Below are 72,089 nucleotides of genomic sequence, written 5' to 3'. Positions count from 1 at the left end.
TTTGACTTTGTTGTCTTCTTCTGGTTGTATGTTTTGATCTTCTTTGTTACCAAAAAAAGATTCTATGGTCTGGCACTTCTTACAAGGTTTGCCCATGATCCCAGCCAATTACTTGAGTTACAAACTCTTTATTAAGATAGAGGTCTGTTTCCAGTGTGGAGAATGTACTGTTCCAAGCTTCAGGGGTTTGCACAGCTGTTTTCAGAGATATTTCTAGGGCCCTGTAAATTTTCAGTTCTTCCAAGGTGGTATGATAAGGGGCGAGGTGTTTACTCCTTTCCTGATCTGTGCTCTGGTCTATGGGAGACCACAAGCACTCATTTCTGTCTTGGAACTGTGAGGAGGATTTTCCTGTACCGCCCCTCAGAACTGTGACCCAGGTCAGCACAGGCAAAGCAAGAGATTCCTGCCTCAGCACTGGCAAAGAGATCCCTGCAATCCCCCTCTGATCAGCCACCCAATTCCCCCTCAGTCTGTGGGCTGGAAGCTCAGGAGGCAGCCACTGCCCTGGGGCTGCACTTGGGAAATGGGGCTGAGTATTCTTGGGTTAAGAGGTCTGGAAACCGCCACAGCTCCAAGTGATTCAGTCCTCTGAGTCCTGCTCCAGGTTTGCTGTGGCCTGCACACCCATGCTGAACTGTGTTCCTCTTCCAGCCCCGCACAATATACCTTTCTGATCAACCTTCCAGGTTATCTTGGGCTGGAAATTTGTTTCACTCTGTCTTTTTGTGGGCTCTGCTGCTTTAGAATTTGTTTAGAGCCATTTTTTATAGGTATTTGGAGGGGTTTGGAGGAGAACTCAAGCAAGTCACTGCTTTCACTCCACCATCTTGGCTCCACCCTCCCAACAGTTGGCTCTTGTGAGCAGATTTGAGCTCTTTCCTAACTTCTTTTAATGAATTAAAATGATCAGGCCTAGACAAAAAGACTGAAGTAAATGGATTCTCAGACATTGTCAATGGTCTTTGAAAGATGGTAGAAAGATGGAGAGATATTGTAGGACCAGAGAAGGACGAATGTTATACTGATTTTCAAAAAAGGGACCTTTGTATCAGCAAACTTTATGCCTATGAGTTCAATTTCTATTGCTGATAAAATCCTAGAGTGTATTGCTAAAGGGATAGTTAATGAACATGTATAAAGAAAACAGGAATTACAAAGAGCCAGCATGGCTTCCTCAGGAAGAAGTCATGTCAGAATAACTATATTCCCTTCATTTGGTTACTACACTAGTAGGTTAGAGGAATATGGAAGATATAGTTCATCTAGATTTTAGCAAACATTTAGAAAAGTTTCTCATGCTCTTCTTGTGGAAAAGATAGAGAGATGTTGGCTAGATGATAGTATAGTTAAGTTCAATATTAATTTAGAAGTCTCTAGAGGAGTACTCCAGGGATTTATGTTTGGTATAGTGCTGTTTAGTATTTTTATTAATAGCTTAGATAAATGCATAGATGATGTGCTTATCAGATTTTGAGATGACAAAAGGTGGGAAGGATGGCTAACGTATTGGATGATGAAATCAGGACCTAAAATGATCTTGATGTGCTTTGCATGATAAAAAATTGGACTGAATATAATCAGAAGATACTTAGTAAGAATAAATGTAAAGTCTTACACTTGTGCTCAAAAAAATCAGCTTTTTAAGGACAAGATAAACAAGGATTGTCCAGACAACAGTTTGTTTGAAAGAGATCTGGGGTTTTAGTGGATTGCAAGCTCAACATATTTAAACAATGTGATGTGACAGTCAAAGAGTTTATGTTCCATGTTGGAAAAAAGCCACCTAGTAAAAAGAGCTATCTTAAAGGAGACTAGGCTTCCTCAGGAGGTAGTGGCTTGCAGGTTTTCCCTGGAGAATTATGGGCAAAAGCTGGATAATCGCTGGTCAGTTGTGTGTTTGAGGGATTCTTATTCAGGTATAGATGGTACTACAGGACTGCTGCAGTGCCTTCCAAACCTGAGAATGTGATGTTAGGCTTCGTTAAAAAAGTAGAATACTCAGAACATAGTAAGAACATTGGTAATGTGAAGGGAGTCCAGAGGAACTGAACAGAGTGGCTGAAGAGCCGCCCTGTAGGTCATATCCTATGTAGATTGATGGGAAGAACTAATACTGTTTAACAGACAGAAGATTGAAGAAGGAAAGGGAATAAGCATTTATATAGCACCTAATATGTGCCAGCCATTGTGTTAAGTGTTTTCCAAATATCTCATTTGATCCTCATAACAACCCTGTGAGATAGATGGTGTGATTATCCCCATTTTACAGCTGAGGAAACTGAGGCAGATGAGATTTAAGTGACTTGCTCAGAATCACACAGCTATGGGAAGGGATGATGGCTATTAAGTATCTAAAGCTAGATTTAAACTCATGTGTTTCTGACTCCAGGCCCAGCACTCTATCCACTGAGCCACCTAATTGCCGATAGCTGTCTTCAAGCATGTGAATACTATGAGGCAGTAGATCTTTTTTTTTTTTTAGCATTAAAGGAATTAGACTTGTTTTCTTTGTTCCTAGAGCCCAGAACTAGGAGTGATAGGTAGAAGTTGTGAAATAGCTTTGGGTTCCATGTCGGTAAAAAGCCTCATAGTAAATAGAACCATCTTAAAAGAGAATGAACTTCCTCAGGAGGTAGTGGCTTGGAGCCTGGAGATATTTTGGCAGAAGTTGTGTAATCACTGGTCAGGTGTGTGAGGGATTCTTGTTCAGATACGGATGGCACTATATGACAGCTGTGGGGCCTTCCAACCCTGAGAATGTGATTCTGTGTTTTTAATATCAGTCATGTCCTCTGTGTTTGGACAGTCTGGTTGGATGGGATGATGGCCAAGATTAAAAATGAGCTGAAGCATTATGTGAGTCAAGCCCTGGCACTGGTACTTCAATAAAGATTCACTAGCTGCTCAGGGATGATTGGAGAATTTCTTCTTTCTTTTCAATGGTAGACATACATTTTCCTCCCTTTTTCTTCAAAGAATTAGGGAAACCCAGGAGGGGAAACAGCAAGAGCTATGACCTCTCTCATGGTGGCCAAAGGACCACTATTTATTCCAGTTAACTGTGTTTGTCCCTATGTTTAGAGCTGCTACTCTGCTCTTTTTCATCCTGGCTCCTAAAAGACAAGTTGGTGAGAAAATTGCCCAATTTGTATTTTTTCTTGAGTGCATGTACACACGTGCATGCGTGCACACACACACACACGCGCGCTCACACACACACACACACACATATGATTTTATTTGGGAGGCAAGGACTTCAGACATGATTTTGTTACCATGGAAGGCAATATATGCCTGTACTAAAAGAAACATAAGCTGAGGTACAAGGAGGCCTGAGGCCACATGATATGTATTAAAATCCAGCAGCTTACCAAGGCTTTCATCGATTTGAAAATTCTCTTCTCTGACTCAGCTTCTAAAACCACAGTAAAGAGCCTCAGTGAACCAGGGAAATGCAAAGCACCAACCATGCTGACTGGTGATCCCATTCAACAGAGAGCAGTCTAAAAGGAGAAAAATCCTCAGGACTCCATGTAGTACCCTTTAAGTACTGAACTATTTAAAATGTCATTCCCTTTATTGTAATTTGATGTGTGAAATTCAGCTTTGCATTTACAATTCAGATTCCATTCCTAGGGGATTCCCATTTAGGGCCTGCTCCTGTGATTTATTCAGTGCTTTTCTTCACTTACTCATGCTTGAGATCGTTAGGTATAATGCACATATATGCACAGAGATAAAATGTTTATCATTATTACTTCGATAAAGCCATTTGCCATTTCTGATGTCCTTTAATTCTCCTAGTGCTTCAGTTTCCTCATATCCACCCTCCCTACCTCTTTGGCCTGGTCTGTTTCCTTATCCATTCCTTTCTCCATCCCTCACCTTTTAAAACAACAATAATAACCCTGATCTTAAGTTTTCTATATGTCTCTTTCCTTTCATTAATCACAGGAATTTAGCTGGTAGCAAGGTGGAAAGCATGTGGTTTGGTAAGGAGTAGAATCATTTTTCAAATAAATCATAAATGAAAGATAACCACTTTGTGCTGGAGGAAGTGGCTGGAGAAAAGGTAGGAGAAGAACCATGAGACATCAGGTTTGTGTTGCTTTAAAGACATCAATGGTGCCTACTGGAGCCATCCTCCTGGCAGTTTTCCGAGGATGAGTATCATTGCTTTTGCTTTGAGAGCAAAGGCAGTCTTTTCTCCTTTAATGTTTGCTGAGACTCCGGATTTATCCTCAGATAGGAATATCTGAAAACTGCTAAACAACTACCTCATTCTCTTTTTCCAGACTAGTCTCCCTCTATTGATTTTTATCTGATTTGGGTGAAATGGGATCCTTCTCTTTGCCACTTTTCCTGTTACTGAACTGCTGAGATGAGGCTTACAATGTTTACTTATTACCACTATTCTCAGTTTCTCTACTGATTTGCTGTGTGACCTGGAGCATGAGCTTTCTGTGACTTAGTTTTCCTTTCCTCCAAAAGATCCTACTTCTCCTCAATCAATAAATAAACATTTATTAAGCACCTTCTATGCATCAGGCACTGTACTATACAAAAAGATACAAAAAGAGGCAAAAGACAGTCTCTGCCCCCAAGAAGCTTATAAATAATCTATTCATCAAGCCAAGGCACATTACTTAGCTTGTTCCTCTCTTTTCATCTAGAAAAAGGACTGGTGCTGACATTCATGGCACAGTAAATGGAAGGGGTATTTGGAATCAGGAAGATTTAAATTTAAATCGTCCTTCAAATACTTACCAGCTAAATGATCCTGAGCAAGTCACTTAACCTCTCTTAGCTTGTTTCCTCATCTGTAAAATGGGGATAATAACATCTACTTCACAAGATTATTGTGAGAATTAAATGAGATACCATATAAACAGCTTAGTAAAACTTAAAAAGCTATATAAATACCAATTATTATTATTATTAGCTTTTATTGTAATTAGCCAACAATATCTCCCACCTTATTTTCCATATGAAGAGGTTAAAGAGGTGAAATTTCACTAGAGGTGGCATGGCAGAGTAGAAGGAGCTTGGGGCAACTTAAGCCAAAATTTTATTTTTTGCCAATTTGGATTTTATTATACAAGGTTTCTTGGAAATGAGACCCATATATTAAATTTGACAAAGAAAAGATCATCTATCTAGAGTTGGAAGGACATCTAGTCCAGCTCCATCATTTTACGGTTGAGAAAAATAAAACCCAAGTAAGTTAAGTCACTTGCCCATAGTCAATGAGTGACAGAACGGGGGTTTGAATCCAGATTCTCTGACTCCAAATCCAATACTCATTTCAATGTTCTATATTACCTTTCCATTCAGATGAAGAGATTGCTTAAGACTTTCAAAGCATCAAATAAAAGATCCTCAGAGTCAACATAGTAGTATTTAACTTGGTTCCTTCTCACACAGACACATTTCTTTGTTGCAGAATTTGTGTCTGCAGTATCGCTGTATCAGCACCATGGATAGGGGAAGCAGCAGCGGTGCTAAAAGCAAGAGACATGAATTGTGCAGCTATTATGGATTAGCATGGGGCTGTTGGGTCTCTGGCATTTAAAAAACATGAAGAGTAATGGCTGCTGTCATTGGATAATGAATCTGTCCTCAGCTGTGACTCTTGGATGACTCAGTTATTATTTTTTTTGACTCAGTTATTTTTAAAGAGTTAGACTCAGATGAAGGTTGTTGTTTGTCCTTCATTCTCTCTCTCTCTCTCTCTCTCTCTCTCTCTCTCTCTCTCTCTCTCTCTCGGCAATTGGGGTTAAGTGACTTGCCTAGGGTCATACAGCTAGTAAATGTCAAGTGTTTGGTCTGAGGCTGGATTTGAATTCAGGTCCTCCTGACTTCAGGGCCAGTGCTCTATCCACTGTCCCACCTAGCTGCCTCATCAGTTCTTTCTCTGGATGCAAATAGCATCTTTCTTCATATGTCCTTTATAGTTAATTTGGTATTTATAATACACAAAATAACATATTCACTGAAAGTCATTCTTAAAACAATATTGCTGTTACTGTATACAATGTTATCTTGTTTCTTCTCATTTTGTTCTTTATTATTTCATGCACATAGTGTTCTGCATTTTGTTTGCTTCTCTGTGTCATGTATGCTAAGACTACATTTGGTACTTTCCCCAGTGATTGGGGTTATTTTTTTGGAACAGGTCAGTCTTCAAAGATATGACCCTTCAGAAACAAAACTAGTTTTAATTTAATTAAAAATACAAACATCAGACATTTATCATGTGATGTTGGGCTAGTCATTTAATATTTTGGAATTATAATTTCCTGAGCTGTAAAATAAAAGGTTTAGATTAAAATCTATGATCTCTTGATCTCTATGAAGTATTTTATTAAGTGTCAGAAGAGGAACCTCCCAAATTACCAATTCTTTTTTTTCATATGTTTTATATGTTTTCATATGTTTTATATAATCTTTTCTTTCGATAGAATGTAGGCTCCTTGAGGACAGGAATGACTTCATTTTTTTTCTTTGTCTTCCTAGCATCTGGCATATAGCAAAACTTCAATAAATAAAGAATTCATAATATCTTATCACAACTATAAAATAAAATTGGAAATCACTGGTCTAGATACAACCCAAAAGATATCTGTGATTTTAGGTAAATCACTTAACATACCTATTGTTCAGTTTCCCTGGTTCCAAAACAGAGAAAATACTCACCTATTTCCCGTTGTTGCTAGATATTCTTTTTTTTTTTTTTAGTTAGGCAAATGGGGTTAAGTGACTTGCCCAGGGTCACACAGCTAGTAAGTGTTATGTGTCTGAGGCCAGATTTGAACTCAGGTCCTTCTGAATCCAGGACTGGTGCTCTATTCACTGTGCCACCTAGCTGTGCCTGTATCTGGATATTCTAAGAACTGAGAAACATAGGTGTAAAACTCTTTATCTTGTGATATCAACTTAAAGTGTTACAGAGGTCTGCTATTCAAATGAAATACTAAAGTGCTTAGCATAGTGCCTGGCACATAGTAGGTAATCTATCTATCTATCTAGATCAGGTACTGTGTGTATATATATATATATATATATATATATATATATATATATATATATATATGTATGTATATGTATATGTATATGTATATGTATATGTATATGTATATGTATATGTATATGTATATGTATATGTATATGTATATGTATATGTATATGTATATGTATATGTATATGTATATGTATATGTATATGTATATGTATATGTATATGTATATGTATATGTATATGTATATGTATATGTATATGTATACACACACATATATAAACATATAGCACCTACTATATATACATATGTATATATATTTTATATAGCATCTATATATGTAGCACCTAACATATATGTATATATGTGTATATACACATACATATACATATACATACATTACACACACATCCATATCCATATGCATATACACACGTATATGTATATATGTTCTTATTCCCTTCCCTTCCCCCTTATTCCACAGGGAGCATGCATTCTGTCCTTTTTTTTCCCCCTAGGCTTGTATGTGAACAAAAGAAAAGATAAGTGAGCCTCCACAAAAGGAAAACCTCTTTCTTCATTTGGCAGCCTGGAGGCATGGGAAGACTCAGGTGATCTTGGTTTAGGCCCAACACTTGCACTAACTAGCTGTGTGACTTTCAATAAATAAGACACTTAACCTTTCTGGTTAAATGGCTTCCTCATTTCCCTGATGAGAGAAACGGATCATATAAGATCATAGGACTACATATTTAGATCTGGAAAAGAATCTCAGAGGACATTTAGTCCAACCCCTTCTTTTTTATAAATGAAGAAACTGAAACCTAGAGAGTTTGCTTGGCTTAAGTTCACAGAGGTAGTTACTGTAAGTTCCCTTATTATATTCATATGCTGTGATTCTGTAAATTCAATTTAATACTATAAACATTTATTATGTGCTTACTATTTTCAAGATACATAGTCATAGGGGCAGCTAGGTGACACACAGGATAGAACACTGGCCCTGAAGTCAGGAGTACCTGAGTTCAAATCCAGCCTCAGACCAAACACTTGACACTTACTAGCTGTGTGACCCTGGGCAAGTCACTTAACCCCAATTACCTAAAAAGAAAAAAAAAGATATAGTCATAAAAGTAATCTAGTACATATGTACAGGTTGCTGTTGCTGTCCTTTGTTTTTGAAGAGGACCAAAATGACATCACTATGCTAGAGTCAAGTTTTAGTGTGTTGACTGTGACTAATCAGACCAATGTGAGCTCAGAATGTTCTACTACAGGTTGGGTGCAAATAGTTCACGTGAACCTTTGGGGTGGATTCTCTAAGTTTGTATATCTTGCACTTCTCTTGAAGTTTTGCTCTGCTTTGCTCATACAGCACAGCCTCTTTTCTGATGTGGGCACGCCATGCTGAGCGGTCCTGTGCCAATGTCTCCCATGTCACACAATCAGTTCCAAAGTTCTTAGGGGAGGCCTTGAGAGGGTCTTTGTATCCCTTCTTCTGACCACCATGTGAATGCTAGCCCTGTGTGAGTTCTCCATAAAATAGTCTTTTTGGCAAGTGAAATTTTGCATTCTAACAATGTGGCCAGCCTATCAGAGTTGCACTCTCTCGGTTCAGTTCAAGAAAAGACCTCAGTGTATGGTATCTTATCTTGCCAGGTGATCTTCAGAATCTTCCTAAGACAATTCAGATGGAAGCAATTCAGTTTCCTGGCATGGCCCTGATATACCGTCCAGGTTTCACAGGCATACAACAATGAGGTCAGCATAATGGCTCTGTAGACCTTCAATTTGGTACAGATTAAGTACAAGGAAGGTGACATGCATACAAGAGAAGATCAGAGGAATATGGTCTACTGATTCTCCTTTAGTGCCCTCTTTAGCCTTATTCCCTGCTGTAAATGGAAATTGGTCATGAGTGTATATTTTTATGTGAACTCCCTTCTTGCCTCTGAAGAGGGTACAATCAGGTGCCCCCTTTACTAGAGACTTAATATAATGCCGTTCCTGAGGAGTTCTTGCACTGGGATTGTATGCTTCAGGTAAGATTGAACTGTAATGAATAAAAATGGTGAGGGCAGGGACAATGTCCTATGTAAACTGTGCACCTGTCTCAGTACTTAGAAAAATGCTTTTCATACAGTGGGCATTTAATAAATGTAGGTTAAATGAATAGAAATGTTCTGGTATTTCTGGTACTCTTCAATCCAAAACCACTGGCTTCCTGGCTGTTCCATGAATAAGACCCTTCATCTCTTAGTACTGGGCATTCTCTCTAACTGCTCCCAGGCCTGGGATGTTCCCCCTCCTCCCATCTGCTCTACTGACCATATTGGTTTCCTTTAAGTCCCAACTAAAATCCATCCTTCTACAGGAAGCCTTCCCCAACCCTTCTTAATTCCAGTACCTTCCTCCTATTAATTATTTCCTCTTTATCCTGTATATAGTTTGCTTTGTATATATTTATTTGCGTGTTGTCTCCCCTGGTAGAGTGTAAGTCCCTTGAAGGCAGGGACTGTCTTTTAACTCTTAATGTGTTTCTAGGATTTAGCACAGTGCGTAGAACATGTAGTTGCTTAATAAATATTTATTGATTGATTAATTACTTCCAGTGATCAAGCCCTTTGAATGGAGTCCTTAAAGGAGCTTGTGTCTAAAGGGAAGCTCCAATGTGTTACTCTTTTTTAAAATAATTCTTAAAAATTCTTAATGTTGTCTACATGCCTATACATAGAGTCAACTATATTCTTTCCCCATCCTGGACCTGACCTGACTTCTCCCACTGTCAGGAAGGACACTATTGGAACTGGTGCCCTCTGCTAAAGTCAAGCAATATTACAGTTGCAGAAATGGGTGAATGAATGGATACAATGAATGAAATAGCATTTTAAAGTGCTTACTATGTTTCAAGCACTGTACTAAACAATAGAGATATAAAAATAAAAGTATAATAGTTGCTGCTTTCAAGGAGTTTGCACTCTAATGAGAGCTGCAACACATAAGCAATGGCAACCAGAAATGAGTATTTTTGGTTGGGGGTGCTGGTGAGAAGATTACAAGGGAATAAAATGAAACATGATGGTAGCACCTAGGGGTAGTTTAGTGGGTCACATGCAGCGCTCACCTATCAGTGGGGGTCAAAGCCCAGAGTGAGGGGATTCCAGAATTCAGAAAGTTAGCTCCTCCAAAGTGTGGTCTGTGGTCGTGAATGAGCTGCCTGGGTGTGAGTGGGGAAGAAATAGGGGTCATGATTAACGACTGAAAGTTAGAAAGAAATCTTAGAAGTTGTACAGTCCAACTTCCTCATTTTTCAAGTAAGGAACCTCAGGCTCAGGTAACTTAAATGCCCATCTCCTGGTCAAACAAATAGTGAGTAGCATATTTGAACACTGGTATGATGACTCTAAAATCAGAACTCTTTCTGTTACACTTCATAGCTAGGGATATGGGAGTAGTAGTTGAATGAATAAGAAAAAAAGACTGTGAAGTAGTGATAGCTGGGACTGAGTGGGATAGGAGGAAATGTGGAGATGGAAGAGGAGGTATAGCCTATAAAAGGAACAAGAGAGCCATGGGAGAAATAAAAACCAATGGGAAAAAAGAGAAAAGGTAGAAAGGGTGCTAGAGAGAAAAGAAGGTAGCAAAAGAAAAAAAAAGAGCACATTTTAGCCCTAAGACTGAGGATAATTTAATTATTTAAAATTTTAAAGTGAGACTCTTGATTTGCTCACAAAATGTTATTTTAGCTTTGTATTCCTGCTTTCAAAAGAGTTATTAAAAACAAAATCACCGTGCAAGATACTTGCCAGTTCTTATTGCTCATAAGACTTGTTCTTTTCAATGACCAGTGGAGGAATAGAAATGATTTCTCTGGGCAGGTCTGGCTTAAGACTATTGAATCATTTGCATACTGGTAAATGAGACACACAATGACATACCCAAGAGAATCTAGAGCTGCATTCCCCTATGTCCTCCTCTCCACCATGGTCCATGATTCCCTCCAATCAAAGACTCGATGAAGCCTTTACCCTCAGGATCAGGAGATTCCTTTGTTCCCCAGTTTCCAGAATCGAGACGTTGGAGTAACTTTGCCTGATCTGTATGGGGACCCAGGCCACTGAAAGATTGGCAGGTGTATTAAGCTATGAATATGTAGAGAGAAGGGATGAGGGGGATGACTACCCAATCCATAATGACTGAATTACAATTTAAAACAGGAATGAGTTAGATAGTTATTATCAGTGTAATTATTCATAAATGTGCCTAATTATTCATAATTATTCAGAAGCATATTACTTCCCTGATTGCCATAAGTGATCTCTGAGGCCAATTACTATTTGATTACGACCACAGGACTTAGTGAGTGTTAGTTCCTTTGTCCTAGCTCCGGAAGAACCCATGTCTTGGCTTGATTGTATAGAGAGCCCTTGATGTCTCCCGTACCTTTAAATATACACAACAAAACTGTCTCTTTAAACCCAACTGATTTCAGAGCCTCTGTTGTTTTCCTTCCCCTCCCCTCCCAACCCCAGGCTCCTTTTATTTGGGTTCATACTGTTCCTTTGAGGGCACAAGCTGTGGCTGTTTAATTAGGGGTTTCTTGTTGTCAGACCTGGATTTGATATCTTAATAGCATCAGGGAGCACATGGAGGGAAATGATAGGAATGGAAGGATTTGTCCGGAGAAGGGTTCTGCGGTAAAACTGAAAACTTCCAAAAAGCTCTGGTCACCCTGGAGAGGACAAGGAGCTGAAAGCTGAAGCTGCTTGAAATTCCCTTAATGCTGTGGGGCTGTTCAAGTTGCTGACATGTGTCATTTCCAACTCTCCATCCATCATAAGTGACACACCTACTTCCCTCCCAAGGACAATTTTGAAAGAGTGCCCCCAATAGAGAATTTCCAAGGTTCCCCAGAACAGACTTACCCTGACCCAAGCTGAAGCAAATTTGCTTTTTTAGGATGGTGAGGGTACTCTCAGAATTGGTTCTTCCCCTTTCCAACTGGCCCTTTGTGGAGATGTTTGTCATGAATGCACAGACTTTGGAGATGGAGCCTCAGCTCCATTTAGACTTCTTTCTCTCCCTGGAAAACATTACCGCAATTACCATATTGTGGGGCAACATTATCAAGTGCAAATTAGCATATAGATTAGTTCTGGGTGGCAGGGAGGAGAGGTAGGTTAAGAGCTTTGAAATCATGTATGGTTTTGCTGCATACAGAAATCTTTCTGGCCTTAGTTGACACAATCCTGCATAGCTCTGAACTGATCTGATGGAGGTCAACATTACAATTTCTGGGAAACAAAGACAATTTGATTTTGATTATAACTGGAGTTTGCTGAAGAATCTGTGTGTGTCCTTTTGAAGCTATAAATTGGACTTTCCACATCTGTCCATTGGTTTTAAGATTTCACTCTTTTTTTTTTTTTGTTGTTGTTGCCAGGCAATGAATTCTTATTTGCTCTAGTTAAGTCTTTAAATGGTTAATGGGAAATAACCATTTTTGTGTATGGCTCAAGAAATAAAAGTTACTAGGCTTTACTGGGGTGGGGCAGGGGGAGGAGAGGAAGAGGAGAAAGAGGAGGAAATAGCATATTGGAACTTGGAATTTCAAATTAATTAAAAAGTGCTTTGAAAGAAAAAAAATGACAAGGAAGGAAAAACAGATCAGCTTACTGTTAGAGTAGAAGTAGCATTTGCCTTGCAGCCAGAAGGTCTGGATTCAAGTTCCTGATTCAACATTAACTATTTCTATGACACTGGAGTTGAAGGAATGCTGGATTTAGGGTTATAGAATCAGGTTCAAATCAGTTCTTGGCTTTGCTACTTTGGGCAAGTCACCCTATCTAGCTGGGTCTCAGTTTCTTCAACTGTAAAATAAGGGGTTTGGACTAAATTATCTTGAATGTATCTTCAGCTCTCAGGCTAGAATCCTATGATTCTATATAACTTCTTTGAGCCTCAGTTTCCTCATTTGTAAAATGAGGATAGTAATTCTTGCATACCTAATTCAAAGGGTTGTTGTGAGGAAAGTGTTTTGTAAACCTTAAAGTGCCAAATAAATTGGAATGATTATTATTGTTTCTAAAAGAGAAAAGAATAAGTTAATATTTCTAGTAGGCTCTGTTTTCATTGAAAAATCTCTAAGAACACTCAGATTTACTCTGGACTCACTATCAATCATTTACTCAATGAGGTATTTATTGAATATTTTCTAGTCATTAACACTGGGCTAATAGTTGACATCCTTGTCCTAAGAGTTAGAAATCTGTTTGAGGAGACAAAACTAATAACTTCTGTTAAGGGTGGTCTTGATTCAGTATGGTAACCTGTTAGAGTTCAATTTTGGAATGAAATGAGGCATAGGTAACAAAAGCAAAAGAAGGTTTACTTAGACATAACATAGAAAGAATTTTCATTAAGGATACTTCATCACTTAGCTTGGGTAGAGATGGCCCCCTTAGCTTCCTATGGAAGCATGTCTGGTCAGCAGGACAGGGTGTGGTGACTGTTAAGGTCTTGGGAGATCTGACAAGTTTGAAGGGTTCTGATTTCCATGTGGGTGGAACTTTTTATGCCCTTAAATGACCAGGAAACCATGTCATTATAGCCAAAGGCTGCCAGGATGCTGATGTCAAGGGAGGGATAGCTTGAGATTTATCTCTCTGGGCCTAGGGACAGCTTTGTCATATTTCATAGGAAAAACTAACCTAACTAATGCTGTGGGAGAAAGCAGATGACCCTGGTAGATAGCAGTCCCGTCGAACCATGAAGCAACAACAAATGATACAAGACATAATTAAGTACTAATTAATAATATCATGGTAAAATAGAAAAAGCGATAGGGTTGCATCCTGATTTTATGCCTTACTACCTGACTTACGATGGGCAAGTCACTTGAATTCTCTGGGTTTCAGTTTCTTCATCTGGAAAAAATAAAGAGATTAGACTAAATGATCTTTTCATCCTATCATACAAAGTAGTTCACACTAAAAGTGCTCTGGGCATTTGGAGGAGAAGATCATGAAGGGCTAGAGTGGCCAGGGAAGTCTTTATGAAGGAAATTGGACTTAGCCTGAGACTGTACCTGGAAGGAGGGGGTCTAATTTGAAGAGGAAAAAACATTTCAGGCAGGGGTTACATCATGAAAGAAGGAGGGCCCAGAGGTGGCAACATGAGTGTAACATGTTTGTGAGACAGTCAGAGCATATGCCTTATGACATATGCCTCATGGAGTAATGACTCTGTTTCATCTATATGTGTTATAGCAGAACTGGCCCTATTAATGCTTCCTTCCACGTGATACTCTGAGATCTTTTGTCTCTGTACCTGTGCGTTTTATCTTCTGTCCCCTAGAATGCATTCCTTGCTCATGTCTGCCTCTTACTGTTCTTAGCTACTTTCAAATCTTAGTGCAAATGCCACTTCTACCTGAATACTGTTGCCTCCAGCTGCTAGTGCCTCCTTTCCAAAATTAGATTGTATTAATTTTGTATCTATTTAGCATAGACATAAATATGTATATGTGTGTGTATGCACACATATACACACATATTCTCCTCCCCCCTCCCCCAAGTCTATATTGCTTTTGTCTTTGTAACTCCATGACTCGTACAGCGCATAGTAGGTCCTTGGTAAATGCTTGTTCATTGATTGTGTGGCCAAGTTAGAGCAGAGGGTATGTTTTGGAGACTTGTGGAAAATAGGGTTTCATGGCTGGGCTAAAATTCTGTAGGAAGAGCCCATGGGTGTGTTTTCATGCATTGACCTTTCCAGAGTATAGTTGCTTCTATACTCAGCAGTGATGAAAAAAAGCAAATTTGTAAAGAATGGAAACAACCTCCTCCCACGCAAAATCCTTTTCTGTGGTGAACCCTAAGTCAGTTCAACAAAGATACAGGTGAGTCTCGAGTCCAGGTCTGGGTGTGTGATTTAGAAATTAGAATATTGGAAAAGGAAAAGAAAACAAAAAGAGTATTGAAAAGGGTGGGAAGGAAAAGAAGAAAAGGTTGAAATAAGAGGATTTCTTTTCCCCCCAGTGGTTTGGAAGGGTAAAAACTAGAAGAATGTGGTGATGGAGCATAATGGGTCAATTTCATGGCTCTGCTCGCTGAAGCGGACACTACAAATTTCATGGTACATTAGGTAGATTTTAAAAGCTAATCTGCCCCTATGAATGTTTTATCAGTAATTTTATAAAGGTACAGCTTGCTTGACAAGAAAGGGTGGGGGGCGGGCTGACATGAGAGAACCATCTGGTCATCATTCACTTAGTATGACAACCCATTCTCCACTAGCAGTGGAGAGATGGTTCCCACATCATTCCTTGTGCTTGTGATGGTGTATAGTGATGATGATTTTTGTTTTTTCTTCGGTGTCTTCCTCATCCTGCTTTCCCATGTTTGCCTCAAATAGCTATCCTGGTACAAATCAGCAAAACAGGTATCGGCAAGAAATAGTAACCAGAATTGTCCCAGATTTCACAGTTCTACAGAATCCCTGAATTTAAACAGTGTGAACTCAGAACCATCAATCCCACCTGAAAGAAATCTCCACTATAATATACCCTGGCAAGTGGTTATTCAAGTACCTTTGACAGCCTCTAAGGAGGGAGAAGTTGCCATTCTTGAGGCAGCCAATTCCACTCTCGAATAGCCCTAATTGGTCCTAAATTTACCTTTTTGCAATTTCAACATTGCTCCTGGTTCTGCCAGATGGGGCTGAATGGAGCATGTGTAATCCTTCTTCCATAACATAGTCCTCCAAATATTTGGAGAAAGCTGCTATGACCCCCTCTGAGTCTTCTCTTCTCCGGACTGAACATCTTCAGTGCTTTGAATTGATCCTTGCATGATATGAACTAAAAGCCCTTTACCACCCTGGTTGCTTTTCTCTGGATCTACTTTAGTTTATCAATACCCTTTCTAAATTGTGGCATTCAGAACTGGTCATGGCACTTCAGATGTAGTCTACCTAGACAAGATGTGGGCTAAAGAAAGCTCAGAGCTTTGAGATTTCTTTTCTAGTATGTCTCTTTCAAATATATAAATCATATTAGGTAGCATAGTGTAATGGACACTGGACCTATAGTCAAAGGACCTGGGTTCAAATTTCATTTACTGGTGTGACCTTTGGCTGGCCACTTAACTTCCATGAGCTTTCTAGGTAGGGGGACAGCCAAAAAAATGCCTGGAGTCAAGAAATGGAGTGTCTTGTCTGTGGAACAGCCAGGAGGCCAGTGTCACTGGATTGAAGAGTATGTGTTGGGGTGTATAGTGTACCCACAGGGATAAAAATGATTTTGTTTTGCTTGTTTGTCAGATGTGAATCTAACTCTCTCCTGACTCCAGGACCAGGATTGTTTCTACCACATCAAGCTTCTGGTCCTTCCCATTTCCTTATTAACTGACTTAGAAATTGTTTTGGCAAATTTCAGAATGACTGAGCCATCTTCCTTCCAGCTAGAAACATCATTTGATCCTAGATGGAATCCATAAGAGGAAAAAACAAGCATTCTATTTTAGGTTCACTTCTGTGAATGTATCCAGTTGTTTCCTTCTTATTTCCATTATAGCTAATGCCTACTATCTTCTCAACTTCTCCTTTATTTAGAGGATAGGTTCAGGAAGTCTTGGTAGAAATAAGTAAAATTGGGAATCTTAATAAATGACACAGAGGTTGTGCTCAGGACTAATGGTCTAGCCCAAAGGTCAGACAATGACTCAGGCTTTCAGCACTGGTATTCAACATTGAAATGCAGAGCTCATTATGAGAGAAAATAATTTAAAAGTCAAGGCAGAAAACTATCATAAAAGTCCAATGCAAAAGGGCAAATGGTTGAAGAGATATTAGAAGTCAGGGTTTGTAAGGAGCAGGAGGGATTCTTGTTATTTGTCTGGAATTCTTGGGGCTTTTTGGACTCTGATAGAATGTGCTGTCTGCACCCAATACATAATTAACAATGATGATCTTCAATAAAGATTTATACTCTGACTTCAACTGGCACCCAAATTATATAGGGCTAGTTTTTATAAATGGAGCATGAGTAATGAGGTAAACATTGGTCCTCCTGGGCACTTTCTGAACTCAGCCCTGAGCTCAAGTGCCTTGTTGGATTAAACTGCATATTCCACAACTAATTTCTGTTCTAAGAGATGTATTTATTGAACTTCCTTGCTCAAAAAGTTTGTTCTCCATTGCCTACTGAAAAAATACAAATTCTTTCACTTGATGTTCATGGCCCTCTCCAATCCGGTTCCAACCTACCATTCCAGCTTTACTTTATAATACTTTATTTCACTCACTCTGTGCAGCCATATAGATTGGATGACTTGTTCCTTCATCTTGTTCTGCTTCTTGATGCATACATATGCCATTCCCCTTTGCCTTGAACACTTCCCAACAGTAATGCTAAACCTAACACACACACACACACACACCCCATCTGCCTATTGAAATCTTCCCCCATGTTCAGCTCAAGTGCTGTGTGTTTTCTGAAGCCTTACCTGATCCCCATAGCTAGAAGAGATTTCTCCTCAAATCTCTCAGGCCACCCTATCTAAAACCTCTTGTGCACATAATCATTTTCTAACTCCATCATAGTTATTTCTCCTTTACTAGAAAGCAGTGTCTATTTATGTTGAAAATGGTATTTGTATGTCTTAGGTGCTTAATGCTTGTTAAGTTGAATTCAATTGCAAAGGCTTTGCATAGGATTTAGAGCTGGAAAAGACCTTAGACATCATATAGTCTAATCCTCTCATTTTACATATAAGGAAATTAAGGCCAGAGGTGAAGTGAGTTGGCCAAGATTATATTGGCAATAAATTGCAGAATTAGAATTTGAACTTAGGTCTTCTGACTCCAAACCTAAATCTCTTTCGTCTGCTTCGCTCATGAAGGTAGAGTTCCCTTTACAATGCAGAATATTATTATTGCAGTTTATTTTTGTAAACAAAGCACAAGGGGGCTCTTTGTGGATTTTTAGTTTTAAATGTAGACTATCAAGTCATGTTTTCTGAAACACTTACTCTAAGGAAGTTTTGTTAAAGGCCTTGAATGGGGAAGAAAGCAAACTGGGTTTTCCCCAGTTCCACTGATGATATATTCATGTAACCTTGGGCAAGGCACTAGCTTCTTCCGAATTCAGTTTCCCCATTTAAAAAAACAAACCTTCATATATACAATGTATGCTTAGAAACTAATAAAATAATAGTTTCTTGCTCTGAGGTTATTAGGATAAAAATATAATGATTCAAATATAGACATGGAACTATAGATCTGGAGCTGGAAGGAACCCCAGATTTCATTTAGTCCAACCACCTCATTTCACAGGTGGAGAAACTAAGGCCCAGGAGGTTATGTGATTTGCCCAAGGACACCCAAGTAAAAAGTAGTGGAGGAAGGATTTGAACAAAGGTCCTCTGACTCCAGATCCAGCATGCTTCTCTCTACACTGTGCCAATCTTCCTACTGTAGGGAGGTTGGATTGGCTTGGAGGAGCTATACCATGCTCAGACTTGCCCTTCTGGGTTCCAATCAACCATATGAGATCTTTAAAACTTGCTTTTGGCCATGTGTGATGCAGGGCTAAAGGACTTGCATTATGAGATGATGAAGAATTCCCTTACTGGCTTCTGAGTCAGAAGAAATGATGACTCAGTGTATGTACAAAGGGAAACAACTAGTCCGTCTGGCTCTCTTTTCTTTTCCAGGTAGTACTTAAATCAAGACTCTTCTGTGATGCTTACTGAGAGGGAATGGGGGGAAGGGCATTTTGCCTCCTAACATGGCCACTAGTTGGCAGTGAGAACACATCAGCATCATATAGCCTGCCTGGGCCAGCCTGAATCTGGGTTTGATTGACTCTTTTTTGTTTGTCCGTTTCTGATCTTAGGTGAATAAATATTCCAGGATGGATGTGTACAGGTTTGCAGGTGACTTTTGGAGTGTGAGAAATCTGGAGGCCATGAGTTCCACTAGGTTGCAATTGGCTAATGGTAAGGTAAGTTTCTGTATCAGAAAAGATGGCCACCAATGATGATTTGCCCCAAGTCCAACTGTTTTACCAATCAATATGAACTGGGAGTGATTTGGACACTGCAGTGCTGAGGTGAAATACAAACTGTCTGCTTAGTAGTCCTGCAGACAACTTTTTTTTTTTTTAATTTCTGATGGGGTTTAAGTAGATTCTCGACAGACTTTAAGTTAAATTTAAGTTAAATTACTGAATTGTGTTTAATTAATTTTGTTATTGGATGCTGTGTGGATTTTATGTGAGAATAAATTATTTGTCCCTTACTTCATTCATTTTGTACATGGAGTGCCTTTTTTGCCCTTCTCTTTTTTGGGATCCCTTAGACATGTGCCTTAAGTAAAATCATATCTGGGGTGCTCAGGTGGCAATTTTCACAAGTGAAGAGTGTGACTACAGGGAGCCCGCCTTTTTTCTCAATGAGGCCAGACTCACTAGGCCTTAACCTGATCCAAACTGCATGGCTGGGTACAGAACGGGGAGTGGCTTAGCCCCCCAGCCTCTGTGGGCCAAGAAGCAGTTCTGCAATGTTACACAATGATTTCTGTAAAGATGTTCCTAATTTAACACCAGAAATGTATCCCTGAAACATTATGGGTAAATCAAGTTTTTATAAATCAAATTATTGAAATGTACTAGGGGAGATTACTCTTTAAAAGATGCTTGTAGCAAATCCTTTTGTAATACAAATAATCATGGTCCTCTCCCCCAGTTGACCAATTTTATGTCTAGATTTTTGTATATATGTTTTATTTAAAGTAGGGTACAACTATCTAGGTTCCATTAAATAGATAGCTCCCACAGTGCATTTAAAATATGATTCAATTTACCTAAATTTAATTTTCACACAGCTTTTCAAAAACACAAGAATTTCAAAAGGGGAGGCTCATCTGTAAACTGGGTGTGTGCCCAAGGTTTGTCTTTCTCAACCCCACGCTCTTTGCATTTTGTACATTGCAGTGTCCAATTTTGGACATGGATAAATTGAAATTTATAGCTCTTTCCTTTCCTTTTTTTCAAGTTTGAATAATTATTTTACAACACATTTCCAACAACCCCTGTATACAGCCTCAGATTCAAGAGTTAGGCTGTAATTCAGTCTCTGGGTTGAGAGGTTTTCTGCTAAACCTAAAACCCTTAAGCTATATTCTTGCAGCCTGGGACATTAGCAGGATCTCTCAATTGAATTACCAAATAGCATTTCATCTAGGATTCAGGATTGTGGTGTACTTAACATGGTACCACATAAGCAGGCACAGGAGTAATTGGTCTTTTCAGTAATATCGTCTTTTTTTCTCCCCCTAAATCAAAGAAAGGAATATAAGACTCTTAGTTATATGGCATGAATGGAGTTAAGAATATACAGGTCTGGAAATAGCGGCCCCCAAATTAAAGTATTTCTGTCATATCCTGAAGGTTTTTTATTTTACATACTGTTGTTAATATGAATTATTTAAAAATCTTAAATCCTTTCCTTAATTTGAAAACTTTTTCTTATCTTTGCACAGACTTAACAGACTGAGCTTTGGCTTCCCTACTAATTGAGATGGGCTAGATTACTGAGCTGGTGTCTAGTCTCCAAAGAAATCCAATCTGTTTTGTGGTCATCTGCTGTAGTCCCCCAGCATCACAATTCTCTGGACTCCTGGTGTTTGAGCCCACAAGGCTGGATGCTTTCTGAAGAGGCTTTGAAGAAATGGTCGTTTGTAGTCCCTGTTGGCTAGCAGAAAGGTAGGACTCCATTCTGTATTTTGTTGTGATACATTACTATAAAAGTTTCAGAGAATTCTCTTGTGCAGGTGGGGTATCACAAAGAGATCATCTTCTAGAAAGGGAAAAGGTATAAACTGCATGTCTATCTCTGTCTCTCTGTCTAGGGAGTGCCTTTTGATCCGAAACCTGAATCACTAATTCTTTTTACAGAAGTGAGTCTCACTCTGAGGGTTGTGATATTTTGAAGTGAAATTCTTGAAAAAGTCTCAAAACAAAAAGCATTTCAAATGACTTTAATTAAAAAAAAAGTAACAAATAAACACAATGTGGGCCTTAACCTGATGTGAATACATGCTATTAGGAAAAAATGGCATTGATAGATTTGTTTAGTGCAGGGTTGACACAAACCTTCAATTTGTAAAAAAAATGTAATATTTGCAAAGTTCAATAAAGCAAAGCACAATAACACAAGGCATGCCTGTACATGTCTAAGGGAGGGGTGGAGTTGGTGGGAGAGGATGAGAGGAGAGCTTCTTCCTTCCTGCACTGAGGCAAGATATATGTGGTTCTATACCCTCTTCAGGGAGAAAACTGGAGAGGAAAAAGGACTGACTTTGAAAAGCAGACATGTAGGGAAAAGCCAATGTCCAAGTCTGGCTTTCCAGAGACTTTGGAGAATTTCCCTTTGGGTGATGTTGGGATCTCTCTCTCTCTCTCTTTCTTTCTCTCTCTCTCTCTCTCTCTCTCTCTCTCTCTCTCTCTCTCTCTCTCTCTCTCTCTCCCCTCTTTCCCTCCCTCCCCTCTCCTCTTTTCTCTCTTCTTCTTCTTCTTCTTCTTCTTCTTCTTCTTCTTCTTCTTCTTCTTCTTCTTCTTCTTCTTCTTCTTCTTCTTCTTCTTCTTCCTCTTTCTCTCCCCCCCATTTTCTTCTCACTCTCTACCTCCCTCCTTCCCACTCTCTCTCCCCTTCACTCCCCCTGCTTCTTGGTTGAGCTAAACTAACTTGTTCCTAGTGGGAGAACTCATTCACTTTGTGCATTGTCTGGTATGTTCTATCTTATTTGCTACATACTTGAGTAATTGCATTTATTCACCTTTCATTATTTGTGATGGTCTTTTGTGTAACTAGCATTATTGGGAAAGAACCAAGCTTTCAAATGCAAGTGGTACCCCTTCCTCTTGAAGAGACAGAGATGCAGAAAAGCAGTTTGAACCTAAAAATCATTTCTCCTATTCTAACAATATTTTGAGGGTGTCAGAGAGAAAATAATTCTAGTCCAATACTTTCTTCTGAGGAGAGCAGAGTGGCCAGTCTAGTAGCTCCTATCTCCTATTCGCCTGCAGTCACAATCAGAGACTCCCTTATGGAGGCATGGCAAGATTCCTGAAATACGCATTCACATTAGCCACATTCAAACAACTCATGTCTATGCACATGGCCTACGTAATAGGCAAGGTACTCACACTCTACCTAAGTAAATATATAATTGAAAGAGAAAGGGAACACTGACAGCTAGGGGATCAGCAAAAACTTCTTTTAGGAAATTGTGCCTGAGCTGAGCCTTATAGGAATAAAAGGATTCTAGGAAACAGTAGTAAGGAAGTCTATTCCTGGCATGGAAGATAACCTAAGTAAAGGCCAAGAGGTGGTAATGAAATACCAAGTTTGAGAATTAGCAAATAGACCAATTAGGTGAGAAAGGTTCTTACTTAATCTATAGTCCCTCCTCCCCCCACCTCCCCTGCCCAGTTTCCACCATCTATTAAGCCTACTGCACTCCAAAACCTGGGTTGCCAGGATTGCTCTATCTTTGGGCCATGGTCTTAATGTTTCTAGAAAGATAAAGCCCACAAAAATAATAATTTTTCCTGAGAGAAACATTTAAAAAGAAGTTAAAACTCAAAATCCAGGCCTCTACTGTTGATTTGCTTTCAGATCAGAGCAGATTCAAGACAGCAAACAAGGCTCTGGTAGGCTTCATGGATAACTGGTAGTACGGGAATTCAGCCAAGGAGCTGACACTCTCTTGGGTCAAAAGAGAAGAGAGAAATAAAGGAAAGGAGCCTCTGGGTGGGCCAGAAAGATGGGAAGCAAAAGCTCCAGAGGTTCTGCCTGCTACTTCTAGTCCAACAAGGTCACATTTTACCTACCATATTAGATCCTCCGTTTTATCTGCTGGGATGTGGCAATGCATCCTCTCCTCTGAAGTTAGCTCCCTGGCACACGATACCTTCATGAATCCTTGATAAGTTCCTTTCTTTAGACAAGGGGCATCATTGGAGAACTTTGTTGCAAGCTCCATATGTGCGGTGATTACACAAAATGACACACAAGAAATTCCCAAATATTGATACAGATGGCACAGCTTTGAAGTACAAATAGGAATACTCTTAACAAACTGTTCATTTTATTTTTAAATTTTAAATTTCTTAATAATGATTGTTGGAGCTGATGAGATCCAAGCCTTTAGGCTTGGATTCAATATACTCTTGACTCAGCCTCCTTCCACTTACATCCAGCTATTAAAAACCACTTATGCCTCGATCAAAGCAAAGTAACATATTTAAATTAGCGAAAGCATGATAATAATATCATGATTATCATTTCCACTTCAAAGGCTTAAGTTCAGTCTCTGCTCACTCCTTCTACTTGCTCCATGCAAACTAAGGTAACTATCTGGCACAGTAAATAAAAATTCTGGACCTGCAGTCGAGAAGATCTGAATTCAAATCTGGACTTAAACATTTACTAGCTCTGTGATTCTGGGCAAATTACTTAACCTTTGTCTGCCTCAGTTTCTTCTACTGTAAAATGGGAATAATAATAATAATAATAGCACCTGCTTCTCAGGGTTACTATGAGGATCAAATGATATATTTGTAAAGCACTTAGCACAGTGCCTGAAACACTGTAGGCACAAAATTATGTTTCCTTCCCCTCCTCTATTCCATTCCCTAAGAAATAAAGACAGGTAGTTCTGTTGTATCCTCATAAACTCATTCTATTTTCCAATACACCAGGCATGGGGAAATAGCTGAGTCACTCAAAGTGGTGGATAGAGAAGTGGGTGGCAGCAATAGGGTGTTCTGGGCTTCTCTATTTGTCTCAGATGGTTCCAGAACTCTTGACAACTCCAGATATTGGCTCTGCAAACTGTGTTGATTTGTCTAGCTCAGTAGGATGGGAACAAATATCTACCCAGCTATTCTGGCATCTCACAGGTAGAGGAGAAATTTCTGCTGACCTCAACCCAGCCCCAGGGAGTGAACTGAGGCTCACATCCAGTTGTAGCCATGTTAGTTTTTCTGTTTTTCTCTGCCCTTTCTCCATATTACTCTGTCTTTCGTAAATCCTCAAACCTATCTGATTGACTAGTCTAGTCCCCACCCCCTAAAGGCTTAGCATCCCAGGAAGAAGGAGCAAATGAAGTTCTACTGGAAGTGTAGTGACTCATGGGAGTCACTGGAAACACCATTCAGACAAAACTGGAGCTATATCTTTTTAATAGACATGTCATGTACACTAACTATTCTACAATAACCAGAGCGCAGAAGAGAAAAGCATAAGAGAAGTATATGCTTCTCCCCAATTCTACACCTCAAACCCTCTCAATAGTTTTTCTATTCTCTGTCTCCCTTTGCTCCAATCTCAGCAGAAAAAATGGTCCTTTTTGACAAGGCCAAACCCTCTACTTATATCCTCGATCTCATCCTATTTTTCATCTTTTGGGAGCTTGCCCCTTTGATTATCCCATTTCTCTTTCAAATCTATGTCCACTATATTCACTGACTCCTTTCCTGCTACCTACAACATACCCAGATCTCCCTATTCTTAAAAAAAGAAACAAACCCAAAACAACAGCAACAGCGACAACAACAGCAATACCCTTTCATTTCACCCGGCCATCCTCACATCCATCTGTCTCTTCCCTTCCATGGACAAACTCTTAGAAGATAAAAAAGGAAACATTTACATTCATTGCCTCCAACTCTTTACATCCCATTCACTTCTTGACTTCTTGTAATGTGGATTCTGACTCTCTCACTTGCCTGGTACTTCCCTCCAGGGTTATTAATTGTCTCTTAAGTGCTAAATCCAATGGCCTTTTCTTAGTCCTCATCCTTCATGATTTCTCTGCAGCTATTGATACTATTGGCCACCTCTTCCTCCTGGACATTCTCTCTTCCCTGAGTTTTTATGACATTGCTTTTTCCTAGATCTCCTCCTACCTCTCTGATCACACTTTACTTTATGCCTGATCGTCATTCAGGTCTTGTCCCCTATGCATTCCCAGGGGCTTGTGTTGTGCTCTCTTCCCTTCTGGCTCTACCTTTCCTCTGTGGTAATCTCATCAGGTCACATTGCTTCACTTATCATCTCTATGCAGATCACTCCCAAATCTACATAACCAACTCTTAGCTCTCTTCTGAATTGCAGTTCCATATCACCAACTGATTGCCAGACATTTTCACTTGAATGTACAAAGATACCTCAAACTCAATATGTCTAAAGTATAATTCCCATCAGAACATAAGCTTCTTTAGAATAATGATTGTTTTAATCTTTTTTACTTGTGTCCTGAGCAGTGTCTGGAGCACTGCTTGTTGATTAATTGATGGATCCAATTAATTGCTAAGTCTTGCTGATTTTCTCTCCACAAATCCTTCTTTTTCATCATGCCAAAATTATCCTATTGGAGGCCCTCATTACTTCTTGCATGAATGATTCCAATAGCCTGAAATCTAACCCACATTCTGCAATCTCCCAAATTAATATTCCTAAAACACAATTTTGACCATGTCATTCTTTTACTGCAGAAGCTTCAGTGACTCTATTTTCTCTAGCATAAAATGCAAACTCCGCTGTTTGACATTTAAAACCCAACCTATCTTTCTAGAGGACAGTTAGGTGAGACAGTGCATAGAACACTGGGCTTGTAATCAAAAAGACTCATCTTCATGAGTTCAAATTCAGCCCCAGACATTTATTAGTTGTAACCTAGGGCAAGTCACATAACCCTGTTTGCCTCAGTTTCCTCATCTAAAAAATGAAGTAGAGAAGGAAATGGCAACTCACTCCAGTATCTTTGCCAAGAAAATCCCAAATGGCATCACAAAGGATTGGACAGGACTGAAATCACCAAACAACATTTTTCTAGACTGATTTCATATTTCTCTGCTTTATGCAAGCCATATTCTAGTCAGTGGACTGCTTGCTACCCGTTACTCAACATTCTGTCTCCTATTTCTGTGCCTTTACAGATTATCCTTCATATCTGGTATGCTGTCACTCCTCACCTCTGCCCCTTGGAATCCCCTAGCTTCATTTAATTATCAGCTCAATTGCCAACTCCTATACAGGACCTTTCCTGATCACATCAGTGGTTAGTGCTCTTCCTCACTCTCTCCAAATATAATTTTAAAAAATCTATTTTGAGCATATTATCTATTTGCTTATTAGTCACATATTGTTTCCTCCAATAGAATATAGTCTCCTTGAGGTCAAGGACTATTTTGTTTTTGACTTTTCCTTGTCAGTGCTTAGCAAGTGGCTGATACATAACAGGCAATTAATAAATGTTTTTAGAATTTAATGTGATGTCAGAAAAAAGCAAAAAAAAATCGCTGTTAGGACTAGGGGGCTAAATGTCATTAAAGGGGGAGGACTGACGCTGGGTCTTGAAAGATGGTTGTAATTTCAACAGATCACAGGAAATTATTGCAGGCATTGGGAATAGCATCAATAACAGCAGGGTTATCATATAGGGAATATTATCATCAGGTTGGGATTTGGACCACCTAAGGCTCTTGTTAATACCAGATGCTATGTGTTCTCCAGAACTAGAACCCCATTGCAGATGTTTTATTTCCTAGTCATATGTCTTTGTAATATAATTGGAATATTTGAGAATAATGGAAAGAGCACTGGACTAGGTATTAAAAGACCTGGATTTCATTTGGGTCCCAGCTTCCTCACATACTAGCAGTGTGACCTTGAATAAGTCACTTATATTTTTGAGCCTCTGTTTCCTGATCTGTAGACTGAGGGATGCTGGACTTGAGGACGTAAGGGCCCTTTTGGTGCTAACATTCTAGGATTATTTGTACACAACAAGAGCCTCATTGCTGGCTATCACTGTGCAGTTGAGTTTAGAAGCCTGCAAGTCAATTCATTTTCTCATTTGTCCATGCATAAGCATTAAGGGTATAGAATATATTCATTTATGTGTTTTTCTATGTGTAAAAATGTATGTCTCTTTTTGCACCTTGTATCCCTCACCTCTCTGTGATGTGAGTAATATGCTTCATTGTAGGTCCTTTGGAGACATGGTTGGTCATGACATTGAACACTATTTTTAAGACTTTCAAAGTTCCTTTTTCTTTACAATGTTGTTTTTCTAGAATAAATTGTTTTCCAGGTTGTTTTCACTTTATTCTGCATCAGTTCACATTACCCAGGATTCTTTGAAATCATGTCTTTTGTCATTCTTATTGCACAAGGATATTCTATTACATTCACATACCACAAGTTGTTTAACCATTTCCCAATTGTCTAAAAAGCAATCTAAGCCATGCCCCTTAAATTCCTTAAGTGGGGCTTTGTGCCAGTGCAGGCTCTTCCTCTGCTGCATTTCTGGTTGGTAATCAAGCCCTGCTTGAACCTATCCTGGTCGCCTGGATTCTTGCACTGACTTGTATCTCCCAGAGTTAGGACACTGCCTCCTTTCTCCTTGACTATCATAGCAGCAGGGCCCTCCAGAATATTAGAGACCTTACAGTACTTGGTCCTGAGATTTTTGATGTGAACCCTATAGTACCATGCTTCTTGCTGACATTTGATGCTAATGACACTTCCACGATCTCTGTGGAGTCCTCTGCTCTTGCTGCCTCTAGTTAGAGTTGTGTTGCAGACTACAAGTGTCTCTGGACAGTTTCTGGTTGCATGGGGAGATTATCATGTGCTTGTGCCGGTTTTCTTGTTGGCCTCTTTTCCTTTTACCCTTGGGTTTCTGGTTCACCTCTCATGCAGTTCTTGGGCGCACGAATTCCCTGTAGTTTGTCATTGGTTTTATTGATTATCATTTGGACTGGTTCAAAATTCAGGGCTTTGCTGGACTTGGTATGCTGGGGCTAGGTGGTTTATCTCTTGTTCAGGCACTCATCTTGGACAGAAGTCTCCTGGCTATCCTATGCAAGAGGAATTAGATTTGTTCTGCAGGGTCTCAGAGGGCCAACCTAGATATAAGAGATGGAAACTGCAGAGAGACAGCTTCATGTTCAATGTAGAGAAAAAATATTTTTAATAAAAAATTATTGTTTAGTTATTTAAAAATTCATTTAAAAATTTTGAATTTCAAAATTTCTCACTTCCTAGAGGAAGGTGGAGGAAGCTTCTCCACCACCAGAAGGCAATCCATATGATACCAATTGTGCATGTGAAGTCATGCAAAGCATATTTCCATATTAGTTATGTAGCAAAAAAAATCAAGGAAAAATATAATGAAAAAATATTTTTCAATATACACTCAGAGTTTGTTACTTCTCTCTTGGGGGTAGAAAGCATTAAAAAAAAAACTGACCGTAAGTGAAATAGGCTACTCTAAGAGGTAGTAATTTCCCCTACATTAGAGGTTTTCAAAGAAAGACAAAATCACCATTTTTCAGGTATCTTGTAGAGGAATTTTTTAGTCATTGTGGATTGGATCAGATGGCATGAAGTCCCTGTCACACTTGTGATTCTGTGATACTTGAACATGGTATATTCCCCCAGTAGGATGTAAGGTCCTTGAGGAGAAGATCACCAGATTAAGAACTTTAGGATCCCAGACTTAAAACTAGAAAGCACCCTGGAGTCCATCTAATCCAACTTCTAGGTTTTGCAAATAAAGAACCTGAGGCCCAGAGGTTAAATGACTTGCTTACCGTCTTACAGATAGTGACAGAGGCAGAATTTGAACCTAGATCCTCTTGTTCCAGAGCCCATTCTGTTTCCATTATGCATCTAGTAGATATTTACCAGTTTGGACTATGTTCAAGCAGAATCTGGATGACCGCTTCTCAGGTGTGTTGTAAATGACCTCCTGATTCAGGTGGAAAGAATGGCTTCCAAGGTTTCTTCTACCTCTGGGATTCAATGAAATTTTTGCGTGTGAAAAAAGCTGATTGAAATGAGCTAGGCTAAAATATTCTCAACTTTATATAGGAAACAATTTCCATGAAAAATGAGTTGGGACTACTTTGAGTACTCTCATCACATATTTTTCTTTTAAATTAGTATTTCATGACTAGTTAACAGTGTTATCCTTCTAATATGGAAAATGTACTAGGGCTAATAAAAATTTTTATTGCCCTTATTTTAATGTCTTCATTAAGGTCCCATAAACTTATAAAAGTCTTTCTTTTGCTGATATACACAATGAAGAGGGAAAACAGTTCTTTCATATAAAAAAGACTTCTCTCTCATAGGCCATTAATGCTGACTGTTAGGGATCCAGTAATTGTGAACAACAATTATAATGCTAACAAAGAAATAAACGTATGAGTCAATAAGTAAAACTCAGAATACGATGTTTACTCAGAGTAGATTTGAGTATAAAATCTGTATCTACACAATTTTCATGGATTTTGGGAAGCAAGAGACTTAGCCTATTGTTCTAGGTCTAAGAAGTACCACATGATGGAAAATTTAGTCAATAATTAAAGTTTTTAGTTCTTCAATTCAGAACACATTTATATTTGACACTTCTAAGTTTTCAATTCAACAGACATTTGTTAAGCTACTGTTATGTGCAAGCACTTCAACTATGCTAAGCAGTGGGAAAATGATGAAAAAAAAATTCCAGGTATCTTATGTTATTTTTTTTTCCTTGGGAGGAGGGAATACAATTCTGTATACATTTAAAAATAAAAGATATTTTGAAGAGAGAGAACATTAATAACTAATAGCAGGAAAGGAAATATTGAAAGGGTAATAATACTTGAACTCAGTCTTAAAGGAAGAGAATTATTTTGAAAGGCAGAGATGAAGAGGGAATGCATTCTAAGAATGAGGGGTTGGCTTAGATGAAAGCATAGAGGCACAGGATAGAATGCTGAATTTGGGAATGGCTAATAGATCAGTTTAGCTGGAAACAAAGCATGAATGAAGGAAAATAATATAAGTCTGGCAAGTAAGATTGCGGAAGGTTTTACATGCCAGACTGAAGAGTTTATATTTTATTTTGGTAAGACAATTGGGGTTAAGTGCCTTGCCCAGGGTCACACAGGTAGTGAGTGTCATGTGTCTGAGGCCAGATCTGAACTCAGGTCCTCTTGACTTCAGGGCTGGTACTCTATCTGTGCCACCTAGCTTCCCCTGAGTTTGCATTTTATTTTAGATGTAGTAGAAAACCACTGAAGAAATCCAAGAAAGGAACAGTAAAGGCAGAGCAATGCCTTAGGTAGATCATTATGGCTGCTAAGTGGAAGATCAGGTAGGGAAAAGACTGGAATAGAAGCAAGGGCATGAGTTAGGAGGCTATTATGGTACCCACAGACTTGGACTTGGTTCCCTGGAGGATAAGCCCATGCACCTGTGAAGCCTCTCCTGGAAATCACGTGGCTCCATGAGATGAAGAGAGTACCATGTGGTCTCAGAAAGGACAGCTGCCGGAAGCAATGGCAAAGTGGTGAGGGGTTTCTGAGAAACACTGGGGGCTACAGTTAGAGTCAGCAATGGTTGAGTCATGGCAGAATATCTGGGCAATTAGAGGAATTTCAGGACCATCCTCTCTGGATACTGAAGAAGAGAGTAAGAGCTAAGCTTTTGAATAAAGTATTCTGGAGAGAAAAGGATTACTGATGGTTACTGATAAAAATCCATTGGAGAGAAGAGGACAATGCTGAGATCTTGAACCAAGCAGGGGAAGGATATGGAGCTATAGAACAGTAAAAGACACAACCACAATATTTTTTTTTTGGTCTGAGGCAATTGAGGTTAAGTGACTTGTCCAGAGTCACACAGCTAGTAAGTGCTATATGTCTGAGGTTGGATTTGAACTCATCTCCTGACTCCAGGGCCAGTGCTCTATCCATTGCTCCACCTAGCTGCCCCCACAGCTACAGTGTTGAAGAACAAACCTGGACCTTGCATTTCACTAGCACTGTGAGTTTTATGGATTGTGCAGGTCTAGGAGGAGGTTAATTCTTTAATGACTCCTAGTTTTTTCTCCTCATGAAAAACTCTCAAACCTATAAATCTTGTATAGGTCATTGGGATAGTGACCATACATACTTACACACATACATACATATATACTATATATACATATAGTAATACATATATAATATACACACATATAGTACATACATACATATATACCTACGGTCACTGGGAAAGTGACCATACATAAATACACAATATACACATATATACACACACATATACATACATGTATATACTATACACACATAAAGTACATAACACATATACATAAATATGGTCACTGGGGAAGTGACCATACATATACACACAAGTACATACATACATACACATATATATACATGCCATACACACATAGTACATACACACACATACATACATGATATATATGTATACACACACATATATATACACATACATACATACATAAATATGGTTATTGGGGAAGTGACCATACATACACATGCACACATACACACATATTATTTATATATACTGTAACACATATAGTACATACACACACATGCATGCATATATGCATACATACATATGGTCACTGGGGAAGTGACTATAGATACACGCATATTATATATACACATACACATATACTATATATATGTATATATATATGGAAGTGACTATATGTATTTATATGTATATAACATGCATGCAGACATATACATACATGTATATTTCACTGATCCCTGGTTAAGAACCTTTGCATAGAGTCTTAGACATGGTTTAAATTCTTAAGGTCCCAGGAGAAGTTCTGGCTAGGGAGCAGGGCTGTAGATTTAGATCTAGAAGGGATCTTAGTGGCTGTCTAATCTGATTCTCCTACTTTACAAATGAGGAAATGGAGGCCCATAGAAGCTAAATGATTTGTCTAGGGTCACACAAAAGAAGCAAGTTACAGGGTTGGGATTCATACTGGTCCTTGGAATTCAGAAGTTCCTCTAACTGCAAATCCATCATCCTTTTCATAGTATTATGCTGCCTCCCAACTCATTTGATTATGCAACATATCCCCAAGAGTGATACCTGATCTATGTAAATTCAGAGCTTAGGTTCTGGGCTATGGGTTACAGAAAGAAGGGAGCAGATGAGAAAGGTATTATACAGGTAGAATCAACAAGACTTGACAGCTAATTTTATATGGAAGGTGAGGGAATTGGAAGAATCAAAGATCATGTCATATGGGCCTCATATATATATTCCTAAACCTGCCTATCACTATTATTTAGTGAAAGTCAGTCAATGAACATTTATTAAGCACCTACTATCTGCTAAGCACTGAGAAATAAGGAAAAAGTTAAATAAGTTGAGAATTAGACTTACTGTCCTTTGTTAACCTACTTTACTATGCTTGGTACTAGATCTTACAAGCTGAAAAGGATGTTGGTAAGAAGGACTGACAGACAGGTCAAATGGATTCACACTGATGTGGTAAAAGAACCAAGAGAAAAAATTAATTAACCTTAAGGACAGGATTATTCTTTGCATAGCTTTGTTGGAAAAAAGTTTTTTTTTTATATAACAAACATCTATTTTCTCTCTTCCCTCCCTCCCTACTGGGAGAAAATGAAAAACAAAACAAAACCGTTATAACAAATAGTTAAACAAAACAAATTCTTTTACTGGCAACATCCAAAAATATATATGCTGATCATCCCATGATCTCTCTATTAGGATTTGAGTGGCATATTTTATCAATAGTCTTCTGGAATCATGGTTGGTCAATGAGTGAATCAGAGCTCTTAAGTCTTTCAAAGTTGTTTGTCTTTATAGTGTTATATAAATTGGGTTCCTTGTTCTGCTTACTTCATTTGGCATCAGTTCATATATGGCTTTCCAAGTTTCTCTGAAACTATCTCTTTCATCATTTTTATGGTACAATAGTATTCTATTGCATTCATATACATAATTTGCTCATCCATTCTCCAATTGATAGGCACCCCTCAGTTTCTAGTTCTTTATCACCACAAAAAGAGCTGCTGTAAATACTTTTGTACATAGAGATCCCTTTTCTCTCTCTTTTTTATTTCTTTGGGGTATAAACCTAGTAGTATCATTGCTGGGTCAAAGGGTATCTTCATACAACTCTGAAAAAATTGAATAGTTTTTCATTTTCCTTACCAATGTAAGGATTCCAATAATCACTGTTAAGGTCCTGCAACCTCTGATGTGGGCATGCCAAAAAGAAAAGAAATGGTACGTAACTCTTATCAACCTTAAAGCATAAAACCAACACTTCCTAGCCCTAGGTCTGTGATGTGTCCTGTGCTTAAGACCTCAAGCAGCTTAAGAGCCAGTGCAGTACACTTCTCCAGGGATACATATTACATAAGGGAACATAAACATAGACTTCCAAGGAAATACATCAAGGTAACCACACTCCTCAAAGCTGGACTACTCAGCCATCAAGAATTCTCTTGCTCTCCTTCCTTCCAAATCATGCAGCTCAGATGGCATAGTGAAAGAGACTAGCCTAGCATCAGCCCAGAAGCTGTGTTCACCTTGCTTTTGTTTGCTGCAAGTGGGCAGATTTATAGTGGGAGAAAAGCTTAGTATCTTCATTAGGGTGATTGGCAGCAGCTGCTGCCTTCCAGCCCCACAAATCAATTGCCTCACCTTACTCATTGAGGTGACATCCAGAGAGGATGAAGTCAGTAAATTACCAGTATAACTATCACTACATGTTGTACTAAGTACTGCCCTTAACATAAAGCTTCATCATTAAGGTTGGACTTGGCCATTGTGTTGGGAATCCCCTTTGCTCCCTGCCCCACCCCATTAAATTATTGCTTATAAAGATGCATTCTCACTCTCCTCTGGTTAACTCTAATTTAATTCTGTCTCTGCTCATACAATCATCAAATCAGGAAGAGCTTCGAAGATCACCTACTCTAATTTGTTTATATATAATTAGCCTGAGCCTCAGAGAAGTTAAGGGATTTGACCAATGTTACACAGCTAGAGTATATTTTCTTTCAACTAGAACCTATCTCCTGATTTGAAGGGCATTGTTGCCTCAAAACTGGAGGTTGCCCGATCCCTATTTGTGTAGCCCATCTGATTAATAATTAATTAATTATAATTTAATTTGATAATTTGATACAATTTGATAATTGTATTGTTAGGCTTGACAATCATTCTTAGTCCGTAGGCATAAGTCCAAAGTAGTGTTTTATGTCCCCTTAGATAATGGCAAAACCCTCTCCTACTCATTTGGGAAGTGAGCCGATATAGGATATCAAAAAAGTCTTAGTACAGTTTAAAGCTGTAATAGCAATAGCTATTAAGAATTTTGGGACACCCTGTGTTTATTTTTGTCAGTCATTAAACATTTATTAAGCACCTACTATGTGCCAGATACTAATTAAGCACTGAGGATACAAAGAAAGGCAAAAAATACGCAAGAACAAAAACCCAGTTCCTGCCTTTGAAGAGCTCACAATTTACTAGGGGGAGACACCTTTCAAATAATCATATACAAACAAACTATAGACAGGATAAATAGGAAATAAACAAGGGAGAGAAGGTTCTAGAATTAAGATGGATGGGGAAAGGCTTCTTGTAGAAGGTATGGTTTTATCTGAGTCATGAAGGAGACAGAGATGAAGAGGAAGGGCATTCCTGGCAAAAGGACCAGCCAATGAACATTCCTGGAGATGGGAAACACCTGGAATATCTTGCTCAAAGAACATCAAGGAGGCCAGAGTCACTAAACTGAAGAGTACATGGTGGGGTTTGCTCTGAAGAACTGAAACCACTTTTCCTCCATAGAATTATTCTTTTAGTCCCTAATCCAGATGAAAAGGAGTGACCTATCTTGTACTGTTGTTGTGTGGTTTCTCCTTTGTTCTTGAAGAGGATCATGACATCAGGAAGATGATGACATGTTAGGGTGATAGCAGAAGCATGGGGCAGGGAGAGTTACACTATATTTGGAACAGGGATGATCAGTTACTATGAGTCTGATGAGCTTCTCTCTAGCTGAGGCCATTTGGCGAATGTTTGAAAACTTCACAGAAACCTTTATAATGTCCCATATACCCACCAGACTGCTCATCATTGTCCTTATTATCTCTTTTGTGTCTGTCTAGCTACAGGACAGTTGCCCCAAATCCCTAATAAAATAGTTGCTGCATAGAGGCAGCATCCTGTGAACACTGAATGGAAAAATACTCTTGGTACATGTTTTGACATTTGTTTATATTTTTACATAAGGAACTTATATGTAGCAGTGGTGACCAAGGGAGTCCCTCATCCCTCATTTGTTGGACTAGGGCATGTCTATCAGAGCTGGATGTGTACTCTGGCTCCTTTTTGAGAGACATTTACCTTTCTGGGATGGCACAGGGAACTCCTGGTGATTCTCAGTGACTCAGTTGGGGGTGGTGTGTTTTATGAAAGTTGTAGAAATGACTCCACCCCTTTCTTTTCTTTTGGATTTCTTCTTTTGCCCATGCTTTCTCTCCTTTGGACTTCTAGTTAGGGACAAGGTAAAGATTTTTCCTCCCCCAGTAACAAAGATGGCTTACATCACAAATATATTGCAGTGGTGGGGTGGGCTTGCCTAGGTGAGCTGAGTCCCTAGCTTCTTGCTTCTTCTGTCTTCCTGTTTCTTTCTCTGAGCATAAGTTAGCAACTAGTAATTCTGAGAAATGGGCATTTCTAGCTTTGGTGATTACCTTGGGAGTTTGAGTTCCTAAGTTGGGTATTGGCTTCCTTGCGGGAGAAGATTTCCTTAACAGTTCATTTTCTAGATTTGGGCATCAGCCAAGAAACAGAGAGAGAGAGAAAGAGAGACAGAGAGACAGAAAGACAGAGACAGAGAGAGAGAAAGAGAGAGAGAGAGAGAGAGAGAGAGAGAGAGAGAGAGAGAGAGAGAGAGAGAGAGAGAGAGAGAGAGAGAATCTTATCCAAAGCGCTTAGAGATCACAGATCAGGGAGGTTCCTTCCTTCACCAAGAATCTATCCACTCTGACACTGAATTCCAGTCATCATCTTCACTGGCCAATCACTGAGCACCAATGAAAAGATCTCTGTGTCATTCTAGGAAGGTGCATATCCCTCAGTAAGGAGCCAAAACATATGTCTACCTCTTGGGAGACACCCCAATCCAACGAATCAGAGCTTCCTATGATTATCCCCAATATATCTATATCTGCATTTGTGCTACATTTATGATCTCTATCATCTATCTATATTGCCTACCTATCCACATCCACATCCATATTGTCTATAACTGAAACATTTAAAATTGGGTAGTTATCTTGAATACAAACCTTAAAACCGGCAAAGAGACACAATTGATTCATTTAACATCTTGCTATGCAAGTTTGAGAGCATTGTGCTGTTTACCTCCTGATTCCACTTTTTTTCCTCCACAAAATTTTTCCTCCTAAACCCTAAACTCTAAACCCTAACTCTACATTGTCAAATTACAATGTTTCTTCTCAAGGAGTTTACCTGTTAGTTGCTGGTGATATTTGTTCCATCTAAAGGCACAGATACCTTTTACTGTAGATCTATCAAAACCTGTGTCTGGACTTTCCACTTTAGAATCCCTCTTTAACTTCATGACAAAAGAAAATTTCCCTCACAGCCATTTGCCTTTTTCCTTAGCATTTATATTCTTTTGTCTGAATTTTTTTTCTAGGTGTCACTCTTTGGTTTAGATATTTTAAAACTCTTAAAAATCTAAATCACCACATTTATTCTGTAGAATTTCTTTAATGATAAGATGTTCTTTTTAACATTCATGACCTTATCTACAGAATTTTCTAGCAATTTTACCACATTTATTCCTTTTTAACTCCCTAATTGTAATTTTGATTGGTCCATTGGAGAAAAAAATAGGGGAAATCTGTGGAAACAATTAGTGCTAATAATTAGAATTGTCCAAAAGTGGAAGAGGCTGCCTCAAGAAGTATTCAAGCAGAGACTGGATGACCACTTACCAGGGACTTGGCAGAGGGGATCCATTTTTAGGCAACAGATTGGATTAGATTTAGTTGAATGAAATTCAGTAATCATTTTGGAAGTGACAACTCTGTGGTAAATGCTGTTGGGCACTGGGGATCCAAAGACAAACACACAAAAAACAGTGCCCTCCAACAGCTTACACAGAGGTTTGTGTGCTACAACAAATATGAAGATAAATAAATCAAAATTATATGCAAAATAAATGTAAAATAATTAGAGGGTGGGCATTAATAACTGGAATCAAGAAAAACAACTAACATATGGAATGTAGAGTGCATTGTAATGTGCAAGTATCTTGGAAAGAAGATGGAGCAAGATTTTGTGTCAAACAGATGTATTGTATGTTACAGTTGAGGCCATAAGGGATTCATTCACCAAAGTCATCATCTTTGTCAGAGGCCTTACTCTCACTTAGGGTTCAAGATTCATAGTGGCTACCAGCTTAATGTACTCATGTGGACCTTATATCTCAAATCCATTTCAGGCAAAAAGAAACTTTCAGAAAACCCCACAGAACTGTGTGGGTCTGATTCCTCAGAGTTTTTTTTTTTAATCAGGAGATCCAGTCTGCTATGCAAGTGAATCCGACTATCCTCAAAGCTAAGCTAAGAGGGCTGTATCATTGCGTTTGTCTTACCTATTCACATTTTGGTTTTATATATATATATATACACACACACACACACACACACGTACATATATATATATATACACACACACACATATATATACATATATATGTATATATATGTATATATACATATATGTGTACACACACAGACGCACACATATGTGGCTATTTTGAATATTTTCCTGTCTTTGTACTTTGCTGACCCTTGCTGCTCTTTTCCTGCCAATTAAAAAAAATTCACATTAGAGCACTTCAGAAAACATGTTTAGGGGAGAAAAATTCACTGGGTCTGATGATTTTCCTGAATTGTTACCCTTTTTCATACTCAGGAACTCTTCATAACTTTATTCTATCTCAGGCTTTATAACTTTTTCTGAGGATCATATTCACCAGGTCTTTGATTTGGGAAGTGTTGTGATGGTCTTTGGCCAAAAGCAATAAAATTTTGATCTGTCCAGACTGAAGTGTCTGCTTCATGGAAGGGCAGAAAGTTTTTAAAGATAGTTTATGAACACAAATGTTGCAGGCAAAAAAGAAGGAACTAAGGATTGTTGAGTAATTAATATGCTGCCTTACTAATTGAATTGTTGCTCACTACATATATTAAGTGATAGCTATGCTGCCTCATTGATTAGGGAAGTGAAACAGAATGTGGTATCAAATTATACATGTGAAATTTGGGTGCTTTTTTATCTTGAAGTCACTTTATTAGCTTTTATAAAATAGGTTACTGGCTCAAGGGATTGTCTTTCAAGAAACCATACCTGATTCTAAATAATTTTGTAATACATACATATACATATGCATATTTATATGCATATATACACATCTAGACCTCCTGTATTTAATTTTCTATGAATCTGTAGCATCCCTTCAGTTAGTACAATGCAAACTCCTTTAAGGCAGGACTGCCTCACTTTTGTATTTGTATCTCCAAATACACAGTGCCTGGCATATAGTTGTGCTTCATACATTTTTTTTTAGGCAATTGGGGTTAAGTGACTTGCCCAGGGTCACACAGCTAGTAAGTGTCAAGTGTTTGGTCTGAGGCTGCATTTAAACTCAGGTCCTCCTGACTTCAGGGCTGGGACTCTATCTACTGTGCCACCTACCTGCCCCTGCTTGCTATATTCTTATCGATTGTTTGATGTATTTAAGGCATCATACATTGCCCCTTAGTGAGGCAGCATTGAGTGTTGGAAAGAGTAGTGAGTCTGGAGTTAAAGAACTTAGAGATGTGATGGAAGCAGCTCATACCAGCTTTCAGGAGCTGGTTATTAAATCTTCAATGTGATTAATCAACAAATGCTACAAATCATTACTAGATTTATTATTTTGTTGATTTTCTAGACTTGCAAAAGTGGTAGAAGAAATGTTAATAATGCATATTAAACTTAATAGTTTGTCATTTGTATTTTTTTTTTAAAGAGAGCTAGTTATTTAAACATTAACTGGAACACCCTTGCCTAGAATCAAATCCTAGCTTTGCTACTTGCTACCTTGGAAAAGCCCTATGGGCCCAAGTTTCTGTAAAATAATCAGTAAAAAAGTGTCTGTAAGATAATTCGACTGGACTAGATACTCCCTAAGGTCTCTTTTAGCTCTAAATCCTAGGATCATTGAGTTTCAGAATTGTAATGGATGGAATATTTCTTGAAAACTGTTTTAAAGACTAGAAAAGTAGAACACCATGTTTTTAGAACCCACATTTGTACTATCATTTGCAATCTTTAAAAAGAATATTGCAGTATAGCAAGTATTTTGTGTAAGAATGCTATTGGGATATCGCCATATTATATTTAAAGAAATAATGCACCATTTAGTTTGCATTTCCCTGACTTCTATCTCACAGAATGTAATTTTCTTTTAAAAATATTATTAGTAAGGGACAATTCACGAAAACATTAGAAAGTACTCAGCTGTGTTTTATGCATTAGAACAATGTTGTAGGATTCTGGAATTAGTCATATGACAGCCACTTTGAAGTCTTGTGTTACCTCTTTGCTGCTTCTTTGGTTTTGAATTTTAAAATCCGCATAGTACCCTTGGGTGAGAAGGATTTCCTTATTTCAGAGGGCATTTATAGTGATGATTACTTACAATGATCACTAATTTGAGAAACGGTCTAAGTCCTAACGAGTGCTGAGAGAGAAGATGGAATGATTGCAGCATCACGGGGCCGGGAGTATTGATGTTTGCTCTGCTAATTGTACTTAATTTACTGTGAAGTTTTTTTTTTTTCCAACAACTCCTGTTGCTCTGAGTGTGCAGTGCTACTGGGCAAAGATATTCCAGTGGGAGAATTCATGAGCTAAATAACACATGAGAATCATTACGGAAATCATCCAATAATCATTTTTGGGTAATTTACTAGAGCAATTTTTACTAGCATCAGCTATGAATTTTCTTTTTCTCTCTCTCTCACACCACTTGAATTTGTGCACAATATATCTACCAGAATGTAGAAACTTTAATAACTGAGGTTTCCCCTCAGATTTCTTGGATCCTAGACTGGGTCATTGTCCATACAAAAGAAACCTAGGCTTTCCTTGCCAGGATTCAAATGGGTTTCTCTTCAGAGTTGGAGAGCAGGGAAAAGATAAATCCAGAGAAAAGCAGTCGTCAGAAGCTCTCAGTTATTACGGTGGCATGGGACTCCCCCCCCACCCCCATGCTTTCAAGCTCAATGTCACACTAAACTATAGGTCCACTTGGATGCCCTCCTCACCACTACTGGATTCTGGATTCTCTCTTTTTTTTTTGCTGGGGATGTCAGTGGGAGCTCAGAACTGCACCAAACCACTACGTCCCCAAGGGTTTTGCCCATCATGTTCCCGGAATGTTAGAATTTCTCTAGGGGGATCAACATCAGAACCATGCTGCCTCAGTCTTCCCTGCTGGGGCCCGACACTAGAGTTGCTTTAATTCTCAATTAAGGGAAAACTCATCAAAGCATGAGAAAGAGTTTTGCCCAAATAGAATGTATATTCCCCAGATCTCCAGGGATCTGTACCCAAAGCCCTAAAATGTACCTTCAAATTGTGCAGAGATTCACATACAAACTCATTTCACTTTGTAAACACCCTCATTTATACTCTCTCAGCTCTGGTCCTGTCAAAAAGCCAATCGCTCTCTCTCCCTAATTCTGTTTACTGGCACACAAACCTGAGGGGAATAATTAATAGTGACAGACAGTTATGTGAACACTGTTATCTTCCCTGCCCAGTTACCTGACATTCTAATTTTCTCTCCTCCCCACCCCCAAATTTGAACCTTGGCATATAAGGAACCCAGCATCACATCTTAGTGAACAAATATCATTTGAGGAAACTGGTGATGACTTGGAAATAATATGTTGTAGTGAAAAGTTCTTATACTAAGAACTAAAATTTTTAAATCTGAACGCTTACACTCACCCAGCTGTGCAACTGAGAACAAACTGCTTGACTTCTCTAAGGTCTAGCTTCCTTATCTGTAACTTCAGATAATAATATTTTCACTGTTAACAGGGTTTTGTTAGAAAGTGGTAGGAATTAATATTATGCTTTGCTCTACAGCTAGTACTGTAGGATGATGGTTATGTTCAGATACTGCTTTGGTATAAAATTACCCTCAAAAAAAAGTAAAATATGACTTCTAATCACTCATGAATCCAAGACCAGTTTTGATGCATAAAGATATTAGAGAAAGCTTTGTTTACTGAGAATATGTCCATTTTGACCTTGGGAAAGTGAGCTGATCACCCTATCCCCCAGTCTTTAAAACACAAGGGGGTTAGATCAGATAGGCTATGTGGTCCTTTCAGCTCTAGGTCTTAGATCCTCCTACGACCCTAAGATTTCACTTAAAATTCTAGGAAGATCTTATCCAGATGAGAGAGATAGTAGATTAAGAGTTTTCAAGTTTAAATGGATGAGTCCAAACTTGTGGCATTTCAAACTTTTGACACTAGTTTTGGATTTGCCATTAATCTAGAATGTGAGTTTGGGCAAATTTCCTGAGTCCTTTTCTATTATCAATTTGCAAGATAATAATAATAATAATAATAATGATAATAATAACTAGCATTTTATAGCACTTTAAGGTTTGCAATGTGCTCTACATATATGATCTTATTTGATCCTCACAACAACCCTGGAAGGTAGGTGTTATTATTTTGCCCATTTTACAAATGAGGAAACTGAGGCTGAGAGTGGTTGCACAACTTACCAGGGAATACACAGCTAGTAAGTGTCTGAGACAGGGGATTTGAACTCAGTCTTCCTGACTCCAGGTCTGGAGCTCTCACTCACTGCACCAGCTAGAGATGGAAGTGACCTCAGAGATCCTCTAGTCCAATTTTACAGAAAAGGGAGTTAAGGTTAACCTCAGGCAGATTAAACTTCAAGGTCCCACAGGCAGTATTTGAACACAGGATCTGGCTCTAATTCCAGAGCCTGTGTTTTCCCCACTATATCAAGCTGCTACCTGGAATGCAATTATTTTTGGTTCTTTCTTATTTTCTCATTCAGTTGCTGTGATAACAGAGAAACCAACCCCCACAAGTCTACTACAAGGGGTAACCCACAGAAGGAATGCTAAGGTGGTAGAGTGCCCAGAGAGTGCATTGAAGGATCAACATCAACCTCCATTAGTAACAGCTTCTTCTCTCTAGTAAGGCCACAGTCATCACCGATTCATTGGAAAAAGCCCAGGACCTGCAGCAATGGCTACATTCTTGGATTCAGCTGTGCCTCTCACATGTAGCTTGGCAAACGCAGATCACTTGCTTGCCTTTTCCCCAAAGATCATGGTAAGGGATGGGAAACAAGACAATTAATTTAATTGGACATGGGAAAGGCATCCTGATCTGAAACCAAGGGGTCTCTGGTGCTTGTTGGAAGATTTATTGCCGTGCGTTTCAAGACAGCCAGGCTGAGCATCTCTGAGTAATTAGGATTCAGTGCATTGGCTGATGGGCATTGACCTCTCCTTTGTGAGCTCTCTAAAGTGTCTGAGCAGAGATCCTACCCCTCCCACCACACCTTTTCAGCAATATCCTGGCCGATACTTTATGACATGTTGCCATGACATAAAGCTTGCATGAACTGTATTACACTGCTCCTAGCCCCAGGCTACTGGAAGAAATTGTAAGCTTTCAAAGTTTAAGCTAAATAATATGCTTTTAATGAGATCATGTGCATTGCAGATCAAAAATATCACCAAAAGGTAAAAAGTTCAAAAAGCTCTTTACATGCACAGTGAGGTTGTCCAAAACAGCTTTCATGATCTTTCTGATCAAATTTCTAAAAGTGTTTTTAAGTCTCCTTTCCAAAATGTTGTACTGCTGTGGGTTTCGCCTTTGATTTTCATCACCCAGCCATGGGAAATATTAAGTATAATAGCATGGATTTGTACCTATGAGAACAAGAAGAGTTTGAAATCCTGTGTTGCCTTACACATAAGAATTGGAAAGCACTAAATGAATGTTACCCAGGCTGTTTGACAACTTACAGTGTTGTTATCCATCTTGTACAGCCAAGGAAACAGCCCAGCAATAAAGGCAGGTCTCCTATGAACAATGTCTTTTCATAGGCAGTATGGTTACCAGATAACCAGAATTATCAGATAACCAGAGTGCTGGATTTGGAGTCAGAGGATCTAGATTGAATCTCAGATTTGCCCCTTATTACCTATATGCCCCTTGGACAAGCCATTTTTCCTCCCTGAGATTCGCTGGCAAAATGAGAGTTTGACCAGATTACACTAAGGTCCCTTCTAGCTCTGGACCCATGATCTTGTGGACACTCCATATGTGTGAATGGTTACAGCTGCCAGAGCCCTGTGGTGAGAGAATGAGGGGAGACCCCTGGGAAGGGAAAGGGGCTGAGGAGAAGTCATGGGAGCTAGCTAAAGACAAACTTCACTTACTTTATAACTTTGCCTAGGGTTTGGAAACTCTGTGCCCCAACCCTTCTGTGGAATTCAAGTCAAATGTAGTTAACTTTGAAGAATAAGTGGGTATTTAATCCTTCAAGCAGGTGGAATTGAATGTGGGCAGGCTAAAGAGGTAATTCCAGGTGATTAACTGATTACGCTTAGAAGGTTTTGGACAGTTAAATGTAAAGAGCCAGAAGGAATTCAGCAAAACTAGTTCTTTCCTTCAGGATTCAAATTTAAAAATTGATGAGATAGTTCAAGTGCCATAGGGGTATCTGTGCAACAGCAAAGGAAGGGCTCATAGCCTGGATCGACTGCAAGGGTTGTGCAGAGTGCTGGCCTTGGAGTCAGGTAGACTTGGCTTTATATTCTGACTCAGAAACTTACTACTCTGTGACTTTGGAAAAGTTGCCTTACCTCCCTGTGTTTCTGTATCCTTATCTATAAAAATCTAGATGATCTCCAAGTGCCTGTCCAGCTCTAAATCTGCGATCCTAGGACATGAACAAGACCCCCACAGGAGGGGAAGGCTTGAATGAGTTGCAATCTGTGTCACTGTGTCATCCATCCCTCCCTCTCTCCTTCCTTCCTTCCCTCCCTCCGTCCTTCCCTCCTTCCATCCTTCCCTCCTTCCTTCCCAGCATTTGTACCACATACTATTCCTCAAGTGTCTTTATTGCCGTGACACTCCCAAATATTAGACTGTCGACTAAATAGGGAAATATGATCTCTTGTTCATAACAATGTGAATCATATCCTGCCAACTTCTCATTCTTGTATTATTGCCATAGTTAGTGTTCATGACACCATGACAAATACTAGCTGATACAAAGGTATCCTTGCTTTACCACTGATCTTACTGGAAAAAACTTCAAGTACTTCTCTGTTATGAATAGCTCTTGGGTTTAAATAGATACTTTTCATTATAAAAAAAGAGGCCCTTTTATTCCTATATTTTCTGGTGTTTTTTTTTTAACATAGATGAGTAGTATATTTTGTTTTTGGCTCTTTATGCACCTATTGATATCATCATGTAACATAAATATTCTTATTAACATAATTTATGCTTATAACTTTCCTAGGGAAGCAGCATAGTGTACTAGAGAGCCAGCCTTGGGAGCAGGAAGATCTGGATTCAAAGACTGCCTCTGACTCATAATAGTATGCTAATAGTTTTCTTACTTCTTAGTGCCTAAGGCAATTCTCTTAAGCCATAAGTTACAGATGAGTGACTGATTTTCATTAGAGGCAGTGGTATTTTACACATAGAGAATTCCTCACATTGATCAAATCACAGATTTGGATTGCCCACAACAGTTTTCCTAATGTTGAATCATCCTTGCATTCCTGGTATAAAAGAACCTCATCAGAGAGACTATTTTCTTAATATTTGGTTATAGGGGGTAGGGAAGGAAATAAATATTGAGATAGCACCTACGATGTGCCAGGCACTGTGCTAAGTGCTTTTTATACATATCTCATTTAATCCTTCTAACAATCCTGTGAGGTGTATGTGCTGTTATAAACAGGGGTTAATTGACTTTCCTAGTATCATACAGTTAGTAAAGCATCTGAGGCTAGATTTGAACTCAAATCTTCCTGATACCAGGGCCAGCATCCTCTCCACTACACTACCAGTGGCCTCGTTGTTGTTACTCAGTTGTTTCAGTCATGTCTTACTCTTTGTGACCCCATCTGGGGTTTTCTTGGCAAAGATACTGAGTGGTTTGCCATTTTCTTCTCCAGATCGTTTTATAAATGAGGAAACTGAGGCAAATAGGGTTAAGTGACTTGCCCAGGGTCAGACAACTAGTAAATTTCTAAGGATGGATTTGATCTCAGGCCTTCCAGGCTCCAGGCCCTGTGTTCTATCTACCAAGCTACCTACCTTCCCCGCCTCATTAGCCTTCTGCTAATAATATCTTATTTGATGCTCAAAAAGAAAATGAAGTCAGGGAAATTGGCAAAGAGATGGCAAAATCATGCGTATTTGTAGGTAATATGTTAGTTTCGTTAGAGAAACCTAAGGAATCAGTGAAAACATTGAGACAATAGCTTCAGTAAAGTAGTAGAGCAGAAAGTAAATCCAGAAAATTCATCAGCTTTTCTGTATGTTACTTACACAATTCAGGAGGAAGAGTGATTCTATTTAACATAAGAACAAAATAAATGAAATATTTGATAATTAACCTTCTAAAACACATAGAGGACTGATGTAAATGCAAATACAAAGCAAATTTTACAGAAATTTTTAAAAAATCTAAATAAATGGAGAGATACTTAGTTTTCATGGCTGTGCCATTCCAGTGCAGCAATGTTGTCCAAATTGCTCCTCAGATTTAGTGCCATCCAAGCCAAATGACCAAAGGTAAACTTTAGCTTTACATAATTCATCTAGAGGGATAAAAGGCCAAGAATATCAAGGGATATGACAACAATTATATTAAGGAGACTTAGAATATTAGATTTCAAACTACACATCAGAGAAATAATTATCAAAATTAACTGGTTTTGACAAGACATAATAAAGGAGATCAGTGGAATGAATTAGATAAACAAGATCTAGAAACAAGTGCACACACCTTTCTGGTATCCAGTAAACCCAAGTACACAAATGACCAGGTAAGGGAATCTGTTCAATAAGGACCACTGGGAAAACTAGCCTTCAGTTTGGCAAAAAATTGACTTATATCAGCATCATTCACCCTATAAAGTACCACAAAAAATTCCAAATTGACCTAAATATAACAAGCAATACCACTAAAAAAATTAGAGAGGAGTGGAAGATTATATCCTTCACAACTATGTTTAGGGGAAGAATTACTAACCAGACAAAGGATAGTTGTTCAGTGGCTTCAATTGGCACCAACATGGAATAGAGGTTACAAAGGACAAAAAAGGACAATTTTGATTATATAAATGGAATGAACAAAATAATTATAACTAGAACAAAAAGAGACACTAGAGAATGGGGAAAAATCTTTGCATAAAATCTGTCAAAAATCTATAGCAAATTGACATAAATATATAAAAGTAAGTTAGTGCAGCTAGGTGGAGCAGTGGATAGAGCACTGGGTTTGGAGTCAGAGAGACTCATCTTCCTGAGTTCAAATCCAGAGTCAGATACTTATTAGCCATGTGACCCTGGGCAAACCACTTACCCTATTTGTCCTCAGTTCCTCAACTGTAAAAATGAGCTGGGGAAAGAAATGGCAAACTACTGCAGTATCTTTGCCAAGAAAACCCCAAAATGGGGTCACAAAGAGTTGGACATGACTGTAATGACTTAATAACAAAAATTAAGTACTAACAATGTGACACACAGTGAAAGCCTGCCTCACACCCATCAAACCAGTACCAGTCTTAAAAGACGAGAAAGCTAACTGTTGGAGGGGCTATGGGAACATAGGCATGTAAAATCACTACTGTCAAATTTGTGATTTGGCTCAACCATTCTGGAAAACAATTGGGAATTATGCAAGAAAAGTTAGTAAATTGTGCTTATCCTTTGATCTTGAGATCCCACTACTGGGACTATACCTCAAGGAGATTATTGACAGCAAGGAGGAAAAAAACCCCAGATGTATAAAAATGTTAATAGCAGCATTATTTGTGATAACAAAAAACTGGAAACTAAATATATGGCTCTAAACTGGGAAATGGCTGAACAAATTATGGCATATGAGTATAAAAGAATATTACTGTGCAATAATGAATGATGAATATGAAGAATTCAGAGTGATATGGAGTGAAGAAAGCAGAGGCAAAAGAGAGCTATTCATAATGAGTCCAGAAAGGTGAATATAGTCAACATGGATATGCAGAGAAGCTAGCCAAATGCAATGGTCAATATTAATGCCATGTGGCCAACATTAAAGTACACAGCTCACTTTTCTGCTAGTAACTGAAAATTTGTGCTTTTTTTTTTTCTCCCTAAGGAGAAAGTGTTAAGTGATTTATTTGGACATTTATTGGGGTTATATCTGTTTTGTGAAAACAAAATATTTTAAAAATAAAATGAAAATTGCAAAAAAGTGGAAAGCACACTAATTGGATTGGCACCACATATATCCCTAGAGAAAACTGTGGTTCTTTTCTCTGTCATTTCCAAACTTTGGGTAGAAATGTCTACCCCCCTTTCTTCAAAGTAAAACACTGTCACCCTTCATTTTTCAACAAAACAATGTATGAAATTTTTCTATTAGCTCATGTGTTATTCAAACAATTCAGATTTTTATAACATGAAAATGTCTTGAAGATAAAATAACAGTAATGTAAATAATCACCAGCATAGTATCATTAGCTCGTAGTTTCAGAACTCCAAGGGATCTTTAAGACCATCAAATCTATCCCCATTGTTTTACAGATAGGGAACTGAGGCACACAGAGGTTAAGTGACTTGTCCAAGGTCATACAGGTAGTAAGTGGAAGAAATCTGTTTGGAACTCAGGTCCTCTGTTTGCAAATTTGACACTTCCCACTGCACCAGGCTTCCTTTCAAAGGCAAAGAGAAAAACAGTAATCATCTTCCTTCCCCTCTCTCTCCTGATGTTAAAATGTCCTGGAAGTAGTTCTTGGTACTTGGGATAAGGATCTAGGGAAACACACTCTTCTCATGTGCAATGTGTGTATTTGTGGGAGGGTGTGCTCCTGGTTTATGGGGAGGAATGTTTTGTAGCTACTGTTCGTACTATACCATGTTTGTAAATACTTTTGCTTTGAGGTAATTATGTCTACTCAGTGAATGTGAAGGCAAATTTTCCTGGGGTGTGCATGTGGGTGGACGTGTCATAGGATACCCTGAGCTATAGTTTTAGAAGTGGCCACTCTACAACTGAGGAGTAGCAGCTCATCTCTGGGGAACTGACCCATGAATGTGAATACAATTTGGGGAAATATCCCCAGAGTAGGGATACACAAATAAGTATAAATATTATTTAGTCACAAATTATAATAGCATTTATATAGTTCTTCAAGTTGTAAAAGGCTTTACAAATATTATTTCATTGGCTCCTCTTAACAACCTTGGGAAGAAGGTGTTATTATTATCTTCATTTTACAGATGAAGAAACAGGCTGAGGGAGGTTAAGTGGCTTGCCTAGGGTCACAAAGCTAGTAAGTGTCAGAGGCTAGATTTGAACTCAGGTATTCCTGACTCTAAATCCAATGATTTGTCCACTACACTACCTAGCTTCCTGATATTTGGATGACATTTAAAAGACTGTTTCAATTAAAAATATGATTTAAAATATATAGATACCTAGGAACAAAGTGCTACCCTTCTCCTTTAACTTCCTGTAATTTACTTAATCTAAATTTCATGTTCCTTGCTGAGGATAAGTAATAAACTTGTGCTAAACCTCATGTGGGGTCAAAAGACTTATGGGGTATATACATGGTTCCAGTTTGGAACACTACTGGGTATTGGTTGTGTCGTGTTGATAATTATGATTCAAGATATGTATTCCAAACAGACTCACAGAATTTCAGCTGGATCTGCTCCTCATGGAGTACTACTATCTGGAGAAAGCAGGACAATGAAAGTAGTAGAAGACATCAGCAGCCTTGTAGCATTAGAGATGTAATTTGGTCCTCCATGCATGTTCCTTGGTCACATGTCTTTCCTATGTGTGTGCCTCTATATGTGATCCTTAGGCATGTCTACTCTGTACTTGGATTTGCTGTCTCTATTATACTCTTCTAAGTGTTGCATCTCTGCTACTCCCCATCTCTGCCTCAGGCTTCAGGTAGAGTCTTCCTCTAAAATTCTACCTCTTCCTTCTTCCCCATAAAAGGAGATTTGGGTTCTGCCATCTTTATGTCACCTTAGCTCCCAGACCTGTAGCTATATTTCTATTAGAAAGGCTGAATCTCCACACACCCATTCATCAGAGTAGGAATCGCTCATTGTCTCTCTATAAATTGAAGAAGCGAATCAGACTGCTTGCAACCTTTGCTTCTAGGGAGTAAGCTTTTTGGGAGGACGGAAGGGCCAGAAAGCTGATTAGGGAATACAAGCATTTAGTCTATCTTCCTACTGCTAGTAGGATTCATTCTTCTGACCCAAGCCTTTATCTTAGAGTTAGAAAGTTCCCTTTAACTTATATCATTTTCTGATTTCTAGATTATTCACCTCAAGTCATTTCAGAGGCTGCCTTCCAACAAGGCAACACAGTCCTATCTGGATCTGAATTCTGTGGTTCTCCTTAGCTTTGAAATCCTTTTAGGTGAATCAGTCAATGATAAGTCAATCATAAAAGCATTTAAGTACCTACTGTATGTCAGATAGCTTTCAGACACTACGGACACAAGTACAAAAGTAAGATAGTCCCTGTTCTCAAGGAGATTCTACTAGCAGGAAGGAATAAGATCATGGAGAAGTAATGTAAGTGAATCTGAGCCAACACACCAGAAGTTGAGAGAGTGAAGTCTTTGTCTTCATCCTGGCTCACCTTCCTGACTTTATTATGTATAACATGCCAAGTAATCAGCTTCTCAGGCTTTGAGCCATTCTAGGAAGGCAAGTGCTTACTTCACCTGTACTTCACCTATTGGTAAATTCTGCTTTGCATGATTAGTTTGGAGATGGGAATCATATTGGAACCATCACCATGAGTAAGACAGAGCAGAGTACATAACCGAGAAACTTTTTGGGTCAGTGGATGGTATCCTAGGGAGTGTCAATGGGTAAGCCTAACTTTCCCCTCCTTGCCTCTGTTGTCATCTAGACCTACCCAGATCTTCTGGGAGTAATGGTCAGTACATAAAGAGGAGTAGGAGTTTGCATATTCTTGCAAGCCAATGAACATTAGGTTCAGAATAACTCAGAAGAGACCATTTGAGTAGAATTGGGCTTTGATTTATTTTTAGGGCCTTAGATATGTATTTTGACAACCTGAATTTTTTGGGGGGGCTTCTGATGCTTTATTGACTACCTTTTATATGGTCTTCCAGTGCTCATAGCTTTAAAAAGACTGCAAGCATATCTACAGATGACAGTTATCTTCAGGGAGAAGGAAATGGCAAATATCAGGTGAAAACAGGATGAAGTAAATTTTTCACCCTGAAGGGCCAAAGAAATCATTATAGTTATCTGACAGCCCTTAGTCCCTTGGCACATGACCTGTTCATTGCTATTTATATGAGCCAGAATCTCTGCCTAACTGCTGGGGGTTGAAATCAGGTGGGATCTAGAGGATCTTACATCATACCTGAGGGAGGGGGAAAGCTGGGAAGGCCTAGTATCTGCTTTTGACACCCATAATTCCAAATTTGTTTTAGTATGTGGTACTCATTTGCTCCTTCCCTTTTTCTTTCCTTTTCCAACACATACTAACACATGCATGGAGATACACACACACACACACACACACACACATACACACACTCCTTCTAAACAACTCCCCCCTTCCCACCACCAGTAGGGAAAATTGAAATTTAGGTAATAAGGAACATTGGCCTCTTCCAAGCGATTTCACTACATAGGCATAGTATACCATGAAACAAGGTAACATAAAACAGCTGTCATATTTCTAAGATGAACAAAGACTATGAAATGGGAAATTCACAGTTCCTGCCTCACTCCTGACATTTATTTAAATATAGCAGGTTTTTTGTTGTAAAACAAAAGCTGTCATAGAAATGCTATTTGTCTGATCTAGCAGAGGCTAGCCCACTTCCTTATGAGGCATATGCAAATGCTATTTGCATAGGAATGGTGTGCTTATTTCCAGGTGAGGAATAGGCTCTTGTTCAGTGCCCTTTATTAAAGTTTAAGTGTTGACTTGGCAAACCTTTGCGCAGAGAGAGGGGTAAGGAATGAACTTTTCTCTGAGCTGACCTTTAGGAGCTATTGGGTTGCCTCAAGCTCTGTCATTAAGCATGGCAAAATGCAGTAATATTTATGAAAGAGTGTAAAAGCTCACTTCGGAATCAGACTTTCCCCTCCTCCCCAATTAATCTTCCAGGATCAATCAATATTTTTGACATGTCTGTGTACACGTGTTGTGAATGTGGTTTTTATGTCACCTCCGTCAGCAGCTTAAACACTGAAGCATCATGTCTTGGAGTAAATCAGTAAATCAAGGCGACTCTTGGCTCTACTTTCTCCTTATATTCTTCCACTGACCTGGTCTGATCATCAGAACTTTCAAACTGCTTTCCATTTTTTCTTTCCTGAAGTAAATTTGACATTTCAGCCTCCAGTAAGAGGAAAAATTAAAAAAGCAAAAAGGAAAGAAAATAAATAGAGGAAAGAAAACAAAGAATAAAGAAATCCATGCATATGTATTGAAATTCTTTCTGCTGCCAAACATCTGCTCCCTTTCTGAAGATCACATCATCTTCTTCTTGACTAGGTTGTGAGCATTTAAGACCTGAAAGCAGTGACCCTGTTGCCTAGCAACCTTGATGCTTAGGCCTCAGCCCCAGTGGTTGAGATGAAAAAAGGTCAATTAATGTGGCAGGCCTGTCCTTATCAATATGCTACTGTGGCACCCACTTTTATTTCTTTGCAGTAATATATCATAATAAGTTTTGTAGGTCTTTATACAATGGTTTCTCCTCTTTGAATAAAAGCATAACTAAGACTTGAGGGTATGTCTGATATAACAGAAAATGTAACCATAAAAAAAAACCCCAGAATAGAAATCATCTGACTGCTGACTATCCTGCTGAGCCGCCTGAGGCACTTACACATTTCCATTGAGTTATTTTATGATCAGGCCAGTATGTTATTGAAATATTATCTCTTTAGCCTTTCTCATTCTGATAAGAAATGACAGGCTCTCAGAACAGTAATACATATACAGTACAAAATATGGGGCTAGGGACAAAATTCAGCTGGGGCAAGGAACATTGGCTTTGGAGAATTTCCATTAAAACGGATCATCCTTGGGTTGTATTTTAAATAAGACAGGGTACATGCTAATGGTTTCTTAGTTGGGATGAGAATTTTGCCTTCTTTTATGATTCAATGCAGTCCAATAATTGAACAACATTAAAGAAACTGTATTATTTTCAAAGACTTATTTAGATAGGCAATTCCTTCAGCAAATAAGGAAAATTTTTTCATGTGTGTGAATCACAGGTAACAACAATGCTTAGGACCTGCAGGATAGGGGTTATTCAGAGGGGCAAAAGAAGGGGATAATCTGAGAAAACAAAATTTCATTTTAAATACCGTAATCCCAAATAGTGGCCAAACTCATGGATATTGGAAAACTGTAATTTAATTAAGTCACTTCTAAAATTTAGTGTATGATACTTTATAAGATACCTTATCTTCATTGAAATTGCTCAGTGTGACACTTTGATACATGCATTGGACTATTGTAGCTATTATATTCTTAATCTTTGTGCATTGATCTTTATTTTATTTTTAGATCCAGTGTTCTTTCATATATGCAAAGTAGATCCAAATATATTTATACATAAATGAGGGAAGAATAATAAAATAATAAATAAGGGAGGTATAATAGAAAGGGTATTGGACTAGAGGTCAGGAGGCCTAGGTCAAAGTCTTGGCAAGAGCTCTCTAATCTTCAGCTTTCTCATCTGAAAATGAAGAGTTTGAAATAGACAATTTCTAGGTTCCTTGCTGGCTCTAGGGCTTCATGACGTACTTTCCTGTTACAGACACATAACAAAATACCTTCTATCCGCATATTAAAATGATTCAAGATTCCTTGGAAGATATAACAACAGAAACAATCCTGTTCAATGACCCTCTGATAATGAACATCAGACAGGGCACATGACAGGGAGATGTATGCAAAATACGTTATGCACAATTTTGCAGAATTACCATTTTGGGTGCTATAAGGTTTTTTTTTTTTAACCTTCTGACTACTGATGTTTGAGAGAACATAAATTTAGATGGCCTAAATAATTAGAACCATTGTTAGGCTGGGTACATTGACCTCCAACAGTTTTGATGTTAGCATTCTCATCTGTTCATTGCCTTTCCCCTAAACTTATGGGTAGGACTTGTGTCTGTTTTGCCTCTCTCTGTCTCTGTCTCTGCCTCTGTCTACCTCTGTCGCTGTTTCTGTTTTTCTAGGTTCACTCTCTCTCTCTCTCTCTCTCTCTCTCTCTCTCTCTCTCTCTCTCTCTCTCCTTCTCTCTCTCCCTCTCCTGTCTTTTTTGTCTTTCTCAATATCTTTTTCTCTGTCTTTCTTTCACACACACACACACACACACACACACACACACACACATATACACACACACTAATGGAGAAGCAGATGTTGTCTCCCTCCTCACAAATGCTATACAGTGAATCATCTTAGCCTCTCTGTAAAATTTTAACTTAATGGAGTCCTGGCATTTCTGATGAGCTGAAGAACTTAATTTTATAGAACAACCTATTGAACAAGCTGTTCTTGGACATTCCCATCTCAACTAAATGTTAAAAGTATTAAAATTCACATTAGCGCAAGAGGAAATTTTGCATGGGTAATCCTTTAATACAGTGTTTTATGGCTCTATTAGCTGCACAGCAGCTGGTGACATGATGAATTTAATCCATTAAAAAATTCAGTAAGAGGTTTAAAAGTCAGCTTTTTAAAACATTATCTTGCTGCAAGGAAAGCGAACTTCTCCTCAGGGCCAGAAACATAGGGGCTTCACACTGTGGCAGGTATAGGAAATGCACTGGCATGACAGGCTTTCATATGCTTATGGATTCACACCTAGAGAGGGGTTATGATGATTAGAAAGAGCCCAGGACACAAGAAACTCCTAAAGGAGAGCATTTCAGAGTACATTCCGCCTCTCTTATCTTTCACTTTCTCCTTTTTTTTTGGACAAAGCTTTGTGCTTAACAACAAAAGGTTACCAGTTACTTTAAAACAGGCATGCATGTGAAAGAATCTCTCTCTCTGTCTCTCTGTGTCTCTCTGTCTCTCTGTCTCTCTCTCTGTGTCTCTGTCTCTGTCTCTCTCTGTCTCTGTCTCTCTTTCTCTCTGTTTGTCTATCTGTCTATGTCTGTACTCATTTGTTTCTGGCAATTTTTAAACTCCTGTTGGAAGATTCCTCTGGAGCTTGTGTCTTGAGGGCAGTGATTGCTTTAGCACAATGCCTGGCACACAGCATTTAATAAGTGCTTGTTGATATATGGGCTGATTGATGATGAGCCAATCTTTGAAATAATTCCACACCCCTGGTAAAAAAATGTTTTTGAAAAATACTATTGAAGTAGTTAAATGTTTGTAGCCTTATCACTAACTGTGATTTCTATTTTCTAATTTAGGAATTGGGGTAAGGGAATGGGGAACAGGGGGATCAAGTGACTAATAGAAGTCACATGGGGATTTCATAGCAGAGCTGAGATTATAACAGCTGATTTTCAGTGTTCGAACCCTTGAATCTTAAATTCTCTACTTTTCTATCCAAATAGGAGACTGGATGATATTTTACAAAAACATCTGTATTACTATCATGGACTTAAGAGTGTTTTTAGGTAGGTTGAGGTATTCTTAAAGTCAGCAACATGCTAAAGAGAAGATTTCATTGTTCTGCCTCAAGATGTATTATTGGGCAAAGGAGGTAGTGAATGTCACCTTGAATCAAATCATAAACATTTGCAGAAGAAGCAGTTACAATATGCAAATGCATGTGAGTTGAAAAATGGGTAGTTTCACTCAGTAGTAATGTTTACCTGAGCCACTCATTTATACAATTTTTCTATTCATGTGTGAGTTCTCTGTTGTTTCTGTCCTCATTTAGCTTAACTCTGTGCTTAGGAAAGCACTGATAGATTTCATCATATAGCCATATGAATCATAGACATAAAACTGGAAATGGCCTTAGTGGTCTTTTTAGGTCAGCCTCTACACCACCCTATTTTACCGATAAGGAAACTGAGGCCCAGGGATGTTAAGTGACATACCCAAATGTAGTGAGTGGCAGGTTAAGGATTCACACCTAGGTCCTCTAAATCTAGTATTCTTTTCACCATAAAAACAAAAAAGGAAATTGGTATAGGAGATGTGTAGAGTGGGCCCAAAGGCAGGAAGATCTGGGGTTAAGTTCATTCTCTCAGCTGTTCAATTTAACAAGTCAAGTCAGCAAGTATTTATTAAGCACCTTTTATATGTTGAGTGCTATGCTACATACTGGGGATACAAAGACAGGCAAAAAAAAACTGCCCTTAAGGAGTTTATAGTCTAGTGGAAGAGACAAGATGCAAACAGCCATATACAAATAAGCTACATACAGGGTAAATTGCAGGTAATCTCAGAAGGAGGAGACTAAGATTAAGGAAGATTGGAAGGGCTTTGTTCCCAAACATGAGATGTAAAGGAAACCAGGCAAGCCAGGAGGAGGAGAGGAGGAGAGGAGGAGAGGAGGAGAGGAGGAGAGAAGATTCTAGGCATGTGGGACAGCCAGTGAAATTCCTGGAGACTGGAGATGGGGGGGGATCATATTTGAAGAGAAGCAAGAAGGCCCTTGTCACTAGATATGGAGAATGTATGGTAGACAGAATGTGTGGGCAAAAAGGTGTAAGAAGACAGGAGAGATAGGAAAGGGCCAGGTATTGAGGAGCTTTAATAGCCAAACACAACATTTTATATTTTGTCTTGGGGGCAATGGGTAACACTAGAGTTGATTGAATGGGGGTTTGGGTGGGGTAATAAAATCAGACCTGTGCTTTAGGACGATCAATTTGGTGGCTAAGTGGAGGTTCAGATAATGGGTTCAGTTCTGGACATTTTTAGTTTAAGAAGTATCATTTTATTGTTTTTTAATTAAGCTCAGAATAAAAGAAATACAATTAAAAAAAAAGAAATGTAGCTAGGTTCTCTTTCCCCACTTGTAGCATGAGTTGTCCTTGTATAGTTTGAAGGGAGGCAGAATAGAGATTTATATTACCTCTTCTCACCCTTCCCCCTTCTCCAAGAAAGGAAGGAAAGGAAGTGGGAAGTTGGGACCGGGTGCCCTTTGCTGTCCTCTGAGAGGGGAGATACCAGGCTAGAATTAAATCTGTCTGCTCCCTTAAACATTGTCAGTCTAGGAGATGTTATCAGGTTCAAGCTCACTTCTGATTGCTGTTCAATTTTGGGGAGAAAGGAGGACCTCAAGCTCTATATCCAATGCTTGACCACTTTCCCAACAAATACCAGTTTCATAGTGAATATAGCAATTAACCAAAAAATCCCATTTGTCTAAGTTGGTAGCAAAACAGAAATTAGAGGAGGTATAGGAGAATATATGTCAGACAGTATGGAGTGAAGGATCTCTGCCTCTGAGAGTGTGGTAAAACTAAGATCAACCAAAAGGGAGAGCCCTAGATCTCACCCAAGAGAAGCCTCTAGCATAGCAAGCTATGGTCTAGGGATATGATGGAGACTACCCACTCCTTTCAAGTCTTGCCATGTTCTTTTCCTTCAGCTGTCCCCCACCCCTCATTCAAGGCAGGGCATTCATCTCCACCATTGAGGACAGAGTTCCATACCAATGGGCTTCAGGACTAGGATTATAGATTTCTACGAAGCATCCAGTTGGAGGTGTCTAATAGGTAGTTGGAGATGCAAGACTGGAAGTAAGGAGAAAGATTATGGTTGGACAAATAAATCTAAGAATCATCAGCATAGTGACTAGTTGAATCCATTGGAGCTGATGAGAGAAATAGGATAAAGGAGATAGAAAGTGGCCCAGGACAGAGTCCTGAATTTCCTATAGTTAGCAGGTGTGACTTAGATGAAGATCTCACAAAGGAGACTGAGAAAGAGTGGTCAGACATGTAGGATGAGAATCAGGAGAGAGAAGTGTCGAGAAATTTAGAGAGAAGAGGGTGACAAACAGTGTGAAAGGCGGCAGAGAGGTTAAAGAAGGATATAAATTGAGAAAAGGCTATAAGATTGGGCAATTAAGAGATCATTATTTAATATATTGATAAAATATTAATAATGTACTCTGCATTTTAGACACAAGTCTATCAGCAATTAAAAACTAATTTAGTATTATTCTGATCCAAGCATCGTTTTGCTTTGAGAGAAAAATGTCCAAATGGACATAGTGCTTTTATGTTCTTAGATAACTCTCTTTAAAATGAGACATTTTTGAAATAATACTTATAGTAATACTGAAGAAGGAAATTTTCACAATATGATAAAATGTAATTATACAACTTAGGGTAAGGTAAACGTTATTATTTGGCCTCATCAATCCAGAATCATAGTCATTCAGTTTTGGGGCATAACCTTGAAGGATCAATTTCCTAAAACCACTCAATCCTTCTTTGACCACTCCCCTTCAGGGTTCTCACCAACAGGTGGTCACAGATGACCTGAAATATTTTAAAAGACCTTCTCTCTCTGATCAATACCATCATCCCTTCAGGGGATGAGGGGAGGCCAGCATCTTAAGTAGACAAGCGGTATTTATGCCTTTAAATCCAGTTACCATCCTTCATCCATTTTCCAGGGACTTAACTTTCATTCTTAACCTTTTACCCACTTTCTAAAAAGAAAGGGATTAGACCTAAGAGAAAGGGGGGAAAAGAATTTTAGTGGAAGTTGTTATTTTTTGAGAATTTTGATAAGTAGTAGTAGCAGTAAAACAGCAACAATAGTAACAATAATGTAATCTCTCCTTCAGGTAAGACTGGAAAATACTATTTAGATGGAGAAATATTTGTTTATGAATATTTTCAGCTGAACTAAAAAGGAAGTTTTAACATGCTTCCATAGGCATATACTGATTACCTGACTCTAGGACTAAAGCCCTTTCATAGGGCTACACAGCTTCAAAGGGGAGAGGCATCTCTTTGGCTGTAAGGCTTCTCCTCTTAGATCCATATCTCTTATTAGATGTTGTGAAGAGATGAGCTACATCCCACAAAATGGCAGCTGAATCAAGAATGTCCAAAAGCCTAGGTCAAAGCTGACTCAGCCTCTCTGAAGCTGTCTCCAGTTCCACCTGCACAGCCGATTTAAAAGGCTTCTCCTAATTATGTGGTCAGACTAGAGGCAGTTACAGAATATCTTTGCAGACTCCAGTCTCTCCAAGGCACTTCTATTCCACATTATCACATCTCTCCTGGAAGCAGGTTCCTCAGCTTCTCCATGCAAACAGACACTGTTTCAGGGGCTCTGACCACACTGTTACAGATTTATCACTAATCAAGGTTCTTTTGTTTTGTGTTGGTCTTTTATAGTATGGAAGCAAGTATGAGAGCAGAGACTGAGGCTGTATCTACATACAGCCTTAATAGGGAAGTTTGGCAAACTGGCTTTGTCTAGATGTGCTATAGCCATATTTACATGACAGTTGGTTCAGGGGTGCAGCTAAGAGTTGAACCCGACTGAATAGTGCTGTTAGGCTGCTTGGCTCACTTTATATTGCCTCATGAGCAACACGGCTTTTGATAAAGCTTTATGGGATGATGAAGAATACCTACTTAGGAGGGAAATCTTCTAGGTGGCATGATCCTCTGTGTTCAAGATGGGTTTAATCTGTGTTCCTACATGCAATTCCCCTTTGGAGGGGAGCTAAACCCAGTAAGCACTAGGTATTGCTACTTTCTAGATGCTATAAAATAAGTCAAAAAGTATAAATTATATAACAGGAAATAATTTTTGACAGATTATTTAAACTCTGCAGTGGGGAAGCTGTGGACTTGTCTTTATTGAATTTTTTAAAAGATAGGTTAGGTTAGAAAAAAGGAACTGAATAAAAGCTTCTAGCCCATTAGGTAGATTATTTATGGAGAATTTATGAAGAGACATGGCTAAGAATCACTCAATGTGAGCAAGTGTGGAGGGGGAAGGGAAGATGATCTATAGAAATGGAGATAACACCCCACAAAAATGAGATCATGGATCCATTGAAAAGTTGAAGTAAATCTGGTTAATCATCATCTAATCCAAGAATTCTTATTTTTTGTCATGGACCCTTTTGGCAGTTTGGGGAAGCATAGGGACCCCTTCTAAGAATAACTTTTTTAAATGAATAAATTAAAATACATAGGGTTGCAAAAAAGATAAATTATATTGAAATAATTATGAAAATGTTTTTTAAAAGCATGTTCCAAGACCCCAAGATAAGATGTCTGGAGGCATTAAATAATCACTTGTCATCAAGAAACTGAAAGCCCAATTTGTAGGTTATCCAAGCTTCCAGCTACGTGGCACAATGGATAGAGTATAGGTATGGAGTCAGGAAGACTCATCTTCCTGAGTTCAAATCCAGCCTCAGACACTAGCTATGGGACCCTTGAAAATCACTTGACCCTGTTGGCCTCAGTTTCTTCATCTGTAAAATGAGCTGGAGAAGGAAATGGCAAACACTTTAATATCCTTGCCAAGAAAACCCCAAATGGGGTCTCAAAGAATTGGACATGACTGAAAAATGACTTAACAACAAGAAGTTTCCTGCTTCCGCTTTGTTTTCCATTTACCAGTTTACTTTTGGGCATTTCAGGGCTTGATCATACCTCATTAGGGTGACTGTGGAGAAGGCAGAAAAATAAAAATTCAGTTTAAATAATTTTTCCATGTACTGGTAGTACAGGTAAGAGGTTTTATAAAGAAAAAGTTTGAAGTTTATGACCAACATGATTTTTTTCATGATCTGGGTGATTATCTCCTTTCGTCTCAAAGAATTGAAAGTTGACTGAGGTTTGGATATTTCCATGCTATAGAGATTGTAGACCTAGAGCAGAAAGGGACCTTTCAGGTCATATTTTACAGATGAGGAAAATAAGGTCAAGAGAAGCTAACAGATTTGGCCAGTCATTTATTTAGAGGCAGAACAAGAATGAGAATCTAGTTCTCCTGACTCCTGTCCCAATCTTTTTTTTCACAACACCATGTTGGGTCAGTGTCATGCATGGTACCCTCAGTAATGAATTTATCATTAGTCTTGTCTCAGGACTAGGCATTTTGAAAGTGGAAAACCTAACAACTAGACTATTTATATGACCAAAATAGAAATTTGAAGTAATTCTCTAATATAGTGAAAAAAATTCTCAATATTTTTAAAGCATAAGAGGCCTTGGTGCGGGGAGACAGATTTTTTGAATTGGCTTTCTTTATTGATCACATTAATCAAGCAATCAATGAGCAATTATCAAGTGCCTACTGTGTGTCAGGTACAATGCTAGATGCTGGCCATACAAATACAAATTGTAACAGTTCTTGCCTTCAAGGAGTTTACATTCTATCATGGGAGACACTAATTACACATATAAGTATGTTCAAAAGGTACACAAAATAAATACAAGGCTATTTCAGGACACAGAAAGGCACTAACATCTTGGGCAATCTGGAAAGGCCTCATGTAGAAAGGATGCATGAACTGAGCTTATAAGCTAGGGGCACTAAAGGAGAACATTCTAGGAATGGAGAGAGGAGATAGAATATCTTATGTGAGGAACAGCACAATTGCCATTTTGGCTACCAGGGGTGGGGAACCTGTAGCCTCGAGGCCACATGTGGTCTTCTAGGTCCTTGGGTGTGGCCTTTTGACTAAGTCCACGTTTTACAGAACAAATCCTTTTATTAAGGGGATCTGTTCTGTGAAGTTTGGATTCAGTCAAAGGGCTGTACTTGAGGACCTAGAGGGCCACAGGTGGCCTCGAGGCTACAGGTTCCCCACCCCTGCCCTCTAGATTACTTCCTTCACCCATGTGAAGGAAGTAATGCATAATAAGCCAAAATTAGAGCCAGGTTATGAAGAGCTTTAAATGCAAATAGAAAAGTTTCTATTTGATCCTGGAGTATATTGAGCAGGAGCATGCTGTCATACCTGTACTTTAAAAATAACACATTGACAGCTGCTTAGAAGATGGATTGGGTAGGAGAAAGATAAAGCAGAGAGGAGGCTGTTAAAATAGTTCATATGGCAGATGGTGAGGATCTGAGTGGTGGTGGCTATATGAGTGGAAAGGAATTCGAGGTCAAGCATAACTGGTTAGTGGCAAAATGGTCCAGCCAAAAGAATGCTTGATTTGTAGCCAGAAGTACTAGATTTGAATCCTGACTTTTCTACTTATGATCCAAGTGACTTTGGTCAAGCAACTTACTTTCTTGGATTCTAAATTTCCTCATCTATGAAATAAGGGAATATTCTAGATGACCTCTCAGGTTCATTTCAGTTCTAATTCTGTAATCCTAATCCTGCATTTAACTTTGTATTGTCTCAAGATCACACTGCTTCAATCTTATCCGAGTTTTTTCCTGGATTGATACTATAAATACTATAGGTCCATTTATCTTATGATTAAAAGGAACACACATACCTGTGTGATTATATGTCTTGACATATGTTGCATAGGCACTCACATCATATAAATTGTCAGTGATTCCAGGATTGGAATTTTTGAATTATTTTCAGATCAAAGGTGAAGAAAAGCATTTCTCATAGCAGACAAAAAAAAAATAAGCTACCACCCATACAGATCAAGTTTCTGCATATCTTCTGGAGGCAGAGTTCTTACTGCCATCAGTGAGGGGCCCACTGTGTTTTCACATCCTTCCAAGAATAAGGTTGTATTCCATAATGTTAGATGACACAATCTGGCAAACAAGCAGACACCCATTAAAATGAATGACTGTCAAAAATTTTTTCATGCCTATTTGTTATTAACGACCTAGAATGTGAAGGTGCAATTCAAATAGTTTATTATTGTTATATGTCTGTAGCAATATATTACAGTTTACGCTTTGGTTTGGAAGTTGATTACAAGTTTTATGAGACTGAGTGCCTGTTATTGGCAATCTTGATGTTTTCTTTTCCCTGTTACATGTCACAGACAATTGATTTATATGTAGCCAATGATTTTTTATATTACATCATTTCAATCAAAAAATTAAAGAATAAGATATGTGGTAGAGGATGGAAAGAGGATAACAAAGGTTATATCAATGATATGGAGTGAATTTAAAGTTCCAGAATATGTGTCCTCTATGGATCATTTTTCAGACCATAAGGCTTTTCATATTTTCTTTCCATGGGATAAAACTATAAGACGTAAGAGACATTTTAAAAACATGTTTTGAAGTTAATAATCAAGAAATAAAAATATCGCATTTCCAATTAGTCTGAACAAAGTTTCATGTGTGTACTATGTCTTGAGATTGTTTTAGGATTTTTCTCAGAACCATAACTGGTGTGGTTTCTAGAATTTTTCACTGGAGTGCCAAAATTTGGCAGGGTGCTGGAAGCTTTTAGCAGCATCAAAACAAAACTAATATGCCATGTAGTTAATATGAATTATTAAGATAGGAAGATACCAGATGGCCTACTTCCTCTTCTTCCCATTCCCCCTTTACTATACCCCAGACAAGTTCTTCCTCTTCATTGATTGGCCTCCCTAGCAGTGATCTCACGGTACTCCCAGTGTCTCTTTCTATGAACTAGGGTCTCTCCCCTGACCAAGGTCCTTTGTCCAAGAGTCTTTGTTCCTGTGTCTTCCACTTTCAAATGAATTTGTCTTAAAAGGTTGATTTGAAAGTAGATTTTATGCTACTTACCTGGCATGAATTTTGTGTTATGGCCCCAGAAGCCAAGATGGTTACTTAAGGCTCTGGTTTTTAATGTCCCTTCCAGCCCTTCTTAGTCTTGCATGCTTGAAATTTCTTTGTACTGTTCCCAACGATATAACAGAGACACCTGAAACTGTCATGCACAGATTGCTTTGGAGATATAAACTATCAGATTTATAGTTCCATCATAACAAAATATGTTTATTAGACATTCAGAAACACATGACCCTGAATAAAATCAAATAAATATGGGGCCTATCTTCCAGGAACATAGTCTAAAATTAATAATATCAATGAAAATGGGTTTAGAATAGATATTTTCATATGCAATAGGAATAATTGGATTAACAGTGGAAAATTTAACCAACCAGCTGTTCTATCTGTAGGACACCAAACAGTCAGCTAGAATAATTTTTCATTGAATTGACTGGCTATTTTAGTGCACATAGAGTTCTGATCTAATTAAATAAATAAGTACCTTATGAAGAAGTTCATAGTTTTAGGTGAGGGATGCAGAGTTGGACAGGAGAACCATTGTTTCATATATACCTAGATTGGTTGCAGAAAGAAGAGGACTTTTAGGAGACCTTTGACCGATGGAGGAAATATTTGGAAAACTTAAATAGCAACTTGCTGCTTTGCATAGGAAGTGGCCTATGTAATTTGGAGTGCAGAGGGACAATTTCCACAATAATCATGGGAAAGGTAATGTATAATAGATAAGGTAGGATATAGAGCCCTTGAGATGCCCTTGAACAGGTGGCACAATGGGTAAAATGAAAGACTTGGGGTCAGAAAGATGTCAGTTCAAATCCTGTCCAAATTACTTACCAATTATGGGACCCTGTGCTTTATTTCCTTATGGGTAAAATGGGGGTAATAATAACACCTACTTCACAGGGTTCTTGTAAGGATCAAATGAATTAACATATGTAAATCACTTTATAAATGCTATCATCATTATTATTATTTTCATTACCATAATCATCAGAGTGTGAGCAACTTGAGTTTAACTAGTGAGGTCAGTCAAATGGAGTGCATTGTCCCCAGTTACTTCTTCCTTTCCTTAAGGGTAATAATTTAGTGTTAATATTTCCTAAGGAAGACTCTGCCTGCTGCTAAGTATGTGGTTTTTCCTCTAAAAAGTTTCTCCAGCCTGTCAGTGATGGGTGGCAGCAGCTATCTCGAACTTTCAAAGATAGAAATAACCTAGGACACCTTGTGCTGCTAATAAATATATGGCTCCCTCAAGATAAACCTCTAGTGATAAGGCATGCCCTAAGTATTTGCAGTCACTAGCTGAGTGGCCTTCACATAAGTGAGTCATGTAACCTCCATGGGGTTCAGTTTGGACTAGGTGTCCTCCAAGGTCCCTTTCACCTCTGACTACTTTTACCCCATTATCCATCCCCTACTCCCAAGAATTCATCAGAATAATAAGAGTCACTTTGGATCAGTGTTCCTTGTTCTGAGGTAAAATAGTCCCAGAGAGGGAGCTGTTGTGTTATTCTCCCCCTGCCTCCCTGAGTATCTGAGCTGGTAGTGCTACACAAGTCTCCCCTGTGGGGTACAGGGTCCACACCCTGATGGTCTGCTGGCCCTGTCCTCATTTGTCTCCTACAATTTGGAATGAGCCTTCTGACTTGTTGGTTTCCTGATGAGCGGAAGGATGATTTGAACTCCATTTGTGCTTCTAAATACCCAAACCGTGAGCAGCATTTTTACCTCTCATGCCACTTACGACTGGACAACAAAATTAGCAACGGGAGAACCAGTACTGATACAAACTTGGACAAAGAGATAATCTGTTGTAACATCCAGGTGCCCCCAGAAAATTATCCTGGTCTATACCATTGCGTTGTGTATTATCACTCCTTAGGAAACTTTGCCGTCCACACTGACAGGGACTTCCAAAAACTCCACCCTACTACTGGTTTCTCCAGATGACCTGGCCTTACCTTCACTCTCCTTTGTGGCTTCTGGGTTTCTGAACTTTCCCTTCCATTTTGTTACTGTGACTCTTTCCATCTGATCTAATGCTGAACTTCAAGGAAGTCTTATTCTTCCCATCCAACCTGCTGCCTTCCTCTATTAGAATGTAGGCTTTTTGAGGGCACAGATTGTCTCTCTTTTGTATTGATATCTCCAGTGCTTAGTACAGAACTTGGCATATAGTAAGTGTTGAATAAGTGCTTTTTTAATTCATTCATTCTTTCAATTCCATTTCACCTCTTATCACGCTTCATCTTACCTAAGCAAATTTCTATAAATGTATTAGCCAGTAACCTCTCCTTTCCTTATTAATGTTTAGATCACTCTCTCTTGGACTTCTGCTCCACTTGAGTACTCCAGCTGAGCTGTCCCCCTAAATACCACTTTTCACATTTGTCTAATTTACTTCAGACCAATTACACAATTTATCACAGGCAGAAGTGAGAGCTAGATTTGAAGTCAGAGACACATCTTCTTTCCTGACCCGAGACTACCCATTTCCCTGAGAAGAGGAACATTTCAATATAGGGAGAGGGTCACATAGCTAGTAAGTATCTGGGGCCAAATTTGTATTCAAGATGAGTCTTCCTGACTCCAGGCCTAGCATTCTTTCCACTGCTCCACCTAGCTGCTTAAAGTACTCTATCTATACTTATATATGCCTATAAATGCAATCTAAAAAACAAAACAAAAAATTGTGTGACCTGGATTGGGAGAGGAAGGTCATTATCAGAAGCTTAAGTTTACTACTTTACACTGATGATGAAATCATGGGTCTGCAGGTCCTTTGGGAGGAAAAAAAAAGAATTGAATCAAATAAAATCAATGAAAACATCACAAGTGGTCAGAGGATAATACATTAGGAACTGAGATTAGAGTGCCTACACCCAGACAAGTTTACTTAAATCCATGTATTCACCAAAATGTTTCATTCACTTTGTCACTGGCAGGTCTACAACTAAAATAACATCCCTAAGTCAAACCTTTCTCCTTCACTATTGTATCCTAAGCCAGAGAGCCCTAACATACCCTGATAACAGTATGAAATGCTGCTAGAACTCATTACTGTCATAGTATATCTAAGTATTAAACTTCCTTCAGTATTTCAAGGAACCATGATTGCATCAGGGTAGGCATTTTCTTACAGGCCTGTATCTTGGTGATACAGACCACCAAGCCTCCATGTAGATAGTCTTTAGGAGCTGCGGGGGCTGTAGAATTCACCTTTTCATGTAAGATTCTTGAGGGTAGGTACTTTCTTTTTGCTTGTGTTGTATTCCCAGAGCTTCACACAATGCCTGGCACTTAAGAAGCACTTAATAAATGCTTATTGATTTCACTTGACCCATCTGGTGATGACCCTTTCCAAACTTTCTTGAATCTAGTTTTTCATTGGGCCTACGCTGAAGCTTTGAAGGACCTGTCAGAGCTTGTATTCCTCTGGCATAGCCTTTGAGAACCCAGGGTCACCTCCAAACAATGAGAAGGAACTGGAGTAGTAAACAGAATGTTTTAACTGTGGGATGTGACATAAAATTAAAAAAAAAATGAAAGACCTTAAACAAGATGATAAAATATTAAGGGTAATGTATCATATCAGGAGGCTGAAAAATAGGTTCTTTCCCTTCTTCCTTCCTTCCTTCCTTCCTTCCTTCCTTCCTTCCTTCCTTCCTTCCTTCCTTCCTTCCTTCCTTCCTTCTTTCCTTCCTTCCTTCCTTCCTCCTTCTTTCTTTCTCCTCCCTCCCCCTTTTTTCTTTTTCTTTCTTTCTTTTTTTCTTTCTTTCTTTCTTTCTTTCTTTCTTTCTTTCTTTCTTTCTTTCTTTCTTTCTTTCTTTCTTTCTTTCTTCTCTCCTTCCTTCTTTCTATTCCTTCTTCCTCTATCTATTCATCCATTTTCCCATTCATTCATCTACCTATTAATTTATTTTCTTATCCATTTATTTATTTGGGTTTTTTTTGTTTCTTTCTTTGACCAAAGTTTGTTTTGATATTGGAAGCTCCTTTGAAGGGAAAACTACCTTTAATGAGATGGTTCTCAGTCTTTTTGTGTGATGGACTCCTTTGAGAGTCTAGTGAAACCTCTAGACCCTTTCTCAGAATATTTTAAATACATAAAATACATAGGATTACGAAGGAAGTTCATTATATTGAAATATAGTTATCAAAATATTTTTAAAAAACAAGTTCAAGGACCCTTCACTAGGAACTTTTATCTATTGTATATTGGCACTTGTTCTGTGACTGATAGTCTTAGATAGTTGCCTGGATCGCTAAGAGGATGAATAACTCGCTCACAGTCATTCGGCCAGTATGGATCAGAGGTAGGGCTAAATCTTGGCTTTTCTGCCTCTGAGGCAGCTCTCTACCTGTGCTGTACTGCATCTTCAGCATCTGTATTAACAACTGGTTTTTAAAAAGAGAGAGATTTAATCAGCATGAAAACACATCTTAAAGATATTGCCAGATGGGAGAACCAGTACTGATACAAAGTTGGACAAAGAAATATTCTATTTTAACTTTCTTAGAAAGTCCTTCTCTGTTCAAAGGTTTGGTCCTACTATAGATTCAATCTTTGTTCTGTGCACAGAGCAATGCTGAATGCATTCCTATCAATAGAACATGTATGCTACAGAGTGGGTTGTTCAGCACTAACAGTATCACAGATTTCTCTTGTAACATAATGAAATGCTCACAGAAATAATGAAAGAGAACATCAAAGAAAGTGATGTTAATATATTTGAGTGAAGACATACATACTCCAAGAGCTCTTTGATCAGTGGGAGGAAGAACGCTAGAATTCACTGATCCCCAAAGAATATTGGGCATTATAGTGACATGTAGCCATTCTCAAAGATTCATCCATGAGCTTGCATTCACCATGTTGTAACAATTTCCTATAATGTAATGAAGGATTCATGTTTTAGAGTGGTAGAATTATAGTTTTCAAGTTGGAAGGGACCTTAGCCCCTTCTAGTTCAATTCCCTCATTTTTAAAGATGAAGAAACCAGAGACCACATTGGTAGAGTGACTTACTCTAGATTACACAGCTAATAAGGAGCAGAGTCAGGATTTGAACCCACATCTTCTGAGTCCAAACCTAGCACATTTTACATTCCATTATTTTATTTCCATATACTAGAATTTACAACTGTATTTAAAAATCTATATAGTGCAATTAAAAATTGGGAACACATTTGTGGTAATTGAAGCACCTGCATAGATAAAAAAATTGAACATAAATATGGGAATATTCATAATAAGATAGTCTAGTCTTTGCATGAAAACATTACTATAAAAACCAGTTAGAGGAGAGAAGGCTAAGACATAGAGTGTACATAGATCCACTAGGCTATCAAAGGCATCTAACTGGGAGAGGGTTTCTGAAGGAGGAACAGACAGGCAGAAAATAGGCCTTAGGAAGACTCAGCAAATATCTGCTTCAGCAGGTGAACAGAACATGGCATCTGATTGGCAGCCTATATAAGTCAAAGCAGGCTAGGCCAATATATAGTAAGTTGTAGGAATCCTGCCAGAAGACTAGGGTTTAGAGATAGGAATCCAGTCCCTGGGAGTGTTCAGAAGGAAAAACAGAGGTAACAGATAACAAGTAGGGAACCAATCAGTCATGGCAAGGACCTAGGGAATAAGACAAAGATTACTTTGATGTTGAATTATGGCATAGGCTTGACCCTAGGTTCTGAAAGATTATGCCAGAGGAGCATAAGCTCAATCAGTTCCTGTCTACCAAGCTAACAATCCAGGGCCAAACTTGATGCCTATCATTAAAGGTAGGGTGGTAGGCGGGGAAGAGAAAGCTATGCCTGAATTCAGGGAGATGTGGGTTCAAATCTGGCCTCAGATACTTACAAGCTGTGTAATCTGGAACTAGTCACTTAATCTGATTCTGTGCCTCAATTTCTTCATCTGTGGTTGGACTTGATGCTAAAGACCCCTTTTAACTCTAAATCTATGATTCTACAACACTATTGGCTGGATTGGAAAATGCCAAGTTTCTTAAATATATATGTAAATGCTTACTTTTGAAATTGTAATTAAATAAACCAAACTTTATGTGACCAGTCTTAAAATTAGATTTTCTTTGTTAGTCAGAACCGTAACTCCAAGGCTGGCCTAATGCATAGACAGCTGGACTCAAAATGGGAAGAATAGAGTTCAAATACCATCTCAGATACTCACTAGCTTTGTGACCCTGGTCAAGTCACCTAGCCTCTGTCTATCACACTTTCCTCATATGTAAAATAGGGATAATGATGACATCTACCTCCCAGAGTTGTGAGGATAAACTTAGATAATATTTGTAAAGAATTTGCAGATCTTAAAGTGCTACAGAAATGCTAGCTATTATTTTAATTAATAAAAGAGATCTGGCCTAACTAAACTTGGACAAGCTCAACCTTGGTGTGAGGGTGATAGCATTTTAGGGTTAGTCACTTTCAAAGACCATCTATTTAAAAGGACTCTTTTACCCTTTAATAGAATGAACCATACAGGTTAGCACTTCATTGTGTTGATATATAATGCCTCTATATAACAAGGTGTGATTTATTCAGCATTATCAAAATTTCCTTTTGAGTGAATTTTCCAGATGGCTGTATCTTATTCTTTTAAGAAAAGACACTGAAGTTAACAGAAGTCTATCCTGTTCCTGGTCTTGCTGTGGGCAACTTTTTGGATGTGTATGTCTTTCCCCTCCAAATACATTGTGACTTCCTTATAGTCAGGAACTCCATCTTATATTTCATTTGCTAATAATAACTAGCATTTATATAGTGCTTTGGGGTTCTTTAGGACTTTAATATTTTATCTCATTTGAATTTCATAGGTGCTATTATTAGCCCCATTGTACAGAAGAAGAAAGTGTAGCTAAGAGGTTAAATGAGTTACCTCTTAGACTTACAAAGCTAGTAAATGCTCTATGCAGGATGAATTTAGGCTTTTTCTGACTCCATTCCATCACCTATCCATTTGTACTTTATGGCACCTACCTCAGTGGTAGGCCACAGTAGGTGTTCAATAATCCAATCCAATCCAATAAATACTTATTAAGTGCCTACTATGTGCTAGGTACTGTGCTAAGATCTAGGGAAACAATCAATTAAAAGAAAGACAGTCCCAAGAATCTTACAATCTAAGGGGGCAGGGAAGACAACACTCAAAAGGAGACAAAAAGTCCAGTTTCTGCCATCTATAAAGGAAGGCATTGGGAAAAGTTTACTTCTTCACCCTCTAGCCCTCCAATCAGAGTGGAGAGGAGTGAAGGAGGTGGTGTCAGTCAAGGCTTGAGTTATCTTCATGGTGATAGATTAGAGGTGATGAGCTTAACCTGGGAGAGTTGTTTTGGTCCATCTTGGAGTTGAAATCAGGGAGAGCGGCAGATGGATGATTGTTGATTGATTAATTGATAGTGTTTATAATGTATATACCAAAATAGTTGCTGATACTCAAATAAATCATGTACAAGTGTCTGCTCATGAACTTAAGGTACTATATTGTCCCACTTTTCATAAATCCACTCACTTTCTGATACATCTTTACCTGTGTTCCCTTTCCATTTAGGAAAACCTGAAAGGCCTTGTGACATAATACTTCCCACCATTGAGCTCTCAAATAGTCTTAATATATATTCTTGTCACTTTCCTGCAGAATCCTTCCTTTCCTATTTATTCACAAAGTGCCCCTTGAATATGAATCAATCAGGCTGTTCTTTTCTTTCGTTACATATTTTTCTAGATTTTGAGAACTCAGTTAAAAAGTCTTCTTTTCCAGGTAGCCTTCTTCATTGACCTAAGACCTAGCTACCAACTCCCCAACAGACTCTTATCTTTTAGGTTTGCATGCTTATTTCTATTGTGTGTGTTCTTTTAGGGATTCTATATTGTCACTCTGGCAGGCTACTTAATCTGTGGCAGATTTTTTTGTATTTGTACCCTCAGCACTTAGCCTAGTTTGATGTATGGGAAACATTTAATAAATACTTTTTCATTCATTCATGCATCCACAGTTTATTAATTGCTAATGTATCTTTTAGATTCTTTTGCTTTACTAGGGTTTGTGATGTTAGTTATAGTAAAAGAGAAGCCATATTAAATATAACTTGTTGTTTACAATCAGTTGGCATTTATCATTATTTTTCGCATTTATATTTAGTTCATGTCTACTGAATCTACGTGGTAATTCTGAAAAGGAAATGTAATTCAAAATTCTACCAGAAGCTAAATAAGAAAAATCCCAATCAATTCATATTTTTAGTATTCCAGTTAGTGTACCAGAATGTTTACAGATAAACATTTATATACTAAAATGTTTATTTCATCCAAAATGAAGAATTTCAAAATAAATGCTTTCTTTCTAACTACTATACACTTCAATGATTTGTTTTAGTTGAAATGAAACAAATGTATATATATATATATTTTTTGCGGTCAAGACATGTATGTAGTATTGTAACTATTTCCATACTTTTCTTCGTTCATATCTTCAATGCCCCAGTGTCCATGTCCATGAGACTCCCAGGAAGAATCCTCATAGGAAGCGCTTGGAAAAATCTTTCTATGTGTAAGATAGTACAAATGGTTTGCTTGGAAAGAATAGAGAGGATAGTGTAGATGTGCTTCTCAAGTTATATTAGGGATTGCTTACATTTCCTTACTGTGTTTTGTTTTCCAGTGTAGACCCAAACTTGAAAAATATTTTATTTAAAACAAAACAAAACACAACATCTCATTTTAAGAGTTCAGCATTGACTTCAGGGTATATTGTTATGTTATCTTGTATCCAATAGATATGAAACTAAGTTCCCTTTCCCTGATTATCATTTGGAAATGGAGCATCCACATGAAAAGACAAGTCCTTCTACATTTTTATCTTTTGCAGAGTTGTATTTTTGAGAAAGAGAAACCTAGACAGAGGAATAAGGTGGGCATTGAAAAAATAACCCTGTTTTGCCCACATAAGTTTCAGATTCATCCTTGAATGGCTGGTTTGAGCTCTTCAATTCATTGACCCTAATGGAGATAAGAGATGGGAACTGTGAGGTTGGAATGATTGTAATGCGCAGTATTGCTGGGGTCATGTGCTTGGT

This window comes from Phascolarctos cinereus, unplaced genomic scaffold (genome assembly GCF_003287225.1).
Source record: "Phascolarctos cinereus isolate Bilbo 61053 unplaced genomic scaffold, phaCin_HiC Scaffold_4;HRSCAF=312, whole genome shotgun sequence".
NCBI lineage: Eukaryota > Metazoa > Chordata > Mammalia > Diprotodontia > Phascolarctidae > Phascolarctos > Phascolarctos cinereus.
This window is presented reverse-complemented; position numbering follows the sequence as displayed.